Source organism: Equus caballus, chromosome 17, assembly GCF_041296265.1.
Source record: "Equus caballus isolate H_3958 breed thoroughbred chromosome 17, TB-T2T, whole genome shotgun sequence".
Taxonomy (NCBI): Eukaryota; Metazoa; Chordata; class Mammalia; order Perissodactyla; family Equidae; genus Equus; species Equus caballus.
This window is the reverse complement of record NC_091700.1, coordinates 54,076,063-54,148,151: the sequence shown is the minus strand read 5'-3', so window position 1 is coordinate 54,148,151 and position 72,089 is coordinate 54,076,063. Positions and strand designations below refer to the sequence as shown.

Sequence of the window (72,089 nt, the reverse complement as noted above, 5' to 3'; positions counted from 1 at the left end):
GCTAAGTGTAGATGACAATTCAGTTTAATTTACTGAGACCATTTCCTGTGTTTCTTCATTCTCTTTTGCATACTGGCAGAATTGACTGTGGCACATTTAAGCAAAGATTAGTTGATGCCTGCCGGTGAATATCCTCAGAAACTACAATTGCACTGATAACACACTGGACAGTACTTTCAATTCATGGATTTCAAAGTGTCACCATTTTGCTCATTGCGCCAACAAGAATTAATTCTGGAGAAAACTGTTTCACAGATGAAAATCTTTGTCTATTACCATTCATCTCACATTCTCTCATTTTGTACACTATTCTCTCTGTCCCATAGTCAGGATCCTCTTCCATTTCATCAGCTGACTTGCTTTCTCATTATTGCTGTCTATCACAAACAAAGTCCACCATAAACTATCTTAACACTGTACGAAATATTTTAAAATATTACACTTCACTGCCAATTTTAACTGTAACAAAATTCTAATCAAATGATAACTCACTAACATCAGAATTTTAGGTATCAACAAGAAAGTAATGGAGGTATCTTGGAGGGCCCAAGAGCCTTAGTAGTAGTCCTGAAATTACAGTACGCAAGCAAAAGTTCTCCACTCTTCTTCACAACATTGGCTGTCAGAAGTGCTTGGAGCCAGTTCTTGCATAGGAAAAAAGAGTAGATATTTCTTCCTCAAAGAAATCCAATAAATTTGGTTTAATGTGATCAATTACCTTTGGTATTGATAATTTAGTTAAGCCTTTCTCATTTTGGCATTAAGGGTTTTCTCCAGATAAGAACTTGATCCCGTCCACTCTTCCTAAAATGTAGTGTTGAAGAAAATAAGACCCAAATTTAAAATAAGATTTTCTCATTGTGGGAAATAAAAATCCTGACCACACGATTGCTTAACACATCAAAAATACATGTTTTATTTGAGACACTATTAAACTTTAGACTTCCGAAAGTTGTCTCGTGGTCATCAGGGGAGAGGGGGCTTTTGACACTCAGATGGGAGAGAAAACCTAATGTAACTTGGCAGAAATGTACTCAAAAGAGCAAACTTCAAAGTCAATTTGAAAGGGATGCTAACACACCTTTGAAAGGTGTCACATGGTTTGTGCAGTACAATATTAAGGACCTATCATTTTCTTTCCTTTTCATCTTTTTCTTTCCATTCACAGTAGTGCTGTCTTACTATAGAGGGGCTAATTTTTCATCATTTTGCTTCCTTTATCCTTGTGCAATCCATATACTTATACCTCAGTATTCTGTAGGCTATACTTTCCAGAGATTGAAATTGGTAATCGCCACTCAGGACACATGTGAAAGACAGGAGCATATTGAGGAATGAGATGAAATGATATTCCAGCAGTGGACAATAGCATGATGCTTTCCCTGTCCACACACAATTCATAAAGTTATTTGTTCTGGGTCACCATGGAGTTCTGCAAGGTTCTTCCATGTCCACTGTGCTCACTATAGAATAATCATTTCCCTTTTATGTTAAAGCTACTACCAAGCTGTAAAAATCTAGAGATCTCTGGTTCTGCTTTTTTTAAAGGCAGCTAACATACTTTAATATTCTACTTTTAATTCTACCACATTCTACGATCATTTTCAAGGAGCTTTTGAAGAGAGAAAAGTTGCAACCAGTGCACAAAGTAGTCAATATATTACAAGATTTTAAACTGCATGTATAAATTAATTTCTCTTTTATACATGAAATTGTCTGAAAATACCACAACCTTCCCTCAGTACTGTGCAATTCTTATAATTGCAACAAAATGAAAAAAAAATATAGCAAATAAACCCTTCTCTGGGATATTTCAATACTAAGTGTGTGCTTAGTAAGATTTTTTTTTCCCTAAAGATTGGCTCTGAGCTAACATCTATTGCTAATCTTTTTTTTTTTGTCTTTCTTCTCTCCAAAGCCCCCCAGTACATAGTTGCATATTGTAGTTGTGGGTCCTTCTAATTCTGCTATGTGGACGCCGCCTCAGCATGGCTTGATGAGCAGTGCTACATCTGCACCCAGGATCCAAACCAGCAAAACCCTGAGCCACCGAAGTGGAGCACGAAAACTCAACCACTAAGCCACGGGGCTAGCCCCACTTATTAAGATTTAAAATCATAAAGATAAATCTGTTACTCAATAAGTATAGTTATAATGCAGTTGCTTCAACAGGCAGCTTACAAATACATAAATTATCAAGTTTATGGAGATCGCTTCTTAACATGAAATATTCATACTACTTTTTAAACTTCATATAGTTAATCCTCTAAGGTTTTAGACACATTTGCTATCATTTCACTCAGCAGTTCACCAGCTGAGATTTCTGACTGATATGCCAACCAGATACTTCCCAATGGAGTATGGTTATCCTCTTTGTGGTTATGCTAATGATCCCATTAGTTAAAAATATGAGTAATTATTTACCTACTATTCTGGTTTCACATTATACCTAGTACGCAATTCTGTCTTTTCATAGAAATCTGTTGCTCCCGCAGAAACTGAACTCCTACTTGGGATTTGGATCTTTAAGAAGCTTATATATGTTGTTCATTATAACTGTAGAGCATTTGCACTTAATAAACACTTGCATTCTTTTACATCCTTACCATCATGCTATTATAATAGATATCAAAAATAATAACTAATTGAATTCTGGATATCTGATGCAGCTTTATCAGATCCTGTCAGAAAACGCATTTTAATCAAAGTATATAATATTTACTAGTTTTGGTATTTTTCACTACTAAAACAAATGTATAAAAAATACCAACATAATTTAATAGCATCTCTCAAAATTACTATATTTAATTTCATGTGTCTCCTTTTAAAATACTTTATATCATCATTATATTAAATTTTTCTTTTTGGGTATCAAAGATTTAATGTACTGTGATCTATAGTCAATATCCTCTTTTTCATGCTCAAGTTTACAAACTTTGGGCTGTGCAAGAACTTTTATGTTGGCTTTTGCGGTCTTTTACAAAATCCCATTAATCTTTGAAAGCATCCTTCCAGCTTAGGGGACAGCAAGATCTTCCAGCCTTCCTTTAAACCTCTCTCCTGCAGACATAGCATCAGCCATTCTTCCCTGAAACTTTTGTGGAAAACTAATACTAGAAACCATAATCTGATCACTCATTTGGACTGTCTTCAGCTTCAGCCATGTAGAGTACTATTGCTCCTAAAATCTTCCCATGTATAAATTGAGGGAAAAGCTGTCTACGTTGTCCAATGTAATTCGAATACTATACTAATATAAATTTTTTACTTCAATCTTTTGATTTTGTAATTATATATCCTTTTCCTTTTTAATGGAAAACTACACTACAAATAAAATAAGCGTAATTACCTATTTGTTGCACATGAAAATATGAGAAAATATTTCTAAAACAGCAACATTAAAACAACAAATAAAGCTTCTAAATGAAGTTCAAGATTTTTGTCTATAGCTGTTGTGTTGTTAGACTGCATCTACCTATTAAGGCGGAATGTAATTATTTGTTCTAGAATCAATGAAAATTCCTCATTGTGAGTTGTCATGACTATTTTAGCTGACTTTGTGAATTTACATTGAATTTAAAGACACTGGCATTGTAACGGGTAACAGTTCTGTGTTTTAAAAGATAAAGAAATGTAGCAACAGGAAAATGGAGAGTCCTCTATGAGTTTTGTTTTAAGTGATGGAAAGCGGGCTGTCCATTCTCCAAATTTATGTTCGAGTTTTATTTTGCCACCAAATGGCCCATCTTTTATGAGCTAATGCATAGTTATAAGTAAACGAATCATATTCAGAAGTTTTGGCTAGATAAGCCATTTCTACCTCCTAATATTTCATTTTAAATTATATTAAAATCCACATGCTATCACATATACAATTACAGCTTAATCTTGCTCTAATATTAAAACTTAAATTTACCCTTTGCATTGCAGGTTCTCATTAACTTAATACTTTATGTTTAACTTGGGTTTGTAATATATAAACCCAAATGCTTCTCCCAATTGGCTTTATCTTGAGCCAATATCAATTATAGACTAATTTTTCTTCAAATAAGATTAAGCAGATACTTAGTATCATAGAATTTCACGTAGTTGGCAAGAATAATACATATAAATAAAATCTCTGGAAGTTTGTTTTGAAAACTCATTTAACACACAGGTCAACAATATAACCTACCTGGAATTATAGACAACCCTCTATTGGAAATCCAATTTGTCAGAGGTCTATGGATAAATACAATATTCACACTCTACTGATACATGATTTAAATTCCCAAAAGCAAGTAGAAATTATAAAAAAGAAGAACAAAGTATTTTTAAAAAATAAAATCAAACTAATAAATAATATTTGGAATAAAGTGACACATATTACACTTCTAATATAATTCTTCAAATTATTTGTGTTTTATTAGGTATAATTTACAAAAGACCAATGTCTTTAAGAATCGTAATACATTTCAATTCTATGACTTACATTTTGATTAACATACTTCATTTTATGATATTTTACATCACATAAAACACTAGCTATTAAGCTTTAGTGTAGAGATTCAAGTTCTTAAATTGTATCAAAGTATGCTATGTCTCTCGATTTCCACTTTTTATTCTGTACAAATATTATCAGTACTACACACACAAAAATAAAAATTACTGGTATGATATTCATGAAGTAAATGTTTTAAATTTTCTAATTTAATTATATCATGCATTTGAATTATATTTTAAAACCTAAAAGAATATTATGCAAAACTCTTAATTCTGAATAAATATTTTGGTAAATAATGAGATTTGTAAATTATTCTTTTACAAAAAATGTATTGGCATATTTGCTGTCCATATTTCCAGAAGCAGGTTTTGCTGTTGTTTTGTCATTGTTGTTGTTGGATAAGATTACAATACGCTTCTATTGGAGTGAAATCAAGTGGTAATGATGGAGTAAGGACTCCAGAAATCTGTGTCTCCATAAAAACAATGTGAACACTGAGAAAGAAATATCAAAATTAATTTTTTCAGAATTCTTAAAATTAACCAAAGTCTTGCAAAAGTCTACAGTGCTCATGCCAGAAAATCTGCTCAATCTTGGTGAAAACAGTGAGATTTGTGGAATTTTAACTTACCCTATTACCATTCCTCTTTCCCTAGCTCTACAGTAGCCTTGAAAACCAAGAACTCCATAATCACAGTGAAAGCCAGCAGTGCAGCAGCCCTGGAAAGGGCAGATGAATTTGGAACTCCTCAAAATCCCCATTCTCAGAGAACTGGACTTATCTGACCTGTTTTGTAGTTCCCTGGAAACCTTCATTCCCAGAAGTTGTATTTATTTGACCTGACTCTCAAAGTATTCTGTGCAATGAGTCTTTTCCTCTGGTCATTTGTAAAAAACAATTAACAGCAATTGCTTAACACTGCAACATTCTGAGACAATAACAGTTAGAAAAACAAAGATCGGATCAAAAAACTTAAAGAAAGAGCAGGAAAATAAAATATCCTTAGGGGACTTTCAAAAGTTTTGGCATATATGTGGAAATACAAAAAGCAATGCACATTTGTACAGCTGTGCACACACACAAGAAAGAGCTGAGAAGGTCCTGAAATCTCACTTCTAGCTGATCCTGGGGCTTTGTGCAAGAAAATTGAAGCTCAAGCAGAGGTGGATACAGCCTGCCTGAGGCCTGAGTATATGACCTAACAGGCACAAAAAACCTCTTGGCAAAGGCTGGGAGACTTATTAGTTCAAGATTTTCAAGAAAATCTCTGTCTACTCATTGTTGACCACTATGCTAATCAAGCAGACTGGTCAAACATGACAAAGAATGCAGACTTCACAGAATTAGTTCAGGAAAGACACTACACAAACAATGACAACAATGACAGCAACAACAAACCCTGGGGAGTGGACGTATCTGATCATCCAATTGCAACATTATATTATTTAAAATAACCAATTTTCAACAAAATACTGTATCACTTGCAAGGAAACAAGGAAGTACAGCCCCCATGCAGAAGAAAGGAAAAGAACCAATGGAAACTGTCCCTGAGAAAGTCAAGATTATTATATTCATTAGACAAAGATTTTCAATAAGCTATTTTAAATATTTTCAAAGAACTAAATGAAGCCACGTCTAAAGAATTAAGGGAAAGTATGGGAATAACACCTCACAAAATAGAGAATATCAGTAAAGAGATAGAAATTGGAAGAAGAACCAGATAGAAATTCTGGAGTAGGAAAATACTACAACTAATAAAACATTTACCAAAGGGACTCAAGAGCAACCAGATTTTCATGACATGGCGCAGGCATACTTTCTTACGTACGACAACAAAAGCACATGCAAAAAAGAAAAAAAAAAAGGATAAATTGGATTACATCACATTTTAAAACATCTGTGATTTACATAACACCATCAAACAGGGAAAAGGCAGGGCTGGCACGGTGGCACAGTCGTTAAGGTTGCATGCTCCACTTTGGCAGCCTGGGATTTGCAGGTTCAGATCCTGGGCACTGACCTACACACCACATATCGAGCCATGCTGTGGCAGATGTTTCACATATAAAGTAGAGGAAAATGGGCACAAATGTTAGCTCAGGGCCAATCTTCCTCAAAAGATAAAAAAAGGTGAAAAGACAATGCACAGAATGGGGATAAGTATTTTCCAAACAAATACAAAAGATTACACTCCAGAGCATATACAAACTCTCACAACTCCACAATAAAAATAAAATAACCTACTTTAAAAATGGTCAAAGTATTTGAATAAAAATTTCTCTAAAGAAGAGATAAAAATGGCCAATAATTACATGAAAAGATGGTTAACATAGTAGTCTCTAGTGAAATGTAGATCAAAACCATGATGAGAGACCACTTCACATCTACTAGGAGGGCTATTTTATAAATTAGACAATAACAAATGTTGATGAGGGTGTGAAGACAAAACAACATTATACACTGTTGTAAGAATGTAAAACGGCACAGCTGCTTTGGAAAACAGTCTGATAATTAATCAAAAATTAAATATCCAGTTACCATATGACCTAGTCCTCATATATACCCAAGAGAATAGAAAACACAGGTTCACACAAACACTTGTACAGGAATGTTCATAGTAGTAGTATTCACAATAGCGAAAAGGTGAAAATGACACAAATGTTCATCAACTGATAATTGGATAAGCTAAACGCGATAGACCCCTACAGTGGAAAATTATCTAGTCATAAAGATGAACATAGTGCTGATACATGCTACGACATGTATGAATTTTGCGAAGGTTACGGTAAGTAAAAAATCCAAACACAAAAACTAGCATACTGTGTGATTCTATTAAAATGAAATGTCCGTAATAGGTAAATGCATAGAGATGCAAAATAGATTAGTGACTGCCAGGGGCTAAGGTGAGCAGGAAATTGGGAGTGTCTGCTAACTGATACAGAGTTTCTTTTGGGGGTAATGAAAATTTTCTGGAATTTGACAGCAGTGATGGTTGTATAACTTTCTGAATATTCCTAACACTACAACTGTATACCATAAAATGCTGAATTTTATGTTATGTGAATTGTATCTCAATAAAAGATAATTGGAAAAATGTCTGCTTCTTTCTTTTTCTCCTCTCTTTAAAATCTATAGTCTCATTCCTGAATTTTTATTTTACCGCTTCAGCTGTGGATTGTTATCAGTCCAAGGTTAAATTTCCTAGTTGACCTCAAAACTATACTAGAAAGAGACAGCAAGAACAAGAGGGAGTGAAAGAGATAGGTAGAATTATTGGATTTGAATGGATTTAATTCACATAATTTTTAGCTTCATAAAATTTATTTGTGTAATCTTCCTGCCTGGCTAGCTAGAAATATAAAAACACATTCAATAAGAATATTCAAACACACTCTCTTCTTTATACTTTACCAGTAAATGTCCTTTCCTTTCTGTCAAGTACCTTTCAATTGTGTTTTAGAACTGCACTGACCACCAAGGTTTCCACTTACCATGCATGGCTCTTAAGCAATTGAAATGTGGCATGTATGTAAAATACACACTGGCTTTTGAAGGCGCTATGAAATAAAGTGGAAAGTAAACATGCCATTAAAAATTTTAACTTAATATGTTGAATTGATAATATTTTTGATGTGTTGTGTTAAATAAAAATTTATTAATGTTAATTTAGTCCTTTTTAAATGCGGCTACTAGAAAACTTAAAATTACTTATGTGGCTCTCATTGTATTTGTACTGACTAGTGCTGATTAGGAGAACATCTTGCCACACCAACAACCGATCTTGAGACCTGAGGCATGTCTGAACATCATTCTTAATTCAATAAAATTGAAAAATACACATGTGACCCTCAGCTCTTCAATCTCTTTTAGAGTGAACAAATCCATATATAAGAGAGAATGCCTCATACATTAAAATGGAGTTACTCACAGTTATGTATATTTTAAAATTATCATTTACCCATCTTCTCCTCCAACTCACGTACTTTGTTGTGAACTCTGAATGAATAATATCTCTACTCTGTTGGCTTTTGTAATTTAAGGTTCATATAGGACGATTTACAACATTTTGATAAATAAACTTACTCAAAAGTAGAGTCATTAGTATTTTTGAAAAGTGTGCTGGATTGTCTCTATTTTCCCCTCGAGTGTAAACTTCTTCAGCTGCCGTCACCGTGGGTGTCTTCTCTCCACCAGACAGCATCACCAGGATCCCATACTCCCTGGCTTCCAGTTTGGTCCGGCCAATAAGAGACCAAGAAGGAATAAGGAGGGAGACTCTGGGCCATTATTTTTCTGTTTCTGTCGCTGCCAACCTCAGTTTGACCTTTACTGTGTTTTTCTGCCTAAGACCATAGACTGGAAAGCAACCACTATTTTATACCTATGGATCTCTCAGTGGGGTCTGGGAAAGACTGTGGCTGGTAAAGGATTCCCATCTGTGTCAGCACTCCCTCATTCCTTTTTCCCTTAACCTTGGCTACACCTCTGTACAGAGTCCCTGCCTTAAATTCTCTTGTCACCGTTTGAATACATCATCTGTTTCCTGCCTGATTGACACAAAGAATGCTCTATTTATGCTCTATCTGTTATTTCTACAGTGAACTCTTCTGAGGACTCAGTGTGTTTAGGGATAAATCCTGGCAGGATTAATCCTTTAATGTGTGAGAGTTTGGACTTTTGCTCTTAAAGGTTTTTAAAAGGCATCCAAGAAATTTTATGTTGATTTTTTGTCTCTGTGTCCTTAATATGATTTTGCAACTCCTCCTGGATATCTACGTAAAAGACAAAGATTGTGTCTTATTTTGATATGCCTTATTTTCCCACAGAGATTGTACCTGGCTAGGATGGAGCTTGCCATGTTGTTTCTGATGTGTCACAGAACATTATGATCTCTTAAAGTGATGATCAAATATTTTTGATCATGTACTCAAAATAATTTTCAAAAGCGATGTACCTCATCACATATTTTTAATTTGATGTCTAAAATATTTTATCCAAAGTTTAAATGTAGCTACAAGGATGTTATTTCTATGCATTGTAAACATAGTTATTTTAAAGTATTGCTTTCACATCATTCAATCATATATGTCCAACAGTATCAGAACACTATAGGAATTTTATATCACCATCATCCAATTTAAACATTGGTGAAAAAGCTCTTCGTCAATAAATGGAAATTTTATATCATTTTTCTCTTCTCTTTGTATTTATGTTTCCGTTTCATTTCCCGCACAGAATTATAACTTAATGTGGTATATTTTTATTCTTGAAAGTATTTTACTGATCCTCTTTCATACTTCACTGAAGAAAAATTATATACATAAATTAACATTGATTTTATTTTCCCGTGACATAAGCTTCATATGCTAAAAAAAAAAAATTCTCCTGGTTTGGATTTCAAATTGCAAATCAACAAAAATATACTAAAATTTTAACATATAATTGTTTAACACAAAAGGTAAAAATGTTTAATTATGCACACATTTCTTTTCTTGTTGTTGTTGTTGTTTTTGTTTTTGAGGAAGATTAGCCCTGAGCTAACCACTGCCAGTCCTCCTCTTTTCTGCTGAGGAAGAGTGGCCCTGAGCTAACATCTGTGCCCATCTTCCTCTACTTTATATGTGGGATGCCTTCCACAGCAAGGTTTGCCAAGCAGTGCCATGTCCCCACCTGGGATCCGAACCAGCGAACCCCGGGCTGCAGAGAAGCTGAACGTGCGAACTTAACCGCTGGGCCACCGGGCCAGCCCCTATGCACACATTTCTTAATGAAATGAATGGGGTTTCTTTGCTCCAATTATTTTTTATATCCATGTATGATTATCACTTGTTGCTAGAAGGAGAAATAATTTAACCTCAATTCTATTCCTTTCTTGTTTTGTTTTTGGAGATTTAAACACTAAGAAAACTTGTTCACATAAATAATTATTGAAAATAAGAGCTTTGTTGCATCAGTGTCACTCAATTTTTTGACTCCTAAGTGTCAAGGGCTTGGCTGAGCTGAGGGAGAGAAAGCTGAGCTGCCAAGTGATGGGTAATTATTAAATCAAGAAGTCAAAAATGAAAGCGTTAAGAGGCCAGGCCAGTGGCCCAGTGGTTAAGCTCACGCACTCTGCTTCTGTGGCCCAGAGTGCGCTGGTTCTGATCCCAGGCGTGGACACAAGCACTATCCAGGTGGACACATGCACTGCTTATCAAGCCATGATCTGGCAGGTGTCCCACATATAAAATGGGCACAGATGTTAGCTCAGGGCCAATCTTCCTCAAGAAATAAAAAAAATGAAAAAGTTAATCACTTACTGACATGGTATAAGGAAGAGTCTAAAACTGGGAAAGCATTGACTGCCCCTGCTCCCCCCATGGAATGGCACATAGGTAGAGGGCCAGGAGGATCAGTACAGACTTGGGTTAGTCATATTGTTGATGGAGCTCTGAAGAAAAGGCTGGCAGTTTTGTGGACAAGTTGGGTGGCTAAGGGAAGATGGAGGGGACATGGGGCGAGGGGCTGGGATTGGCGTAGTACTGAGTCAGAGTGGGGAAAAGTATCTTTAAATTCACCCCTTCTTTCCCCATAAGAAGCCTCACCAGAGGAGCCTGAAGAAAGCCCCCACCCAAGGCCTCATATAAAGAGACCTACGAACGAAGGCTTCAGAGGCAAGGAACGAAAATATGCAAAGAGCATGACTGGCCAGGGAGGCCTGAGTCCTTGTCTACAAGCCCTTAAGAGCCTGCAATGCAGTGTCTGTGCACCAAGCCTCCTGTCGGGAGTGCAGCTTTTTCCCATGAGGCCTGCCAGTAAAGCATTTGCAATTACCTATGGTCAGGCATGAAACATCACACATAGGTTTTCAACCAGGAGCCAAACCCCTCACTAAGTTACATGTTATATATCTCAGACTGATCTCTCATCAAAGGTGATGTTTAATGATATTCAACTGACAACTGGATCAAGTCATCTTTCAATTGTGTTAAAAGCAAATTTTTCAATTAACATGTACAAACCGTTTAGCACCTCTTTTGCAAACTTTTTTTGGCTACACAATTGTTAGAATCACTCTCAAAAACATTTTGAATTCTCTATCTGTTAGTTGCCCTAGGATTTGACTCACAAATGGTAAATTATACTAAGATTTAGAATGAGTAGGACATATACTTTTCTTTGGTAAAATGGTGGAAAGGTGACTGTGGAAAGGTAGGTAGGAAATAAAAACGAAACCTCAGTCAAACAAGCTGCCTTCACAGTCAGATCAGTTTGGGGAAAGTATATATAAACATAGTTTTGGGGTCCGAAAATCAATTTCTTTGAACTATGTATTCTCTTTTACCTTTTCCAAGGTCTTCACTGGCCTGCAAGGGGTGCGTGTACCAGGTCTGAAGATCAGCAGGATAATCACATAGGTACTCAGCGGAAGGACCAGGACTCAAATCCTGGCGATCTCCCTGGAGAACCTAAGTTCGATCCCATACTCCACTGCCCGAGGCACTGGTTTCAAGGTCTGCCCTGATGATATGATTTGCACATAAAGAATAAAATGTTTTACTTCCCACACTTGTTTTCTTAGGAAGTTATTGGACTCTATCTAGCAAAATATGGATATAACTCAGAAAAATAATGTTCACAATGACCGTTGTGCAGTGGGTCAGGAAAATCACAAAAGTCCTGTTTGGACCAAGAGGAGAGAGGCAGCAGTGAAGTTTGCTGGGGAAGGCATCAATGAATGGTGCTGGCAGAATTGTCATTATTCTCCGAAAAGCAAATAAAGTGATCTCTTCATTCCTACACAAAAGTCTATTCAGATGTATTCAATGTCAAATGAAAACTGTGTAACTTTTAGAGAAAAATAGCCTTATATCCTCAAAATAGAGGAAGATTTCTTAAACAAGAAACAAAGAAAAAAGAGCACAAACCCTTAAGGAAAATGCCATTGCAGGTTAAAAGCTACATTAAAAAATCTTCTGTCAATCAAAAGTCTGTTTCAAATAAGTGAAAATAAAAGCCATACCCTGAAAATGGGTAAAAGTTGAATAAATGTACATTCCTTGTATACATTTTTTAACAAATCAATAAGAAAAAATGACTACACTAAGTAGAAAAATGACCAAATATATAAAAAAGACATCTGTCGAAGAGGAAATCTGAGTAATATTGGTAATCAACAATATTCAAATTATTAAGCAACAAAGAAATAGAACTCTGTAGTTTCAAAATATTTTATATGTCTGACAGCTTTAGCTTTTGGCAAGAATTTGGAGCAATGATAAGTCGATTGGTAAGAGTACAAATTGTTGAAAGCAATTTGATAAGTAATTTGACAATAGATACCAAATTGAAGATATATGCATATGCCTACAACCCAACAATTATTCTCTTATATATCCCTAAGGGAGTCTTTCCTAAAACTCACAAATATACCTGTATAAAAGAATTCTTTGGCAAATTGTTTGTAAGAGAAAAATAAAAACAGAAAAATCTTAAACATTTATCAACTTCAGAATAGATAACTTGTGGTACACTCATGGAGTAAGGACTACTACACAGCTGTAGAAATGAATGGCCTAAAATGAGATGTAGTAACACGGATACTCTTAAAACGTTATATGAATGAAAAAGCACACTGGTGAATGCTATGCATCATATGATAACATTTAATTAAAGTTATAGTTCATGAAAGTATGCTATATAGTGTTTAGTGACATTTGCATGTGTAGTGATATATTTATTTCAGAAGTTCAGGGAAACAATAAACCACAAACTCAGAATGGCAATTAGCTCAGACTGGTGTCAGAGAGGAGTATGAGGGTTGATATCTGAGGTCCACAACTCTATTTGTACCTTTCATGTCTTAAGCTGACCTGTGGAAACTTGTTATTCTCCATATCATTGTTTGTACAATTTTAAATAATGCTTCCAAAGGAATTGTCCTTTGGGAAAGAAATAGACCCCAGAGGCCCTACAGTATTATTGGGAGTGTACAAAAATGTGATGAAATGATCAAAAAACCAGAGTGAAGAGGGAAGCTGCATCAGAAAGTCATTATTCAAGTGCAGAATACAACTACCACCAAGAAAAGGCCCCATTTAAGTAGGAAGTAAAGGACTTCAAGACAATGGGAATATCCTCTTACTAGTTGTTGAGTTTTGTTTACTCACTCCATTACTATCTGTGCAAAATTTCAAAAATATGAATTGTTACCTCTGTAATAAATAGCTCATCAAGCTATTTGCAAATGCCAGCTGGAGAATAGCATGTTATAGAGAACTAGTCAGTCACACAAATTCCCTTTTCTTGTTTAGCCAAAAAAAAGTGAAAAAAAATAATTATAGGTAATTTTCCAATCATTCCTTTGATATGAGATAGTGTGGCACATAGAAATTACTAGATAATGTTTTCCTATTACTCTCATTTATTTGCATATGTAAAATATAATGTACATATTATCAATCTTAATAAAGTAAGGCCTACACATGACAGGACAAAGGCAACAAAAAACAGGAAAACAGAAAAGAAGGAACTAAGGTCTAATCTTAGGAGTGAAGAATCAGGAGATATTTTTATAGTGGAAGGTATTTTAAAAAATGAAGGTTTAAATATGTCATTTGATATTGACACAGTGACCTATCAAGGAAGTTAGACAGAGAGATAACCAAGGGTGATATTTATATACCATGTCAATTTTACAGCCAGTTAGACCAATCCAAATGCACCCACCCACCAGCATTAGTGCTGGAGCAGGGCTCTCAAAGGCCCCTCTGCCCAGGGAGAAGCGTGGAGTGAGGCAGCAGAAGGCACTGAAGGGTGCTGGGAAACGGCTATTTTACCAACTTTCAGCTATATTTCAGTATTTACAACTCCTAAGGCTGTACTGGTGTATACCAGCTGAACAAAAACCCTAGACAAAACTGTTTTTGGAGATTGGGGGAAGAAGATGTAAACAGCATTTATAGTAACTGAGAAAACTATCTTTTCCCATTAAAGCAGGAAGCCAAATACCCATTTCTAAAATCCATAAAATAAGTGGCAGTTTAAGCATATTATTAGAAATATTTGATTACCTGAGTTCTAAAATTAAGAATGCTCAATATTTTTTATTATTTATCAACATTCTAATTATTTCCACACGCTACCTGAAGACTTAGGCCCTGGTAGCTCTAGTGCATTTCCTATCATTATTTCCCAAATGTATTATATTATCTGTTTCTTTGCCCATATCTCCACTGACCTTTATTTCCTCTTCTTCTCATCCATACATTTCCAAGCTTAGCAATTCTAAAATATCTAATACCAAGATATCAAATCACACTCCCTTGTCCCGATCTTCTCCCCTTCTGGATCTCATTTTCAGGTAGATCCTCATCGTTCTCTCCAATACGTTAAATCCACCATTCTCTACTTATCAACACCTTTCTGTCTTCTCTTATGTTATGTCCAGCTTAGATTTCCTGATCTGTAAAAATAAGTGCTCCTTTGCAAAAATATTTAACTTCCATTCCACTCACCTTCCCTACTCAGATGAAAGAACCTCAACATCTTAAGAACTCAACAGTAAACTTACTCCAAAGCAAGTGTGGCTAGATGAAAGCGAGATTCACACAGCCAGTTAGGTTGACTAAAAGTGAAGCGTTAAGTTAAATTGATATCAGAGGTTAAGTGGACTCAACATTTCTGGCAATCCAAAAACATTTTTGTGGAAAGGTTTTATTTCTTTCCTAAAACAGTCATTTCATATATTATCTCTTCTCCTCAAATACCCTAGAACTGCTCACGCCATCCCATCAGCCTATTCACTTTCAGACAATAATCTTGCTTCCAATTCGTTGAGGATACAGAAATTATTGATTTAGAATTCCCTCAGCTTTCTGCTTAATTTCTAACCTACTGGCACGTGCAACTTTTTTGTTCATCTTCCCTTGTGTTCCATTCAAAGTTTGCCCCTGCTTCTCGTTCCATAACTTTTACTCCAGATTCCATCTCTTTTAACAATCTTAAGAAACTAAGAAATTCCTCCCATTGGTCACACAGTCCTCTAGTCTCCTAAACTCTCATTCTCTCCCTCTCTAGTAGACTATTCATATTGACATGCAAACTTGTCTTACTACTTCATACTTGTAAAAAAGACATTCCTTTTTTTTTTTTTTTAAGATTTTATTTTTTCCTTTTTCTCCCCAAAGCCTCCCGGTACATAGTTGTGTATTCTTTGTTGTGGGTTCTTCTAGTTGTGGCATGTGGGACGCTGCCTCAGCGTGGTCTGATGAGCAGTGCCATGTCCGCGCCCAGGATTCGAACCAACAAAACACTGGGCCGCCTGCAGCGGAGCGCGAAAACTTAACCACTCGGCCACGGGGCCAGCCCCTAAAAACATATTCCTTTTTCCCTACAAATCTTCCCAGCTACTACACCATTTCTAGGCTTATCTATAAAGATAAACTCTTAGAAAGAACTAGCTAACATACAGACTCCACTCTCTCACTTTCTACTCAGTCCTGAGTGCTCTACAATTTAGCTTCTCTCTCCATTATTGCACTGAAATGTCTTCTGTCAAAATCTCTAGAAACTTTACTTTTACCAAATTCAGTGATCATTTTTCGTCCTAATTTTACTTCTCTACGGTCTTTATCACAGCGGAGTGTCCCCTTCTTCTGAAAACTATTTCCTCTCTTAGCTTCAAGGACATCGATCTTATCTTGTTTTTTCTAATAACCTTTCCAATAACCTCCCTGACAGCTTCATGTTGGAGTCTCCAGGGCTTATTCCTCAGTCCTTTGCTCTTTTCTGTCTATAGTCTATTACTATGGCTGCTAGTAACTCTTAAATTTCTCATTGGATCACTTTACTGTCTATTTTTAAGGCCAACTTTCTTATGTTATTTACAAATCTCAAAAGTAACATGTCCAGAATGGACGTGATAATTTCTCCTTATGAAACCTGGGGTTGTTTCTTATTTCAGTAAATGACACAATCGTTCATACAGCTTCTCATGCAAAAAGCTCTGGGGGCTTTCTTTCTTTGTCCTTCTCCTCTAGCCCCCTCTATCCAAAATATTGGCAAGTGTTGTTAATGATGCCATGGAAATAAATCTAATGTCGGCCTCCTTGTCTTCCTATCCAGTGTTACTATTATAATTCAGGCCACATCTTGGCTGAACTGCTGCCGCAGTTTCTCACTGGTCTTCTGATTTCTACTCTTGTCCTCCACACTCTCAGCTGCCAATAATCTTTAAAACACAAAGTAACCTGAGTCATCCTTTTTTAAAGCCATAAATCAGACCATGCCACACCTCATAAAATTCTTCTATTAACTTCTCGTGAAACTTTGAATGTAATCTAAAATCCTGTACGTGGTCTAGGGACCCCAGTCCTTATGCTGCTTTTCAATCATATTTTAAACGTCTTATTTGGCTCTTTATCCAATCACACTGGACTCTGTACATCTTTTAAATATACCAAGTCCTTTCCTACCCCAGCACAAACCTTTTCCACTCCCTGGAAGACAGCATGTGGATTCATTACAGAATTGTCTCTCTCTCTCTCTCTTTTTTTTTTTTTCTGAGGGAGATTGGCCCTGAGCTAACATCTGTTGCCAATCTTCCTCTTTTTGCTTGAGGAAGACCGGCCCTAAGCTACTATCTATGCTAATCTTTCCTCGATTTTGTTTGTGGCATGCTGTCACAGCATGGCTTGACAAGTGGTGTAGGTCCACCTGGGATCTGAACCTGTGAACCCAGGCTGCCAGAGCGGAGCACACCAAACTCAACCACTATGCCACCAGGCCACCCCAGAGTTGTCTCTTTCTTAAACTTCATGCCTCATCTTAAATGGCACCTATTCAAAAGGACACGTATTGCCCTCCCTCCCATTTAATCAGCCGCCCCCTTTATCTAGTTTTCTCTATCACTAAACTCTTTTCCATTTCTTCAGAGAAAACATTCGTAATTTTAAAGTTATTTTTTTGCATGTTTATTTTCTGTCTTCATTGTACAGTAAATTCTATGATGGCAGGAATTATGTATTTTTCTCAGCACAAGATATCTACTAGAACTTATTTACTGCATAGATAAATGACTCATAGACTATTAGCAGTTGGAAATAACCCCCGTGTTTATAAAGAACCAACATCATTGTAAGTGTCTTACGTCAGACAGGATATCATATGCTTCTTTGTACTTCTACAAGGCATGAGATGTGCTGTATCCATTGGAACTAAATCTTCACTGAGTATTTTAAACTCACATTCCTATATAGAGTTAACAACCCACACTATTTTGTATCAAGTTTTTTCATTTATTTCTCTTTTTCTAGTATTTCTTGCCATGGAGTCATCAATCATGTTCAGAGGCTAGGCTAAAATGAGTAACATCGAACTAATAAATATAACAAACTGGTTAATTTAATTCCCCCTTTGTTATTGCCAATTTGGAAGCAAAATGTAAATTCTAATTTCATTGAATTTTTTATAGAAAAAATAAATTAGTAACATTCCCTTCAAGCAAAATAAAGAAACCCACATGGTTTCTATTTTTACATTCCCTTTTATCGTAATTTTAAACCACCCACAACAATTCAGTCAAACAATCTGTGTGCTTTTTCCTCTAGGGAACTTGCTAAATTTGCAATTGAGATAAGCAATCAATGCTCACCTCTGCTAAACTGTACATAAATATTATTTCAAAAAGAAATTCCTTGGAGGAACTCCTTTATGGAATTTAACTTCATTAGTAAGTAATGGATTGCTCTATTGTAGGTTTCTCCCAACAAGCTAATTTGGAAACTGTTAATTGTCTTACATTTCTTTTATATGGTAAAATGAATGATACCCCTGTGTGAGAATCGACCCTATTATAATTACGCTTTCCATGAGTTAATGGTATTGACTTCATTCAACTTTCATGTTCACATTAATCTATTTATTACAGAATATTTACAGAATTGAATTGGAAGGGAATTCATCCTCCTCTCTACTTTGTTTCTTGAGCTTTCATAGGCCTAGGAACAGAAGGAAAAAGAAAACCAGTATCAAAGGAAAAGATCTAAGTACTTTTAACTTTCCTCAAAGTTCACACAAATGCTTTTCACCATTCCTATGAGTTTACATAGAGGTATTTTCTTCCCCTCTTAAAAAGGAAATTATAAAATTTAGCTCCTGATTCTCATTAGAAAATCTGATTTTCCCAGAAAGTTTTTTCACTACTGATTTTTATTTATTTGCTTGCTTGATGGAAATAAAACCCTGACTTTTTTCCTCAAAATACATTAGCAGCATTTTTACGAAAGTATCAGAGTATTATAAAACTTTTGATATAAAAAGACTTTTGAGAAATGCAATCTAACTAAATTTTATAGAAAATGAAACTGAAGCATGGAAACCTTAAGTAACTTGGTTTAGTCCACACCACGAAGATCATAGAATCATAATCTTGGAAGACTACCAGTAGGAAGATCTTGTGTCTTTTCCTATCTGAAAATCATCTTGGATCAATGGCAATATTATTTGCTCGTCCTGTCACCTGGCTGAAATCAGGGAATCAGTCAGTGCTGCAACCTCATCTGTGGCTCAAGGACCTCTTCTCAGCTCACTGGTTGTTACCAGAATTCAGTTTCCTGGGGTTGTAGGACTGAGATTCTTACTTTCTCATTTGTCATCAGTAAGGGCTGCTCTCAGCTGAGGTCACCGATCATTTCGTGCCACACGGCTCTTTTTATAACTGTCAGTAGTAGGAGAATCCATGCTGCTGTTTCTTGTCTCTCATGTGCTCAGCTGAGAGGATCAGGCTAACCCAGGATAATCCCGTTTGATTACCTTCAAGTGAATCGATTAGGAGCCTTAAAATTTGCAGAAGCCCTTTTGCCATAAAATGTAATGCAATCATAGGAGATATATCCAACTGTGTCCACAGGTGTTGCAAAACTCAAAGAGTGGATATTATTCAAGAAATGTACACCATGAGGTAGAAATCTTAGAGTTCTGCCCACCAAACTCGGCAAACGATACTGTGTTAATATTCAGTGCCTTAGTGAAAGGCTCTAATAAAAAGTAAAAATAAAATGAATAACCCTAAAATTGTTTCATAATACTTACCTCTCTAAGTATTAAAAATTGGTTAAATATTGGTAAAAGGACTCAAGCTTTCAGCTATAAGATAAATAAGATCTGAGGTTCTAATGTGAAACATGGTGACTACAGTTGATAACACTGTATTGTCTAATTGAAATTTGCTAAGAGAGTAGAATTTAAATTTTCTCACCAAAAATATAAAAACAAAAAGATAAACATGTGAGGTGATGTATGTATTAATTAGTTAGATAGGGGGAATCCTTTCACAATGTATACATATATCAAGTCACCATGATGTACACTTTAAATATTATATGTCAACTGCACCTCAATAAAGCTGAAAAAAAAAGAAAATCACATATGTCTATTACTCTCTATTTTAGATTTTTTTCCTTCTAAAATGCTTAATTAATGATAATTTGCCCTCATCAAATTCAGGCTGCCCAAAAGAACAGACTTCTCTTAAGTGAGTAATATATATAATATATATTTTATCACTAAAAGCCTTTTGTTTTTGAAAACAAAAGGAAAAGGAAAAAGAACAGAACCTAGAAAATGCAAAGCATCATGACAAAAACTTGGCTATTAAATATAAGATTATATTCAACTGGCACTGACTTTTTAAATGTCTGCCTGAACTGTTCTATTAAAATGAATAAAAGAATGAAACGTGTTATAAAATGCTTATAGAAATCAGCGAAGCAAGGCTTTTCAACCACAATTGGCCTTGTGACAAGTGTATAGTAAACTGCCTTCTCTTTGACAAGTTGTCACATATAGGAGCAAGGCGTTCTTGTTCATGGAACTTGTATGCATGTTCTGGAACTCATAATATTTGACTGTCAAATCTTGTGAATAAAAATAGAATGTAGAAGATTTCTAATTTATCACAGGTTCATTTTAATCTTGATCTTAAAACAATACAAGAGCTATCGTGTTTTCTTAAAAAAGCAGAACTGGGAAGTTTTGTTTCTCTGCCTTAAGATTCTCTAAATTGTCAGGAATCCAGGCAACTGTTTAAGATTACATCAGTGGAAGAGCTGGCTAAGTAAGCATCCTTCCATTTTAGTGACTCTTTTTAGAATAAAATCTGTTTTCTTATTTAAAATTCATTTTTCATGGATGGTATACTTACGAGTATACTTGTCTGTTTCAAACCTAATAATTTAAGGTGTTAATGAAGACGGGGAAAGGATTTGTGTTTTCTGACTTATTTACCGATTGAATGTTCTTGTAATTTCAGAATAATCATATTTCTATTATATAGCTTATATTTAAGAATACATTATTCTAAGGAAAATAAACTAGATACATTTAGACAAACTGCATGATCTCACTTATACATATAATGTAAAAAGATCAAATTCATAAAAGAGAGAGAATAGTGGTTGCCAGAGGTTGACAGGGGAAACGGGGAGATGGTCAGAGGGTACAAATATACAGTTATAAGATGAATAAGTTCTGCTGATGTAATGTACAGTTTGGTGATTACAGTTTATAATACTGTATTGTAGACTTGAAATTTACTAAGAATGTAAATCTTAAGAATTCTCTTCACAAAAAATTTGTAACTATCTGAGGTGATGGATGTGTTAACTAACTTGATTGTAGTAAGCATTTCACAAGGTATACGTATATTAAAGCACCATATTGTATTTCTTTAAAAAATCACACTTTATAATCTAAATATATGCAATTTTTGTCAATCAAGATAGAAAAATATGATAATCCTTCTGAACATAAAAATCTTTTAAAATTAATTTTATTTGTATAGGCTGTAGTACATACTGAAGGTTTGTTTCTGGTCTTCTGTTTCTGGTCATAGCAGGCTAGAATATTTGGACCACATCTCCCTCTGAGGAAAAGAATAACATCAGGATAAAATGCATTATTAAAATTTTGCACAAGTATCAAGAACTAACAAGACAACGAAGACGTATCACAAGGAGAATGAAATTCAAAGAAATAAATGAATTCTAAATTTACTTTTGCCCTGAGGATACATGCAGATTTTAGGAAATTTGAACATTCTACCCAGTGAAGCTTACTGAATTCAAAGCATAGGACAACTGAAAGCAGTAAGTCCAAAAAAATTACCTTCCCCACAATATGCTGGAATATCAAAGGACAACCCCCTCAGGAAGGGACTGAGAAACAGAGGCCTCCTCTCTGACTGAATTTTGTTGGACAATCTAAGAAACCTTGAGCCATGAAATTGTTTTAAGCTGATTCTAAGACAGTATTGTTTGCAGATTCTTGGCAAAAACAAGTGTGTATACATTCTGAAGGAAAGGAAACTTCAACTCAGGCCTCACATTACTGTTACAGATAATATTTCAAGATTGATGGCCATCACACAGTCAATGATAATCAGAAACAAAAGGAAAAATAATAAGACTTCATGGGTGAGAACTGCAGGGGAAATTAAGAGAAAACAGAAAGAAATCATCAACATTTCAGCTATCAGAATAACAAACATAAATTATAAACTATGTTTAAAGAAATTTAAAACAACAACAAACTTGAAGATACCTATAAGGAAAATAAAATTATACAGAAGATTAGTGCAAATTTGGAAACAAAATGTAGATGTTATGGGAAGGAAACATTTGATGTTATACTATTAGACCTAGCTAAAGAGAAAATTAGTTAACTAATAATAGATGAGAAGAAAGTATCCAGAGCACTGATAAAAAATACAAAAGAGACACCATATATTTTTTATATAAAATGTAATTACATTATATTATATATTATATTTATATAAGTAATATAAACTATAATTACATATGGCAGACATATATATGTAACAGAATAAATATCTCATATATTTAATGAGTTCCAGAATAAAAGGAGAGTGAAAATGTGGCAGTGGCATTACTTTAGAAGATGAGAAATGATTATTCTATAACTAATGAAAAACAGATAATATCCAGAAATATTCCACATAGACACATTATAATTTAAAAATAAGGTGCAAAAGACAAAGTCTTCCATGATGCAAGAAAATATTAGATGGTATACTTTACGGAGAAAAAGAGGTATAGCTAACTTCTCGTGAGCAAAAACAGAAGCCAGAAGACAGTAGAAATATATCTTCACTGTGCTAAAAGAAAATAACTGCCAACCTAGAATTTCATGCCAGTTGAAAATATATTTTAAAAGGCAATTTCAATATGAAAATGAAAAAATGACATTTCCTCACAAAAACTAAGAAAATTTGTCATCTGTACAGCCACACTAAAGAAAATTTTAAATAATACATTGAAGTCAAAGGAAAATTGATCCCAAATATAAGGTCTGAGAGTCAAAAAAATAAAGATTAAAGAAACAGATAAATGCATGGAAATATATAAATAAACATTGTGTGAATCCACACTATTGATAGTGTGTGGTGTTAAGGAAAATAAGATAAATTTAAAATGCATGACAATAATCTATCTTGTTTTTCTTTAACGTCACATACATTATCATCATGGATTTAAACAATCTTATTATTTTCCCATACATTTATTATTTCTTTCATCTTCATTTCTTCAGACAAATAGATAACACAAAGGGAGATGGGAGATTTAAAGTTTATATTAACTATAAATGGACTAAATATTTCAGTAAAAGAAAACATATTCAGGGTCCAGCCCGCTGGCGAAGCGGTTAAGCGCACACGTTTCACTTTGGCGGCCCGAGGTTTGCCGGTTCGGATCCCAGGTCGGGACATGGCACCATGTGGCAAGCCATGCTGTGGTAGGTGTTCCACAGATAAAGTAGAGGAAGACAGGCATGGATGTTAGCTCAGGGCCCGTCTTCCTCAGAAAAAAGAGGAGGATTGGCAGATGTTCTCTCCGGGCTAATCTTCCTCAGAAAAGAGAAAAAAAGAAAACATATTCAGAATCCAGTATTATGAGTTTTACAGGAAACCCACATAAATTATAAAGAAAAAAATGTTGAAAGTAAAATGATGGAAAAATGTTTCATGAAAATTATCTTTAAAAGCTAGTATAGTTATATTATTATCAAGACAAATCAACTTGAAATCAAAGGGAATTGATAAAGATAAAGAGAATTACTTCATAGTGATAATTGTTTGCATTTCATCAGGAATATAGAAGTATTTCACTTTCATATGCACCTAATACCATAAATAATATATAAAATAAGAATTTAATGACAACAAGAAGAAACAGAAAACTCTCTATTGGGAGACTTAAATATTTCTTTCCCTGTAATTGGCAGAATAAGCAGGAAAAGCAATATCATTAAAGATCTAATGCGTAAGTACAACATGATCAACAATTTTGGCCTAAGAAATAGTTATAGAATAGAATATGTAACATCTGAATAATAAACATTATTTTAAAACACACCAAGGAATTTTTTTTAATGACCACATATTAAAACATAGAGCAATTGTTAAAAATGTTTCAAAGGATCAAAAGCACACAGACTATAGATTCTGACCACAATGAATTCATTTACAGTGCAATAATAAAATATAACTAAATAGTTATTATATGTTTGGTAATCACAAGATATACTTTTACATAAAACAGAGACCAAAAAAATCAACATGGAAATTAGAGAGTATTTTAAATAGGCATATCAAATTATTGCAAACACTCAAAAAGTGAGATCCACTGAGGCATTTTTAGAGGAAATAAGAAACTGACAGAATTTAATGAATTAAAATAAAACCCTACAAATATAAAATAGAGAGAATCAACAATGCCAGTCGTAAGTTCTTTGAAATTATTGATAAATTTGCTAAACCTCAAGTGAAATCAATCATAGAAAAGAAACAAGAAAAAGCAAAAATAGCCATAACATGGATTAAGAGGGAACCTGAATGAAACCCATTCAGAAATGTAAAAGATAATAGAACTTACATCAGTAAGATAGAGGAATAGGAAGTCCCAGAACTTGTCCCCCCATAGAAACAATGATTTAACAACAATATACAGACCAAAATACCTCTACAAGATTTCCAGAATCCAGTTAAGAAGTTTCAACACCTCAGGCAAGCAGAAAGCTGAGAAAAGCTACATTGAAATGAATAGGAAGAGTAATTTCACTTTATGTATGTCAGCCTTTCTCCCAAGCCAGCACAGCTCCATGGCAGAAGAGAACATAGGGCTTGTGAGTTCTTCCTCAGGAGGAAAGAGAAGCATGCATCAAATGTTATGGTTGTTTGGAACCCTGCTCAGGGAGTTCATCGCCACTAGACATGACTTAGAGAAATCCTAAAGAGAGTCCTTCAAGTCAAAACAAAAGGATGTCAAACAGCAACAAAAAATGTATGAAAGTATAAAGTTCACTGGTAAAGGGAAATATATAGACAAATATGGAAGATTGTAATATTGCAGGGGATTAATATTCAAAATATGTAAGAAACTCCTTCAACTCAACAGCAAAGCCCAACCCAATTAAAAAATGGGCAAAGGACTTGAAAGAAGTACAAATGGCCAATGGATGTTGAAAAGATGCTCAACATCACTAATCATCAGGGAAGTAGATTTCAAAAGATTTGAAATCAGGATCTCGAAGAGATATTTGCACTCCCATGTTCATTGCAGCATTATTCATAATAGTCAAGAAGTGGAACAAGTTAAATGTCTGCAGACTGATGAATGAGAATAAATAAAGAAAATGTAGATTATATATGCAATGAAATATTTTTCAACCTCAAAAAGAAGGAAATCCTGTTACAATGTGGATAACTTTTGAGGACATTAAGCTAAGAGAAATAAGCCAGTCACAGAAGAACAAATACTGCTTGAACCCATGAGGTATCCAAAGTAGTCAAACTCATAGAAACGGAAAGTAGAATGGTGATTGCCAGGGACTGGGGAGAGGAGTGGGGAATGCAGTGTTGCTCTTCAAAGGGTATAGAGTTTCAGCCATGCAAGAATAAAAGTTTCTATATGTCTACTGTAGAATAATATACTTATAGCTAACAATATTGAACTATACGCTTAAAAATTTGTCAAGATGGTAGATCTCATTTTCTGTTTTTACCATAATTTTTAAAAGATAAAAAATGCTATGGGCAATGTATGTAATGTTTTAAAATTTAGGAAAAAAATAAGTGAATTCCTCAAAAATTAATTATTAAAAGTCATTTAAATAGTAAAGAATTAAAACACAAATTAACCCATAAATATTAACCAAATTAAATTGGTATTCAAATATCTTCCCTAAATGTTACTTAAGGTCATATAGCTTCAACACCAATTGGAATACAATTTAGGGAAGAAATTGTTTTAGTTCCATATTGCTGCTGTAACAAATTGACACAAAACATAGTCACTTAAAACAACACATTTTTATTATTTTACAATACTGTAGATCAAAAATCCAACATGGATTTTCCTAGGCTAATGTCAAGATGGTGACAGGACTTCATTCTTAAGAGAAAACTATCTTTTTCTGTCCTAGTTTCTAAAGGCTGCCTTCATTCCTTGACTTGTGAACCCCTTTCTTCATCTTCAATGCTAGCGATGTAGCATCTCTTTGACCCTGATTCTGTTATCACGTCTGTCTCTGACCACAGCAAAGAAAGGTTTTCCTCTTTTTAGATTCATGTGATTAGACTGAGCTCACCTGGATGATCCAGGATATTCTCACCATTTCAAAGTCTTCATTGTTAATCACGTCTGCAAAGTCCCTTTTCCTTGTAAAATAATGTATTCACAGGTTCAGGGGATTAACACATGGACATCTTTGGGAGGCCATTGCTCTGACTACCAAAAGAATTTTCTCAATGTTCCATAAAATCTTCCAAAGACTAGATAAAGTAGGTTCACTCTCCAACTTTTTTCATGAGGTGAGTCTAAACTTGATTACAAAATTCAACAGGGGACTATGAGAAATAAAAATTGCAGATATATCTCACTCATAAAAACATTCAAATACCCTAAACTAAATATTAGCAAAGTAATTCCAGCATGAACAATATGGTTCCATGGAAAGAATGTAAGATATGCCTAAGATTAGAAAGCAAGCAATTCTAATTCATTATATCAACAAATTGACAGAGACTTTAAAACTCATATGGACGCTTAATAAATTGAAAGAAGCATTTGATGAAATCATTAAACAAAAGAGCTCTTAGAAAACTAGAAGGAAATGAGAGAATTTCCTTCATCTTTTATAGTATCTATAAAAATTAACACAGCATACGTTATATGCAAAATGTATACAGTATGATTTCATTTACTGAGGTCATTAATAAGCAGGACTAAATTCTACCATTTAAGGAAAAAAAAAGATAAGAAATAATTTCCATTAAAGAAAGATAGTTCTTAAATAGAACCAGTGAAGAGTCCAGTGAAGGGAATCAAGAACAAGTACAGTGGATGCTTCTGGAGTGGGCATTATTCTATTTGTAGATCTGGTTACATGAATATTTGCTTTGTAATTGTCTGTTAAGCTGAATAGTTATATTTTATTTATGTGTGTTATATTTCTCAATTAAAAGGTTAAAATGAAATGCATTTTTAATATATATTTTACATCAGTAACCCATGTTTGTTGTAGAAATATAATAAATTAAGGCATTCAAAAAGGCAAAGAAGAAAATATAACAATTTTCTTTCCATCCTGAAGTACCAGTAGAAATTGCTATATTTCCTTTCAAGTGTTTGTGTATATAACCATACAAATGTATATGAATTTCAAAAAGAGATTCTATTATATTGTACTCTGAATTAGGAGTGTAGAATGAATATTTAGTACATTAATTAATGTAACTCAACATCAACATTTTCAATGGGTATATCCTATGATATATTACTAGTATAGTTGTCAGGTCAAACACTACTCAATATTTATGTGATTTCATATATCTTGTAATTGCACTCCATATATATATAGGGAATGCCCATTTTGCTACATTCTTGTTGACATGAGCCATTATTATTCTTTTTCAAATTTGTATACATGAGAATTAAAAATGACTTTATTCTTTTGATTAATATTTCTTTGATTTGTCACTAGTTGGAACATTATTTTCATGTACTTACTTATTTGTATTTCTTCTCTTATGAAGTTCTTGCTGATTCCCTTCCCTCTTTTCTTCTTTACAGTCTATTGTATGAGAACCCCCTCTGATGCTATGATGGTCCCTAAGTCACTACCAGAAAAGTTGTGCTATGAGTCATAGAACTGCCAAGATCAAAATGTTTGAGTTGCACAGTTTATTACATCAATTTAAAACTCACAGTGAGAAGCAAGGGGAAAGCAATGGAATTAATTGATATACTTAGGATAGATAGAAAGTGGAGAAGGGTGAAGAGTATGCCTCAATTGGATCCTGGAATACATAATACCCATATTCCTGTCTCTTTTTTTGCCGCACAACTTTCCCTGCTGATAATGTAGTTATGGAAATGGGAGCTAAGCAAGGAGCAAGGAAACCTAATCAGACAGAAGTTGCCTGAGTCCGGTGCACACACACTCTAACAGAGAGCATAGTGACCAGTGTGTGGCCACAGCTATGGCTTATGAATTCACCTGCTAAACTGCCATGGATTTTATTTGCAGATTTTAAGGGTAGAGCACATGTTGGGCAAGAAGAAGATGATACTGGATGTCACCAAGTGGATGCCAAATATGAAGGTAACAGAGCTGTCAGACAGAGGTGCGATCAACATTTTTTCTTTCCAGCCCTCTCTATGTATAATCAACACTCACATTTCTATTTATTCTGTCTTTAGTCTATTTTGTAGATTACTAACTTTTTATATTTAATGCACCTTATAAATTCTGTTCTGTCTCACACATACGTGTTACTTACTTACTTATCTATATTTAACATTTTCCATATGTTCTGTCCATATCTCATATGCTACTAGCTTACTTACTACATATGCTCAAGATTCAGTCCTCACAATATCCCTATGAGTTGTTCTATTATTATAATTTTTTCCAATGATCTTTAGAGACCAGTAAACTGTCCAAGGCCACTCATATAGTAAGGAGGAAAGCTAGGATTTGGATCTGGTTTGTCTGACTCTATGCACAAACATGACTGTTATATTAGACTACTTTTCACCTGGATAAAGAATAAATATTTGATAAATTATTTTCTAATTTATTGAAATTGCCTCTTCTTTATTTGTGACATCGGCATTAGCTCTCTACAAGAAGTTGTGTTCATTCAGATAATTCATTCAAACCACTTGTCTCTGTAGATACACTCATAGAGTATAGTTTTGATATACTTGGAAAGCACTTTCTTCATTATGCCACATTTCCTGCATTATTCCTTTTTGCCACTCAAGTGCCAGCTATTAATCTATGCTGCACATTAATATAACTGGAGAATAGAAAAACATACCTTCTGGCACTAGAACTCTATATTCCTGCCTTTTTAATGACATAACATAGTTAAAAGAAAACATCACAAAAATTGTATAAAATGTCTTTTGAGAAGAAATATTAAGATAAGAAAGTCTGAGACTGAGAAAGGTATTGATCCCAATAAGGCTGAAAACAAATACAGAAAAAAAACCCCTATCACTTTGAAATGCATTAAGTTGTATGATTCTCATGGTTTTTTGCACACTGGAGATTGTGTATGATAATGACAGAGAGCATTAAGTAGGAAATCGTAAAGAGAAGGTTTAGTGCATGAGAACAGTGTTGTGTCTATTTGCACAGCTCCTCCTCCCCACCTAAGATTCTGTTTCTGGAGATGAGGGACAGATACATGAACTGGCTAGAGAGAAAATTAATTTAATCTGTTTGTATCCTAACACAAGACTGAAAAATAAGTGTTATCATAATTGATATAGTTTATATGAAAAATGGAGAGCTGGAGTGGTCAGCAAATGTGTCCAGAAGAGGATAACAGGGCTGAACCATAAAAGATGGAGGATAGTTAGATGGCAGAGAGTAACAGGGAGAGATGGCACTCATAGTTAGAGGAAGAAAAAACCCCAAAGCAAGAAACCATATATTCAAAACACTTATTGATCACCTACCATATATCAGGTAATGAAATAAGTTCTTGAAATATAAGGAAACAAATGATGGCCTCACAGCTCAAGAATTTAAGGTTATTTGGAAATGTTTATACATTTAATACAGAATGATAAGTGAAATTATGGAAATACATACACTAGATGGATAAATGGAGAGGAGAAATAGCAACTAAGTTTGTGTGTGTCAACGAAACGCTCAAATAGGTGCAAAATTTTGAGCTGTGCTTTAAGAAAAATTAAGTAAGGAAATAGTAGTGAGACAGAGGTTCTTAGGGTCATGTAAAAGCATCTGCTTTTCTCGAGAAATTTAAAAAGTTAGTGTTTTACCACAGGTTGTGTGTGTGGTGGAAAAGAGAAAGAAAAAAGAGTAGTACATGGAACGGAGTTGAAAGAATGAGCCAAAGCCTATAAGATTTGTATTGTATGAAAAGAAATTTGGAATTTATTCTGTAGAAAATGGGAAAACTATTAAAGAATGACTGGCGTGAGAGACTCATGATCAGATTTTAATTTCAGAAAGATTACTCCAGGACTATGATAGAAACAGATCAGAAGAAGGCTATGCTGTAGAGATTATAAAGGTGATGAGTGCTATGGGGATTATAAACAGGTGAAATACAAAGCCTAAAATGAAGCAATAGCAAAGGATGTAAACAGAAAAAGTATTTCTGAGATTTACTAAAAGGAACTATTAACACAACCCTGTATTGTTCTAGGGAGGAATTATAGATAACTCACAAGATTCAGTTTGAAATTCTGCTGGGACTATAGGGCCACTCATCAAAATAAGGCAAGAAAGAAAGTTGGGGAAAGACAGAGAATTTACTCAGAATTTATTTTTTATATTAATTTTAGGTGCTAATAGAAAATTTGTGAAGAGCTAACCAGTAGGCAGCACACAATTTTGGGTCTAGAAATTTATATTTATAAGTTATAATCACATGATAGCAGAAGGTATAAGTATATTGGGCTTTCCCAAGAGAAGATTCAGATTATATGGAGAAAACAGAAGAAGATCCAGGATAACACACTCAGAAATAGCCAGAAATAGTCACATTTTATGAGTGGATGAAGAATGAGAAACGCACTCATTTCATTAGGTTGTAAACATCAAGATTGCAGAAACTGCTGTATCACCATATCAATTACTACTAAAATGAGTTTATTGACAAATATAAAAATGACCTAGCGGTGAAAATAATCAAAACATACATCTAGAAAGGGAAGAAGAAACAATAACTACTAGTTAAAAATCAATGGACTCAGTTGACAACAGATTAGACACTGCTGAATAAAGAATTAATGAAATGGAATATATGTCAGAAGAAATTATTTAGAATGCAACACAGAGAGACAATTAAACACAAAACATGAGGGATTTAAAATATGAAAGATAAAGTAATAAGGTCCTACAAAATATAAAGATCTAGTAGGAGAGAAAATAGATAAGAGATGGAAGCAATTTAAAAAGAAATTGAATGGAAATATCCAGAACTAAAGAAAATATAAGATTCAGTATAATATATATATATATATAAACACATTAAAAAACTCAAGCAAATCTCAAGCAGGATAAGTAAAATAAACTCATATTAATGTAAAACTTGAAAACACAAAAGAAATAGACTATAAAAGCAACCAAAGGCAAAAAGAAGTTACCTTCAAATGAGACAGAGTTGAGTCTCTCAAACACTGTTTTCTCAACAAAAAACATGAGGAAATTTAAATTTGCGTGCATATTCCAAGATAATAGCAAAATTTGAGTACTGCATTATTTAATATTACCTTGAGTGAATATAGTAGACACCAAGTGGCTGTTTAGCTTAGAAAATTGTTTCCTTCTCTAATTACAACTCTGAGTGGCTATTTTTGTGTTATATAATTCTGTCTCTATCTTCCATAGCTTATGTATCAAAGAATTTGGTTTTTCTTAATATTAATAATCAGTTTCTTTCTTTCAGAAAGTAAATTTGTGTAGAGATAAATGGAGACTAGAATTTGAAGATGAATCCTTAGTGATAGTACCCTAGTGTGAAGACTCTTCTTGTCTTATTTTGTTTCTAACTAAACCAAACATATCTAATAAAGCAACTTATTAAATCTTTCTGAGTCTCAGAGAATAAAAAGATATACAAAATAAGCAGATTCTTGCAGATATCAATTGACATAGTCAACTGACTAATAGTGTGATATCATCTAATAGGTAATAAATGGTATATATTTCTATTATTGCACTTTGTCATATATACACATTCCTCCAAAAATTGAGACACATAAGAAAAGTGCTAGCCATCAGTCCTGACTTTCTTAGTTGTCTGTGTGTGTGTGTAATGGGGGAGTGGATGCATGTTATGAGATGGAAAAGACCAGTGAGATTCTCCCTTCCAATGTGGTGCAATTCAATTTACCAAGGGACACAGTCTTTTTATTCAAGCAGCTCAATTTGTGCAGCAGTTGTACAGTCTATCAAAAAATTCTAATATTGAGGGCGCCGGCCTGGTGGCATAGAAGTTAAGTTCCCACACTCTTCTTTGTTGCTCCAGGGTTCACTCGTTCCGATCCCAGGTGTGGACCTACACACCACTTATCAAGCCATGCTGTGCCAGGTGTCCCACACATAAAGTAGAGGAAGATGAGAAAGGATGTTAGCTCAGGGCCAATCTTTCTCAGCAAAAATAAGAGGATTGGCACCAGATTTTAGTTCAGGGCTAATCTTTCTCAAAAAATAAATTCTAATGTTGGGGATTGAAAAGACTTCTTTGAAGATATAATATTTCAAATCAGCCTTCAAGGTTAAGCCTCATTTACAAACCCAAGAATAATATTGGAGTTAATGCAAGAGTTTGTATTAGAAGGATGAACAATATAGAAGACCTGAGGTGTGAGGGAACTGGAGATTCTGGTGGAAGTAGAATTGCAACGATTAACTGTTCAGACTGAGGAGAGAAGGATGTGAAATCAGGTGGGAGTTTATATACCAGGAATGCTCCTCCAGAGTGATGGTCAAGGCTATAATTATCACCTGTGGATTATTTTCAAATTTCACAAGTCCCTGTTCCTAAAATATGCCCAAAACTTTTAATTGTGCATTCATTATACACATTCATTAAAAAACTATGAAGAAAACACTTTTTATAAAGCAGCGTACTCCACACAGAAACTGGAGAGAGAGCAAGAGAAAGAGAGAGTAAATATTTTAAATGAGTATGGGTATTATCCAACTAGGTCACCTAGCGATAAAGTGTATTTAAAATATGTACTATAAAAGTAATTAGATTCAGGCATTTGTTTAAAACCTCATGAATACTCTCAATGACAAACATAATTTAAATCTAATATTAGTAATTAAATCTTAAATTTTCATTACAAGTTGTTTTTGTGTGTGTGTGAGGAAAATTCACTCTGAGCTAACATTTGCTGCCAATCCTCCACTTTTTGCTTAAGGAAGATTTGCAGAGCTCATATCTGTGCCAATCTTCCTCTGTTTTGTGTGTGGGTCACTGCCACAGCATGGCTGCCAACAAATGGTGTAGGTCTGCCCCCAGGAACTGATCCCAGGCTGCCCACGTGGAGCATGTCAAACTTAAACACCAGGCCACAGGGCTGGCCCCCAAACGATTTAATCTTTGTGAGAGTTGATCAAAAGGATGATTGATCATGAACCATTAAAAATGGTAAATTTTGTTGCAAAATAAAATGATATTAAGTATTGTGGTTTCTATGTGATATCATTGAAATGCATTGATAAAATTAGGCAGCCCAGGACTAATCATCAGCTGCCAACGAGAAAATGTAATTCATGTTCTGAAAACCCTTTGTAGCAAAAGTTTCTCCTTGGTTAAAGGAGAACATGGAAGTAATACTGAGGGCTTTCTGGGAACAAGAAGGCATTTATCACAGCTACTTTGTAAATCAATGCTATATTATCTGGAACACATTCATTTGGAATTTTTAAGAATTCTTATGACTTTAAAAATTAAAGTCAAACTTTTTATCGGTTCATGAAAAGAGAATTCACTAATCAAATTAATCATTTACACAAGGTTATTAGAGGGGATTAAATTCACTTAAGAAAGCGACATGTTTTCAAATCATGAAGCAAATTGTCCATACTGTGAGAAGTGAACACCTTTTTCCACTCTTGGTTTTCAAGAGGAGGAATTTTCTCTAGCAGAACTTTTGGCCTCTCTTTGTCCTTTTCCTCAAGTTATCTCTAAGGCAGTAAACTAATTTACTGATCAGAAAACTCGAGAAGAATAATGCTTCAGGGCAAGCCAGTCATTAGGATGACCTCAGCTGCTATTGCTCCAGGGCCTCAGCTCAGCGAGTGGAGGCCTGTCCAGGTCCAGCACTGCCAAAGATGGGCAATTTTGGCATTCAGAAAGCAGCTCCACTTGACTGCCACACTGTACTATATCCTCAGTCCAGCCATTGTAAGTAATAACAGGGGTATTTTGTTGGCTTTCTTTATTGTTTTATACTATTTCTCAAATTAAACAGTTTTCAGTCAGTGAAGAAAAACGCTACTTATTGAACACTGACTGGTGCAAACCAACACATAGAAATAACATGCCAATCATCCAAAATGTTACTGCTCATTGAAAGACGTGCTGGGAGATATTTCTATATTTGTCTAGTTATTGGTTTACATTATTATTGAATTTAGCTAACAATAGAAAAATAAATTATTTTCTAATTGCCTGAATCCCAATCATCATGCTTTTTAGAGCTGGAGCCAGCTCAGAGGAGTTTGGCAGTTTGGTGGCTTCTATGTGTTCCTATGATCTGAGAAATTACGAAAATGCTGCTGTTGCAAGGCTCCATCTTTCCAAACTGTGGGTGCAATTTTAGAATATACGGCTTTGGGCAGGCCTGGTGGTACAGTGGTTAAGTGCGCACGTTCCTCTTTGACAGCCTGGGGTTCAACGGTTCGGATCCCGGGTGCGGACATGGCACCACTTGGCACGCCATGCTGTGGTAGGCATCCCACATATAAAGCAGAGGAAGATGGGCACAGATGTTAGCTCAGGGTCAGTCTTCCTCAGCAAAAAGAGGAGGATTGGCAGCAGTTAGCTCAGGGCTAATCTTCCTAAAAAAAAAAAAAAGAATATATGGCTAAAGTGAATGTCTGAACAAATCTTGAATTTGAAAGTGAATAATGGAACAAAAGCAAATTTGAAACCAAATAACAGATTAAAGACAAGGCTTGTTTTCAAAAAGTGTTATGAATAGATAGAGTATGATGTCAGATTTTCTCCACAGTTTCAGAGGAATCATCATTGTTTTTTTTCTTCCCCCGGACCTGTGAATAGCTGATTCAATTCCATTTTTTCCCAGTAACTTCAAAGATAATGTGTGTAGATGCAATTGAGAAGGTCCAAAATAAATCTTAAATACATAGTGTGCAGAGGGCATAAGCTAAGAAGGATAACTGTGATGGAAAGTAGGAGCTAAGAGCTTTGGACCTACATATTTCATGTATACGTGTGTGAATCAAGGTGTGTATATGTATATATCTCTATCTCTGTGTATCTACCTATCTATCTTTCTATCTATCTTCTATCGATCTATCTATCAACATCTCAATGGCAATGCAAAGAGAAAGTAAAGATATTTTTTAAGTAGTTGGTACTCAGTATAACCAATAAATCTAATGAAAACCATGTTTTTGCACAGACCAAAGAGTAATCATATATTTATCCTTTCTATACAAGAATCTATAATCTTATAAATGGCAAAGGCCAGACAGTGTGGAGAAAAGCAACAGAAAAATAAAGGGCTCTGAATAATATTACAGTTTTATGAAGGACTTGAAAGAAATTCTATGCCAGATAATATTCATACTCTCTCAGCAAAATATACTTGTACAAGCAGAAATAATGAGAATTAAAATCTATAAACTCAATGCAGAGTCTCTGTTCTCATTGTGCTTTGCAACCAGATGCAGACCCAGGAAGACATGGCCAATTTTTTCTTGTAATCATGCCAAGCAGGAAAAAAAGGTACATTACCAGAATTAACGTGCTGTATGACTTTGTGAATGCCCCTTCAAGCTGTCAGTCTTCTTGCCAGTACTACAGCAGTGGCGTTAACCAACAGGAGTATGGACTTATTTCAAGCCAGGTGTCGAGCAATTTGAAATGCATGAGTTCCTTGTTGTGAAACAATCATTCCCTCTGAGGCTCATATTGTCCTCATCACTCCATGAACTCCGCACACGGTGAATATGCATTTACTTGCTTTCCTACATGCAAATTTCCAAGAAGACTACAATATTGCTGCCTCCCACGCTCTTTACAAGTTCTTGTAGCGGGAATCAGGAAGGCAAGCTGCAAGAAAGAAGGCAGGCACTGGAGTTGAAGACTGTCCTAAAAGATTCTACAACAATGGCATCACAGGTGAGCAACAACAATCCAACAGATGGCCTCTGACATAGACAAGTACACAATTTTAGCAGTATTTGAGAAATCTCACATGATAGAAATAAAATGAAAAATTTCAAGCTGTAAACACAATGGGAAATCCTAGTTTGTTGTTCCTAGGATTTATTTTTACTATTTCTTAGCTGATTGTCTTTTTCAACTGTTTTCTTCTCTGTCACAGAACATCAAAGTTAATTATGAACAAAGCCCTTAGTGTGCTTGACTTGTTTTTATTTGGAAACAAGTCTTATAATATAATTTCTAACTTTTTTGTATCTCTTACTAGATTCCAATATCCTCTCCCCATGGGCAAATTAAAATGATAATTGTACAGATATGAGTCCCCCAAATGATGGATTCATAATTATTTCCTAATGTGCCAAGATCTAAAATGACTTTAAGGGACTTAATTTAATTATTTAAGCTAATTTTAGCAATGTTACAATCAACAGTGATAAATATATTCGGAAAATATGAATTGACCATGCACAGTCTATCGAAAGATCACAGATAGGAAAATTCTGTAGCTGAAATCACACTTTCTTTTTCAGGAATAAGAAATTTATGGTGGAAAATAGCAAACCAGTCCATTAGAATGACCAGAATTAGTAATGTGACTAGATTTTTGATAGAAACATAGATTCCATATTCAAACAGTATAGGACCCCATAATAGTTCCCCAATTCACTAGCTGTATGGCTTTGAGAAAGAAAATAAATCTCTGTGCCTCGATTTTCTCATCTGTAAAATGGACATAATAGTCCTTATTTTATAGAGTTACTATAATAATTACGCTTGTTAACACTGTTAGAGTGACAAGAATAATGCCTGGAATATAGTCTGTAGTCAATAGAATTTGAATATTATAGCTATTATCGTTCTGTTCAACTTAATGTCAAACTTATCTCCAGTGCATTTAGGAAAATATAGAAAAAAAGGTCTGCGGTACCTAAGAAGGAAAGAAAGATGTCTAAACTCCCCCCTAAATTCTCTTTAATGGTGATTTATGGTTTTGTTTAGAAAGCCCATCCACACAGATATAAGGTCATTTTAGAAATAAAAAAATATGAACTATTTTAAATAATCCATCAATAATATACATTTATATGGTCTCTTATATTGTTCATTCAAATATTTGTCTCAAAAACTGCCTTAGGACTCCCAGGAAGAAGTTTTAAAAAATATGTTGAGCACATTTCCGCATACATGGATATATAAATAAAATATGCCCAAAAGCTTTTTTAGAAAGCTATAAGCTAAAAATTTGCCCATAAGATGATATTCTTGAGTGAGTATTTTTATGGCTAAGATATAAGCTCTGTACCTTAATTACAGCAGAAGGAATAGTGCTGGTCTCATGAATTTAGTAAACACTTCCCCTAGAAGAGTATTCACCAATTGGAAAAAATAGATCCATGTCAAAAGATACATAGCTTTATAAAAATATGATGCTAACAGAATTTTCAGTGCAAATTAAGGTTGCTTCTAAAACAAGGAACAATGAGCAACATATTTGCAAGCATAAAAAGAATTTTGAATTGCATCTGCAGCTTTGTTTGCAATTATAATACAACAGTCATTCATCCCATTATGAAGGAGCTTGTGAGCTCTGTTAGCTCCTTATTAGTGTTATGAGACAAACAACAAAAAAATCTCGTATTGTGTGTTAAGCCTGTTCATAAAATATCTGAATTCCCCCCCAACTCAAGCTGTGCATTAAGTTCCAAATAGTAGGAGGAAATTGTCCTTACTCTCCAAGCACATCATGAGTATTTCCAGGAACTGCTTCTCAGACTACATGGAACTATAACAGAAAGAGAAATTTGGATCCTCCACTGCAGGTAATTTTAATTTTTTTAAAAATCACAGAATATCTTCTACAGCATATTTGAAAATTTAATGTTAAAGTCAGAGTTTTATAAGGGTGGGTTATTTAGGAGTCTAAAGATAAGTTTTTAAACTAATAGTTGAACATTATCCATTCTCTTCTAACAAACTCTGCTGGATAAAGACATATTTTTATTGACTTTTATAACGAGAAAAATGGGTGTGCACAATAAATAGGTGCGCACAATCACTGAGGTTGATGGCTTTCACTTACCATTAAATACAACCTTTTTAGTGGGATATACCCCTGACTGAGCTTCAGTGGGTGTCACTCTCTGTCATGAGCTTTTATCCATGTTATGTGAATCAAACTGACTTTATAGACTTTCCACTTGTGATCATTCTTACTGATCGATTGCAAAGGTCACAGCGTTGGAGTATGGACACTGCAGAGTCATAGAATGCTCCTGTTCTCCCAGCCCCAAGACTTCTGCCCAGTTTGCTCCTCTCCATTCTTCTTCTTCTTCTTCTTTTTTTTTTTTTTAGTGAGGAAGATTGGCCCTGAGCTAACATCTTTGCCACTCTTCCTCTATTTTGTATGTGGGTTGCTGCCACAGCATGGCTTGATGAATGGTGTGTAGGTCTGTGCGTGGGATCCTAAGCTGGAAACCCTTGGCCACGGAAGCAGATAGTGTGAACTTAACCACTATGCCACCAGGTTGGCCCCTGCTCCCTCCATTCTTGACCTCACTTTCACCACCCAGTGCTTGCTCCCTCAGTTTTTCTGATTTGAGAGGACATCTGCAATATACTCAGTCTTGGCTACACAGTGAGAAGAGAAGAGAGGATATGCCCCACAATGCTTTACTCTACTTGTTGCCATCCTTCCATCCTCTCAATCAGCCTTCTGTTTATGGGAAAATAGTTGCTTCTTTAAGCAAGAGAAATTCTCAAAATTAGCCATCTATCAGATAAGGACACATGAGAAACAAATAGCACTGACCCAAGGCTACATTATCCAGCCAGTCCATCCATCCATCAATCAATCTAACAGTGAAACAAAAGAGTTTGATATAACAAGCTAAAAATAAACCTGCTGAAAACTTACCCGAATAATGGCTCCTCAGGTGTACAGGCCAGGTGATCTTTTCCTCAGATTACCAAAAAGTAGGGGAAATATCACCTCAAAACACTAAACTTGAAAAGTTGGTAAAATCACCTATGTACAGTGGGAAATGTAGGTTGGAGCTCAATCTGTTCAGAAATGCCACAAAATCTCAATTTGTCATTAAGACGAAAGGAAAATTAGAAACGTCTTTAATCAACTGATGATTCCTCATTTGTGCCCGATGTTCTGCCCACCAACCTATGCAGAATTAGTTTGTTCTTATCAACAGGTGGGCATCACTCGGCCTTGCTGGGTCTTCTGTTCATTTGTTTGATGTTTCATCCCACAGTCAGTTATAGTTTTTGTTAATATCAGTTATTTGAAAATCAAGCAAAAGAAAAATTGTAAAATTGTATCTTAGCGAAAAAAATTCTGAACATTTTTCCAGTGAATAAATTATAATTGTTAACAATAGGACTAGGAAGCATCAAATATTTTATCCTCAAAAGTCATATCTAGGATAAAAACTCCTTCATTACGAACATAGAAAATGATATATTTTCCAAACTAAAGAGTTGCACAAAATTTAAAATTTGTGAAACAATCAATGAAATTGTCAGAGTACATAAAGTCGTCATCAGTAATTAGGATAATCAGAATTTTTTTTAACTTTTTATTGAGATTATGATAGTTTACGACCTTGTGAAATTTCAGTTGTCCATTTTTGTTTGGCAGTCATGTTGTAGGTACACTACTTCACCCTTTGTGCCCACCCCAACCCCCCCCCTTCCCCTGGTAGCCACTAATCTGTTCTCTGTCTACATGTTTAACTTCCTCATATGAGTGGAGTCATATAGAGATTAGGATAATCAGATTTTTTAATGTTTGTGATATAGTGTTATTTAAAAAGTGACATTTTGTTGCTTTTCTGAAGTGCCATAAACAAGGAATTAAATGTGAAATAATTTGGTTGTATAGAGAAGAATTTTACTAATGATGTAAATATGTTCCTAATGCTAGTATTAGGCAAGCAGGCAAGCCAGAGAGAGACCACTTCATTTACAATTGTATAAAACTAATCCATTTTGGCCTTTTGTATTTTCAAAATAATTTTTATAACAATGTCTCTCAAATCTCAGTTATCATAAAGCAATTTGATTTGGCCTTCTAACAATAATGAGACGCATATGTCTACACACACACATGCACACCCTACATATATATTTAACCTAAAGACCTATAAATGATTATAGACTGTGTGTATATGTGTATAGACATAATGTATATGTTACCATATTTTTTTTTTTAAAGATTTTTTATTTGTTCCTTTTTCTCCCCAAAGCCCCCCTGGTACATAGTTGTGTATTCTTCGTTGTGGGTTCTTCTAGTTGTCTGATGAGCAGTGCCATGTCCGCGCCCAGGATTCGAACTAACGAAACACCGGGCCGCCTGCAGCGGAGCGCGGGAACTTAACCACTCGGCCACGGGGCCAGCCCCTATATGTTACCATATTTTACATGTCAAATTCTAAATTCTAAATTAGAGATCCAAGATACTGTTACTGTGGCTATAGATGATTCTGTTGATATGATTTCAGTAATAACAATGGAAATGAATATACATTTTACCATAATAGGTTTTAGTATTCAAAATAAAATGAAGTATTTCAAAATTATTTATCTAGTTATTTAATCATCAGAGTTTTTAACTAAAATTCACCTAATGGAGAGGCCAACGACTCCATTGCAGTTCACGTTCCTCTGACTGAAATATAAGAAAGAGGTTGAAAATTCTTTCTCTACATTTACATCTGTAAACTAAATTAATTACATATTTATATACTTGTAATCCCAAATATTGATGATGAATTGCTAAGAATTTGCATTGACTATAATTTGAATCTTCTGAGGCACGACGTAAATTATTAAAAATGAAATTTTTTTATTTATGCTGAGAAAAAGAGTCATCCTTCCCTTGACTCCCAAAATACTATAATTTCCTAGTTCTTATCTTGCTAAGTCTTACTAAGCTAAGACTTCTTGTAAAGCTACTTCACCAACTTCTCCTCCTGGGTAAGAGTTCTTTTAGTTTCAAGTTACAGAAACTCAATTCACATGAGTTTAAGGAAAAGAGGGAGTTCATAGGATCATGAAATTATGATCAAAACCCAACCAGATGCCATTCAAATCTCTCTCAAGGTTTTTTTCCTACAGGAGAAAAAGACTATGAAACGAATTCAGCCTTAAAGAAGGAAATAATTGGTTACTTGAAACCAATTTCTTGGTAAAGTAAACTGAGCAGGAGTTAAAGAATTTTATCCACTCTGAAATTTAAATAAAGTTGAAAGACGTTACTAAATAATTAGTGAAATGTTTAGGTTACAACCCTGTTATCAAGAATTTTACTTAGCACCTTTATAGGTTTGGGTCTATAAAATGGCTCAACATTGCTATTGAGTAATGAGGAAAATTTCCTCAAGTATCTTCAGGATCAGATCTCAAGCTCCAAGTAAAATCTTGGCCAATATTTAACTTCAGCTATCTGACTAGGTAAACCAAATTTAATTGAGACAGTAATTCCAAATCTCTTGAAATAATATGTGTTGTCTGAATGGTTAAAGGTCTTTAGTCCCGGGGAATTTTTTTTTTACTGTGGTGGAAACACTTCCGTGAGATTTACCCTCTTAATCAATTTTTTAGTGCACAACTCAGTATTGTTAACTCTAAGCACAATGTTGTACAGCAGATCTCTAGAATTTAATCATCTCACATAACTTTAACTTCATACGCCTAAATAACAACAGCCCATTCCTTGCCCCCCAACCCCTGGAAACCACTATCCTACTCTTTGCTTCTATGTGTTTGACTGTTTTACATACTTCATATAAGTGGTATCATGCAGTATTTGTCCCTCTGTGACTGGTTTATTTCACTTTGCATAATGTCCTCAAGGTTCATCCATGTTGTCGCGTTGCAGGATTTCCATCTTCTTAAGGATGAATACTATTCTGCCGTATGTATATACCACATTTTCTTTATCCAGTCATCCATCAATGGGCATTCGGTTGTTTCTACGTCTTTGCTATTTTAATAGTGCTGCAATGAACACGGGAGTGCAAATATCTCTTTGAGATTCTGATTTCAAATCTTTTGGATAAATATCCAAGAGTGGGATCCCTGGATCACAAGGTAATTCTATTTTTAATTTTTTGGCAGAACTTCCATACTGTTTTCCATTGGAGCTGAATTATTTTATTCCCCCAAAGGCATACAAGGGTTCTAATTTCTCCACATCCTCGCCAACACTTATCTTTTGGTTTTTTTGATTAAGAGCCATCCTAACAGGTGTGAGGTGATATCTTATTGTGGCTTTAATTTTCATTTCCATGATCATTAGTAATATTAAGTATGTTTTCATATACCTGTTGGCTATTTGTGTGTTTTATTTTGTGAAATGTCTATTCAAGTACTTTGACCATTTTTTAATTATTTGTTTTGCTATTGAGTTGAAGAAATTCCTTATATATTTAGACTATTATCCTCTTATTAGACATATTATTTGAAAATATTTTCTCTCATTTCACAGGTTCCTTGTTCACTCTGTTAATTTTTCTCTTTGCTGTGCAGAAACTTTTTAGTTTGATGTCATTCCACTTGTCTAATTTGGCTTTTGTTGCCTATCCTTTTGATACCATATTCAATAAATCATTGCCAAGATCAGTGCCAAGGAGCTTTTTCCCTACATTTTCTTCCAGAAATTTGATAGTTTCAGTTCTCACATTTAAGTCTTCAATCCATTTTAAGTTGATTTTTCCACATGGTGTAGGATAAGAGTGCAAGTTTGTTCTTTTAGATGTGCGTATCTAGTTTTCTTGGCACCATTTATTGAAGAGACCATCTTTTTCCCATTGTGTATTCTTGACCCACTTGTCAAAGATCATTTGACCTTTTAATGCATGGGTTAGTTTCTGGGCTGTCTTTTCTGTTCCATGGTCTCTATATCTTTCTTTATTCCAGTACCATACTGGTTTAATTACTGTAGCTTTGTAATATCTTTTGAAGTCAGAAAGTGTGATGCCTCCAGCTTTGCTCTTCTTTCTCAAGATTGTTTTGGCTAGTCAGGGTCCTTTGCTGTTCCACGTGAATTTTAGGATTGTTTTTTCTATTTCTGTAAAAATTGCCTATTTTGGATTTTGGTAGTGATAGCATTGAATCTGTACATCACTTTGAGCAATATGGACATTTTAATAATATTAAATCTTCCAGCTGTGAGCACAAGAGGTCTTTCCATTTATTTGTGATTTCTTTGATTTCTTTCATCAATGCTTCTGCAGTTTTTAGTGTACAAGTCTTTCATCTCCTTAGCTAACTTTATTCCTAAGTATTTCATTCTTCTTGATGCTATTGCTAATAAGTGTTTCTTAATTTTCTTTTCAGACATTTTGCTGTTAGTGTATAGAAAGGCAACTGACTTTTGTGTGTAGACTTTCTATCATGTAACTTTACTGAATTTGTTTATTAGTTTTAACAGGTTTTTTTAGTTTTGTTGAATTTTTAGGGTTTTCTATATATAAAATAACGCCATCTGAAAGAAGAAAAAATTTTACTTCTTCTTTTCTGATTTCAATGTTTTTATTTCCTTTCTTTTGCCTAGTTTCTCTGCCCAGCACTTTCAGTGCTATTTTGAATAGAAGTGATGAGAGTGGACCTTCTTGCCTCTTCCTGATCTTATAGGAAAAGCTTTCAGTTTTTACAGTTGAGTGTGAAGTTAACTGTGAACATTTCATATGTGGCCTTTATTATGTTTAAGTAATTTCCTTCTATTCCTATTTTTTTGTGAATTTTTATCATGAAAAAGTGCTGACTTCTATCAAATGCTTTTTCAGCATCTATTGAGATGATAATGTGATTTTTAGCTTTCATTCTGTTAATGTGGTATATCATATTAGTTGATTTTAATATGTTGAACCCTCTTTACCTTGTTGAATCATCCCTAATTGGAAAAAATCCCCCTTGGTCATGGTGTATGATCCTGTCATGTATTGTTAAATTCAAATTGCCAGCGTTTGTTGAGGATTTTTGCATCTTTGTTCATCAGGGATATTGCCCTGTGGTTTTTGTTTGTTTTCACAGTGTCTTCATCTGGCTTTGCTATCAGGGTAACTTGGGCCTTATAAAATAAGCTTGGAGATGTCCCATCTTCCTTAATTCTTTGGAAGAAATTAGGAAAAATTGGCATTAATTCTTCTTTAAATGTTTGGTAGAATTCAATAGTGAAGTCATCTGGTCCCGAAGTTTTCTTTGTGGAGGGTTTTTGATCACTACTTTAGTCTCCCCACTAGTGTAGGTCAGTTCAGATTTTCTGTTTCTTTGACTCAGTCTCGGTGGTTTGTATGTTTGGGAATTTTTTCGTCTCTTCTATATTATCTTTGTAGGCATATAATTATTCATAGTAGTCTCTTATGATCCTTTTTATTTCCATGGCATCAGTTCATTTTTTATTTTATTTATTTGAGTTTCTTTTTTTGTAGTTAGCCTGTCTAATAGTTTGTCAATTTTATCTTTTCAGAAAACCAACTATTAGTTTCATTGATTTTTTCCCTAACATTTTGTAATTCTCTATTTCTTTTTTTACGTTTGTTTTATGTTTTGTCTTTGTTCTCAGTAGCTCCTGGGTGTCTTAGAATGCTGGGTCCCATAATTGTTCCAAGACAGGTGACACAGAAATCAGGGACTTCAGTGGGTCCCAGAAAAAATTAGAGCATTGAATGGATGGTTTCATCCAACCCTTCTCTCCCCAGAGAGAAGCCAGCAACTTGGGGCTTCCTCCCGATGACATGGTGCTGTGCCAGGGGTAGGGCTTTTGGTAAGAGAGTATCTTGAACTCTCTTACTAGTTTTGATGTGGCTAGATTCACACTTACCCTGGATACAAGTCTCTCAACTAGTGTTTGGATTTCTCGCAAAGGAAACTGGTCTGTATTTTGTTGTTGAATCAATGTGCCCAGGTAGGGAAGACGATCCAGGATTTACTGAACATCACCAAGTCTTGGGGAAATTTAAATTTAAGTTCAGAGTTAATAAAGCAAGCCAGTAGAAAAATATTTTCGTGTTAAGTCTAGCATAAGTCTTTGTATATTTGGTAATTTAAAATATTTAGTATTTAAGATAACTTGACATATTACAATACCTAATAGATTAGCTAGCTTTGTGATTCCATGCAAATAAATTGAGTAATTGATTTAGGCCTATACTCTTAATCCAAAGATAATGAGAATTTTATTTATTTTGTAAAATGTAAGGGAATATTTAAGTGCATCATATTCCGAGTTTAACTTATTAGATTCATAAGAATTAATTACAACTGAGTAATGATTTGTTAGAAAATTAAAATGTTTTAAAAGGTAATCAGATATTTTAAGTGTATGAATACACTTCAATATTTAAGGACATTTAGTTAAACTATGCTATGAAAAAGAAATCTAAAGTGTTTAGTCACTTTGTTAGAATTATAAATAAAATGAAAAGATATGGAAGTTGAACTATAATCTTAAGGAAATATTAGATACTGAAAACAGACTCATTAACAAATAGATAAAGAAAAGCAACTTCAGGTAATCTTTTGTCTGCATAAAAACTGCCTACAATGACACCAGAAACCTCATTTTGACAATGCCCGTAGTTAGTAAAGACATTGGAGTGGTTCCAGTACAGAATGTATTGCTTAAGAGCCCAGGATGAAGATTTGGAGCTTGGAACTTAAAACTGTAAGAAGCTCTTGCCTTTTCTCCATTCATATCTCTGCTCTGCTTGCCTCTGTTTCTTCCTCCATGATGACCACATCTCTCCTAAGACAGATCGATTTTCTTCATGTAGCACAAAAGGCGGCTGACAAGTACCATACACCTACATCTTAAAGATGATGATTCAAATGAAAGAGAAATCTCACTTCCACCTGCAATTCAGAAAATTTAGAGGAAGGGAACAGATTCTTCCATCTCTTGGACCAAATTGTATAGGGTGATATGGCTCTATGTTTGGCCTAATTTCAGTCACGGGCCCACCATGCCACCAGACTAGACACCAGGAATGAGAGTTGCACAAGATCACCTGGAGAAAGGATCCTTACAACAAAGGGATCTGTGGTGTACGTCTTCGTGTCTCCAGTACCAATCTCTATATCAAGTGTCAGAACTGTTCATACTTCTTGCCAGTTGCCCGTTTCCTGAATGCCTTATTGTGAGCTCAAATATGCTTAGCATAGCCCCTCTTAAAGCAATTTTTCTCTCAGTTTGCTAGATTTTAATCCAAGAATGGTCTGTGACTATTTTTAGTATTATTAATAATCATAGTAATAATAATAAAGCAATGGTTATGAAGGTTATAAATTTTTTCCGTAGCATTTTTTTTTTAAAGATTTTATTTTATTTCCTTTTTTCTCCCCAAAGCCCCCAGTACATAGTTGTATATTCTTCGTTGTGGGTCCTTCTAGTTGTGGTATGTGGGACGCTGCCTCAGCGTGGTCTGACGAGCAGTGCCATGTCCGCGCCCAGGATTCGAACCAACGAAACACTGGGTCGCCTGCAGCAGAGCGCGTGAACTTAACCACTCGGCCACGGGGCCAGCCCTCTCCGTAGCATTTTTTACAAGATATATGATATTGATATTTCTTTATTTTTAAAAAAATAACATAAACTTCTATACTTTAACCACTCAGTGACGACAGGACGTTCTATACCAATTCAATTTGGAGGACACACTTTATTCCAAGGGACTAACATATCCTTAGAGGCCATAAATGATTCTTGAACAAATGGTCTTCAAACCATCCTGAGTATCCCTCACATTGCACATTGTCAAATCCCTATGGTTACTCTTATATCTGCTTTGATTACTGTTGGGAAGAACCAAAACATATCAATGTGCGATAATGGAGATAGGTGAGCCATTGTTATAAAGACTGCATTGCATAAAGAGACAAGTTAAATGAAATTGCTGTAATTGTTAATGAAGTTGAGCCATGCGTAATTTCTCTAAAACCAAAATTCTAAGATCATATTTGTAATGGTCTTATATTCTTCCAATCTTTAATAATGACTATTAGACATGTTTCCTTGGTAATGGAGTTAGTAAAAATGAGAGCTAGCATATTGTATATTTTAAATGTATGTAAACTAATATAAATATATTTACAAATTCAAATATATTTAAAATGTATATACACCTTTCTCTTTAAAGAATTTTTTAACTTTGAAAATTTAAAATATTTTTGCATAATTTCTACATTTTCTCCTAAGTCTTTTTTGAGTAAATTAATTGTCTCCCAGGTTATAGACAACAATATATTGCTTCTTTTCTTGGTAACTTCAAAGTTATCTAAAAAAAATGTACACAACAGGTAGCAAGTAATTCACAAATCTTAATCCAAAGAGAATATTAAGCTGATGTTGAGTTTCTATTTGAATTATTAGCCTTAGGAGATATATTTGAATTATCAGACTTTAGTAATATAACAGTCAAATAGAATGTGTGGAACTTGTTTGGAATCTGATACAAACAAATATTCTCTAAAAAAATTTATTTGTGGAAAATCAGGGAAATTCTACGATGGACTGTGTATTAGATAATAAAGAGTTATTGTTAACTTTGTTAAGTACGATAATGACATTATGGTTACATAAAAATATGTTTTCTTTATCAGTACCAATCCCACCTCCATTATTTTGTATCAGCCTCCACTGCCATTTCTGTAGTTCATACTTTAGGTAAATTGCTTTATTCTTTCCCAATGTGCTTAATACAATTAAGTTGCTTCACATTCTTCAGGAAAGAGAAGGGAAAGGGAAAGGAAGGAAAAATCATGGAGAAGAGAAACAAACCTACAGCTAAGGCATAGAAAATTGACTGATTATCTTTAACCAGGGGTAGGTGCTCATTGGTACACAGGACAAAAAGTCTGCCTCATACTAACATAAAGCCTGGCCATAAATCCACGCTAACATCAGCACAAACAGGGTAGAATTCTGTCTTAGATTTCCTACATAAACACTACACACCTCTCTCAGCCTGTATCTTTAAAATTCCCTTGCCTTTCTTAGGCTTCTCTTATTAAGCATTTTAAGTCTAATTTTTAAGTAGAATGGGGCTCAGTGGGAACTGCCCTCACTCCTGAAATGAATCTGAATGCTTTTCTCCCTCCAGATAGTAATGTTTCTGAATGGAAAGTTCATTAGAAACATTCTCTTTATTTCTGGGAGTGATAGCTAGCAAATGCCCCTCCATATGCACAGGAAAGTCTTTCTGAATCTCCTGCGCCAGGGAAGCCTCTGTCTGCCAGGAGCATCTCTGCAACTGGTCTCAGCTGCTGGCAAAGGTAACTCTTGGGCCACACATAGCAGCAGGCGGACCAGCCTCCCATGCACGCATTTTTGTGTGCATCATCAAGCAAAGCATTTATGAGTTGCCAATTTGCTCAGGCAGGGCAACATGGAGAAGCAAGCCAGCTTGATCTTTGGCACATCTCTCTCATCACAAACTCAATCTCATTTTTTGGCCAAGCCAACAAATAGTTATTTCAAAAGACAAGGCTCATGTTAAGAATCTCAAGTGATTTTACTTTAATTTACTAAATATCCATAATGTTTGAACCAAATGACAACATTAATGTTAATGATCTAAATTTTCTATTCAAAAATATATTCCTCAATGGTAACAATCACTAAATTTAGCCTTTCCTCCTTTCTCAAAGTATAATCAAAATAAAAATTGAGAATTGGAAAAGAAATGAGACAAAAGAGACCAGAAGAAAGGAGTTAGAAAGAAAAATGGAGATAGAGAATAAGAAAGATTAAACAATGTTTAAGGCAAAAAGTAAGAGAAAAAGCAAAAGAGATGAGGAGAAAATGATGATAAAGTTCAGACTAGAAAAAGGAGAAAGAGCAAAGAAATGAGAGGAAAGGTGGAGGAAAGAGAAGAAAAGATATTCTGAAGTTGAAGGTATTCTCATATTCTCACCTTCTCTTCTTGTCTAATTCTCATAATCAGGTGCCCATTCAAGGGTCATCTGGAATGTGTCATCATTCAGTTTTGTAAAAACGTCATTCATACTGGAATTTTCGTTTTGTGTCTCAAAATGTTACCTAACAAAATCTTTACCTATAATAAGGACCAAGTATGCAATTCCCTCACTAATGATTAGATCATGCGTAATGTATCAGAAATGTTGGATGTGACCCATTATGTAGCAGAGACTTCAGCTTCAAAGACGCTTGTGTGCTACCATCGCTTCAATCAAGAATGAGCTTGAGCAACCTATTTTCAGCTCTACAATAAGGGAAGGCACATCACTGTGACTCATTCGCTTTCTCTGAAATAGTTTCAGTCTCTCACTAACCCTACATAAATAGTCATTTTCAGATGATTTTAAAATAGAGTTTTTGTTCATGCCAAAGAACTGACCTTTTGAATAACATCACTCTTTTCATTCTTAAGAAAAGCAACAATTTTCTTTTATGGCTTTTCAGCATTATCTACAGACTAGTTTTCTGCCCCATGTGGATTTATTTCAAGAACAAATATGATATTATGTTGGATAATCTATATATTAAAAAGACTATTCAGATGGTGACTAATTCTTCTTAAAATTTTCCAAGTTCATATTGTATTCAGACAGCCCCACAGTATTACGTGCAATGAGGTTTTTAGCACAGAAAAATATGATTCTTCAAACTTAAAATGTACTGCTTATAGCACACTTCTTCTCCATGTGAACAAACCTTCTTTGGTTTAGGAGACTTCACAAATTAAAAATATTTTTACCAAACAATTTGTTCAGAGTTACAATATGAATGATAGCATGTTGTACAGTGTTCTAACTTAATTAAAGCTATAATGCTTTTTTCTTGGAGTATCGATTAACGTGAAAAGCTTATCTTTATTATTTAATTTAGACAGTCGAAAAATAGAAATCCAGAATCATGAAAAGATCTTAAAAATATGGGGTTGACCTATGGATAGGATTTTACAGAGGAGGAAGTCAACAGAAAGTTGTATATTAAGGGTATATGTCTAGAAGATGGCAGATCTCAGGGGTCTGAATTCCTAGCTCTAATGTTTTGTTTCATTCTGGTTTTTAAGTATCACTCTTTCTCCTGATTGATGACTTTCTCATCCTATCTTATTTGTACAATTCCAGATTGTGAATATACAAAATCAACCAATCAGACCACATCTAGGCCAAATCTACCAGGTAAATACATGCTATCTGCTTACTTTGAGGGATAAACCTGTTTTCTTGCAAGACAAATTAATGCAAAATATAAAATTTAAATGACAGAAGAGGAGAGAGAGGACAAGAGGAAAGAGAAAACAGGAGAAGAACAGGAGAGTTTCCAGGATAAAGCCATGAACTCCAACGATTTGAATTGCACTATGGAATTAAGAGACAGTTTGGGAATATACGGAACAGGCAGAGAAGCTGGAGAAAAGAAGGAAGATAAGTGTCACCAAATTCAGGATAAAAATGAGTTTTCAGAAGACGAGATCTGGTAGCGATGTTAAATACTCAAAATGTGAGTATTTAAAAAGTTACCTGAAAATAATTTATTCAAAAAGAAGTCAGATTATATTATAAGAACAAAATTTGTGTGCAAAGATACTTCTATTTACATACTGTGCAGGTTTCTCAATATCTATATTTCTGGATAAAAATAATTTCAGTCCAGAGAAACTGTTTCTTTACGTATTTTTATTTGTTCTACAGACTTTCCCATTTCTAACAGGCATTCAATCTACATAAAAGCTATATGTCTTTAAAATACATTTTTTTAAAGCACCCAAATTACGAGTTTGAGTCAGATTGTCCTCATTTAATCTTGGTTGTAACCACCTACTCTCTATGTGATATTGGGCAAGATAGTGAACATCTGTGGCTCATTTTCATCATTAGTACAATGGGAGAGGAATAGTTCTTAACTTGTCAAGATAACAGGAAGAAGGAAGATAATGCAATGGATTTGGAAAAATGCCTGACTCATCATGGTCAATACATTGTATTAGTTGCAGTCCCAACAAGCAAAAGAATTCCTCTCAGATGTGTTTAACTGAGGAGCAGTTACTGGAGAATCTTTTCAAAGAGGTGTGTGGAAAGTTCAGGGAGCCAATAAGGAATCCGAGACACTCATGGACTAACAACAGTGGCGAGTCATTTATACACCTAAGCTTGAAGGGGGAACAGAGAAGCTAACAATACTAGTGCCTGCGGAGAGCTGGAGCTGTGGATGAGGAGAGCGCTTTCTACTTCTTGCTACTATCACATGCCTGCCTGAGCTTTGCCTTGGTTCAACCCAAGGACGACAAAGGAGCCCAAGTGATCCAGCCCTTAGGAGCAGCTGCCTGGAGCTCAGAGCACAGAGAAGCGGAGACTGTATAAGGAGGGGGAAGGGGGAATTCAGTTTTATAACCAGAACGTTCTACTCCTTTTGTCATTCAGCCTCCATTTTTGTCCTTCACTTGGATGAATCTGTTTCATCCTGAGAGGTACTATCAGCCATCATGTTATCATGGGATGATGTCAGTTCAGTCATAATGCCTTCTAGAACATAAATTGTAACAGGAGCCATAGCCAGTACTCTTCGCAGATGAAGAGAGGGAAAAGGACAAAAAGAAGCAAACACTTAACATAAAATATAGCTGCAATGATACCTACTATGTGTGGTCATAAAGCCTAAATTGATAACCATTGATTCCTTCTTATGTCACTATTTTGTGTTCTCCTCAGCTTCTGTCAGCATCTCAACTGGTCTGGGTTCTTTGCCCAGAAAAGTGTCTCAAGTCATCATTTCTGCCAGATCCAAGACCTTAATGATCCTGTCCTTACTGGGTTGCTGCAGTTTACTTTCGGTCGTTATTATTGGACATGGATTATTAAAATGTGTCTCAGTGAATCTCCTTGTGTAATTCTACTCAAAGTATTTAATTTAAAAATTGTGATGATGGGGCTGGCCCGGTGGCGCAGCAGTTAAGTCGCACGTTCTGCTTCTTGGCTGCCCAGGGTTTGCCGGTTCAGATCCCAGGTGCGGACATGGCACTGCTTGGCATGCCATGCTGTGGCAGGTGTCTCACATATAAAGTAGAGGAAGATGGGTATGGATGTTAGCTCAGGGTCAGTCTTCCTCAGCAAAAAGAGGAGGATTGGCAGTAGTTAGCTCAGGGCTAATCTTCCTCAAAAAGAAAAAAAAAAAATTGTGATGATGAGACCATTTACACATGTGGCAGACCACAGAGGTCTGCCTGCCATCTGCTACACATACAACCATAATACATAACTTTACATATGTGTGTTCCAGTGTAAAGGAACAAACAATGCATGTTAAGATGCTCAGGGACTAGTAATAGCAGGAAGCAATTTCTACCTGTAGGCCTGATATTGTTCTCGGAACATGAGAGCTGACTCTCAGCCACTGCCAGATGGCTGAGCTGAAGCAGAAGGGAGCAGAGGAAGAAATAGCTGACTACCTTCTCATTCCCTCTTACTTCTTGCTTATGCCTCTCATTGACTGCAACCTACTGGATACCAAAGGCCAGGGAAGAGGAGTGATAAAACCCTGAGGCCTCAACCCACCACAACACAGAGCAAAGCAGAGCAAGGGGACAATGAGTCTGGTTGAGAGAGAGAGAGTAACTGGCATATGTGTGTTAGCTATTATTATAATTTTATCATTGTTAATCTGGCTTCAGTCTTATTTCTACTGCTTCTGGGGCACTGGTGAATCTAGCCTTGGACAGCCTTTCCAACAAAAATTAAGCTAATTCTGTGGCATGGGTTATACCAAATAGCTTTTTATTTTTTTGTTTTTTGCAGGGAAAGATTTCCCCTGAATTAACCTTTATTACCAATTTTCCTCTTTTTTTTCCCCTTCTCAGAGCTCCAGTGCATGGTTGTATATCCTAGTTGTAAGGCATGCCAGTTCTTCTTTGTGAGCTGCTGCCACGGCATGGAAGCTGACAGACAGGCAGTGTGGTTCCACCATCAGGAAGCAAACCTGGGCTGCCAAAGTGGTGAGCGCAGAAGTTTAACCACTAGGCCATCATCAGGACTGGCTCCCAAAGAGCTTTTGTGACAAAAAATAATCGGGTGACTTTAATTTCCTTGGGGTGTTTAAGGAGTTGGATTTTCAGACTTTATTTCTATATGATGGTACTGTATTCCTTGAAGGGCGAATAACAAAGTCAGTCACACAGAGGTAACTGCCGTTATAAGTTAACACTTTACAAAGAATGATCTGACATTCAGCTGAAGGCAAAAATGGGTGAAGAAAATAGTCCACATACTTGGAAAAGTATTGTAAAGGGAAAGAATTGAGAGAAATGGGAATTAGTGGAAAAGGTCAGCGTCAAACTTGGGCAAGGTCCAGACTTCAGAAGAAGCAAGGGTTAAAGCTCTGCAAAGTGTTTTCTAATTTTCTAATTTTTATGACACCTTTATAGTCTTAGAATTATCTTGTAAATTGGATTCCCTAATGGCTTAATAATTTTAGTTAATTACAAAATACTTAGAGGTGGCTACAGCATTTATTTCAGCAAGCAAATTTAAAAATCAGGACAATACGAGTGCCCAGGTGTACAGTGTACAATCCAACACTTAGTTTCTTCCACAGTGAAGAAAAAAAGATTCATACTGTCATGGGTGATCGTTAATGACTATATGTGGTTCCTTAAAGTTAACACTTTTAATGTTTCCTGAAAATTTATTTGAATTTCTCTTGTCTACTTAGAAATAAATTTAGGAAAAACACTTCATTTTTTGTGATCTGGAATCCCCAGTAATAAATTGCCAGCAGAGACATATTATACAGAAATAATGAGGAAGTATTTTCTGCAGCTTTCATTAGTGGTCAGCAACGATTCCGGGATGCTAAGGTTGGGAGCCTACACTGAAGCATGTTACCAATGAACCCCACAAGGTGCTCTCATCCTCAAAACAGACAACCGCTTTCTGGAGGAAGTTGTTTTGCATCTTGGGAAGGTGACAACAGTTACATATCCTTAAATAAAGCCTGAACCTTACACTAGCCTGATGCACACTAATCACCGTGTCACTGTGAAGCTTATTAAAAATGAATGAAAATCTAGCTACAGCTTTTCATCAAAATATTCATAAGGCTATCCTCCCCCTCCATAGTGGAGAGGTACTCTGCAGGCTCGGATCAGTGCGTTAAAGGCTCCCTTAGTATGCATTGACACAGTGGACCATAGCAGCTCTGAAAGAGCCATTACAGTCTATCACGCCAATGGTCTGTGCACGAGGACTCCCTTAGTATGCATTGACACGATGCACCATGATGGCTTCAGAACATATGATTATGATTTCAATGGAAGAACCATAATGGTTGCATTAAGATTTCAGTGAAATTTCAATGGAAGCATCTCATATACTTCTCTTGAGATCATAATGATTCAGATGAGTTGGTTATGATCTCAGTAGAAGTTAAAAAAATAAAAAAAGAGAGACAGCCAGTAAGATCAGGTCCTTTCAAAGTCATATTTTTATTCCTCCTCTGTGTATTTTCTTATTTTACACAAACAATAAATAATCAGGGATGAATTTACTGAGAGGTTTATAAAAAGAATGTAAATAATAATAACAACAACAACAAGCATTTATTGATTACTATGCTTACTTACTGTGCCAGGCACTATGCTACTTACATCCCAGGTATCATCCATTTCATAACAAAACCATCCCAGAGGTTGATATTATGATTTTTCCTTCATCACAGATGGGAAAACAGGGCCTTAGAAAGGATAAGTAACTTGCTCAAGGACCTACATAGTCAAATACTCTACAAAAATGAGTTTAACAACTGGACCAAACTTACTTTGTCAATTATATAAACTCAATTTTCTGCATTTCAGAATTCTCATGAATGATTGCCATACAATCTGAGTATTTTAGTAAGCAATCGTGTACATGTAAACAAAACTTCAGGAATCACGAGTAACCTTTGCCAAGACCTTCTGATATTTCTCATTCAGTTAGTTGTCTTAGCAACATTAGAGAAAGGTCTGATTAGTCCCATCGCATAAATATGGAAATGAAAACGGAGATCTCTGACCAGTCCAGTTTATTCAGTGTGCCTCAAGGAAGGGAAAGCAGCCCGGATGATCCACTAATGGAGCTGAACTTACTTGTTTTGTTCCCATATTCACATGTTCACCTTTTCTTCCATTGAAATCTTAAGCAAAAGTTTAACATAAAAAAGAAGAGCTGAGCTGCTCCTCCAAAGGAGAGGGAACCGGGAAACTCAGTCTGTTTGCTCCACATTCAACCCTCATGTCTGTTTTTAAGGATTAAGGGAACTCCTCAAATTATAAAACAATACTTTAACCAATTTTAATCTTTAACAATTACTGTCTTTGTTCAAGATTTAAGTTGAATCCCAGTATACATTGAATTTGTGAAAGGGATAAATAGAAACAAGTTTGTGCACCCACATGCATTCTCATCAAACTACTGGAACTCTGGAAAAGATATAAAACTTTAAATTGGCCTAGGTAGAAAGTTCCAGATAAGTATTTCTCCTGGAAAGCAGATTTTTATGAAACTCAACAAGGTAGTGTTCTTCCCACTGTGGGAGGGATCATTAGCAATCAGCTTGAACAAGTATTAAATATCTTTCTTTTTTTTTTGGTGAGGAAGATTGGCCCTGAGCTAACATCTGTTGTCAATCTTCCTCCTTTTTTTTTCCTCCCCAAAGCCCCAGTACATAGTTGTATATCCCAGTTGTAAGTCATTCAAGATCTTCTATGTGGGACGCCACCACAGCATGGGTTGATGAGCTGTGTGTAGGTCCGTGCCCAGGATCTGAACCAGCAAACCCCAAGCCTCTGAAGAACTTAACCACTCGGCCACAGGGCTGGCCCCCAGGTTTCTAAATATCCTTATATTGTGTAGGTAAGTGGAGTTTTAGACAATACTCCATTTGTTTTTACGTGGAGAAAGTATAGGAACATTTTAGACTAAGAAGAATTGGTTTTTACTCACCTCATATTGTTATAGCAGGGACCTTGAACCAGCTAGTGATCCGTGTCATTTTACTGAACATGTCACATTAGAACAGCAGATTAATTCACAGCCAACAATAAACACTCAGGGCAGCTGTAAGCAGCCCTCACCATAGTGTCCAAACAGCCACGGATGACATTACGCATTAATATTGCTCACCCTGGCAGGAACCCTTCTCATAATAAAAGAGTCTTTTTACCCAGAAAACAAATCACATGGAAATGTCACAATGTTCTAGGAAAAAACTGTACATGATTACAGATATCAGTTGAGGGTAGCCAAACAAAAGAAAAATAATTTGTCATCCTAGTTGTCCCAGTTGACTCAGGTATAAAGAGAAGGGCTTTTGAAAAATAAAATTCCAGCAGAAATATGGTGAATGGTATTTTTCTGTTTAGGCTGTGAGCCGCTTAAATCTAACTGGGGAATTCGAGCGTGCAAATGAAATTCACATTAACCTGTAAGGGTATTGCTGAAAGAAATATGTACCTATTTTTATCATAAATGCTCCATCTCCCATACCCCTTGGAAAAGGTAAAGGACATTCAACTGCACTGAGAAACCGGTTGTCAACCACAGTAGTGAGATTACCGTCCTTGGGTTATAATTGTTGCTTTAAGTGTGATTTGAGATAGGAATCACCGTGTTTCAGTAACTCAACCGAAGGCCTCAGATTCTGATCAGTGAGAAGAATGCTATTTGCTCCTTTTTACCCTCACAGGAATATTGTGATGTTTCAAGATATGATGTCTGTTAAGTGCTTGCTTAGAAAGCAAGTGATTTATAAACACTGATCTTACAGAGAAAAACGTAGGCTCTTGACAGTCACAAGAAAATGCAATGACAGATCTTACTCTTTCCAAAATGCAACCCAATATATTTCTTTCTAACCGGGGTATAAAAAGCTTGGTTTTTAAAGGAGTGCACATTGGAAGAAGAAAGAATAGTTAAGAATAAATTCTGAAAAATCAGAAGCCTCCTATGACTGTCTTTAGCAAAAACAAAACATTTATTTGAGAAGTATATATTATTGTTGTGTGCGCAATTGTTTCCCAATTTGCATGCTGCAATAATTATGTGTACATATATTCACACACAGACACATATAGGAATACATATATGAATATGTATACCTATATGTGTGTGTTGAATATAATTTCTGAATATGGGTAGGTAGGCAGGACAGAGTTATTTTTAATGCTGTTTTGATTTAAACAACTTCAGAATTCCAAGTGCTTTGATAGAGAATCTTTTTTTTAGTTGTACTTCTGGCCAACCAGTTATACATCCCAGCGGCACAGCAAATATTAATGCAAACAGCCCAATGTTCCTGCAGAATAATGCATATTGTTTTTCCTTTAAAATTTGTAGATAAGTTTGTATTTAATTACTTTACTTAGGACTTCTCATAAAGCAGCAGTCTTCCCATGAATGGAATGGAAGGCAGTACTTTCTATCAAAGGTCTAGGGGAGCTCCCCATGTTGGCCTGTTTTAGTGACACAGGCAAGCACTCTAGTTCCAGAGAGCACCTCCTTTTCCCAGTTGAGATGCTCTGAAAGTCTGCACATTTTTTCCCCATGCGCCCCAACATCTCAAAGTCATCATTCAGTGTGGCTCCACAGTCAGAATGTTGTCTAATGAAGAAAATAATTATTTTGTCTTAAGAAAGAAAGTGTTAAGGGATCGGCCCCATGGCATGGTAGATAAGTCCGCATGCTCTCATTTGGTGGCCTGGGGTTTGCAAGTTCAGATCTCAGGCGCGGTTCTTTGCACCACTCATCAAACCATTCTGTGGTGGCATCTCACATACAAATACAGGAAGATTGGCACAGATGTTAGTTCAGGGACAATCTTCGTCACCAAAAACAAAAAAAAAGTGAATTACCATCACTCAAAGGCCAGCATGCCATTCAGGAAAGATGGTCTTAACCCTGATCTCTTCCTTTGCCATTTTAACCACTTCCTTTACCAAAATTTGTCTTTCATAGTTAATTGAAAAGTTCAGGTTTCATGTGTCTTCAATTGCAGGTTCCATTGGTTGAAATCTGTTAAGAAAAGCTGTATTAGTTCTATCCACTGCTAAATAGATTGTAAGCTTTATTAGTTTATTTACCAAAATAGTTAAAACAATCCCAGAAAAATCCAGAAAAATTGAGGCAGTGCATAGTATTCCCATTTCGTCCTCAAAATTCAGATGCACAGTGACTACTTTACCAAACCTGACCCAGCTTCCTTCTGTCCTGAAGTTAAGATAAGAGGAATTCTTTGCCAACAGCTGAAAAGTAGATTTCCCAAAGGTGAGACCAGCAGAGGAATAGCTTTATCTCCTCTGTCCCTGGAGGGATAGGATATTCCAAAGAATAAAAGGGCGAGTGAAGCTGAGAAAGCCTGTTCATTTCCATAGAAGCTCCAAGGAGTTCAGAGAACTTACATCATTGCGTCGGAGCTCACAGGCAAACTGAATTGCCCATGTTCCTGTTTTCAGTTAGGTTATGGGAGTACGTTAGGTATCTTAGAATCTGCAATTACTTTATACAGAGCACTGGGGTGCCATTGAGCCCACTGCAACGGTTATTTGCTAAATAGTGCTCTAGTGACCAGGAAGAGTGAATGCAGTTCCCCATGTGCTAACTTATTCCCGGGAAGTCATTTGCTCATGGGAAGAATCCAACTGACTAGAGCTCATTTATCCCACTATGGACTACACATGGCAGAGCACACACAGTCAGTTTAATGGCCTCAAAATCAAACTTAGACAAACACAGCACAGACACAGAATTTGGAAACCAGATACCAGTGAGAGTAAGAAAAGAATGGTTTCAAAAGATTTGTGTGATAAACCATGTCCCTCTAATGTAATGGGCATTAGGTTGCCTGTAATGTGGAATATATATTATCCAAAATCACCTGATATTTTAGAAGTTTAGCTAATGCACATAACTCAAAGCACAAAACAGAACAAGCTTTATAACACTAGTCCCCGTTGCTTCTCATAATTATAGGAACTCAATAGAGCTTTCGAAACTTAGAAATAATCCCATGCGATGTATTTGTAGAACACTTAAAACAGATTAAATATAGCAGCGTGTTGTAAAACCAGAGAAGCAGCATTTACAAATTTACTTCCCTGTCCTATTTGCTTGTTTTCCATGTTTAAATATTATACTGTTTTCTATATTTATTATTGGTGTCAAAAACGTTGTTTTCAGAATACGTGAGGGCAGATTTGAAGTCTTTTTATTTTGAGCTACCACAAGGGTAGCAGATATGGGACAACCAGCTCTATACTGTGTGACTCCTTAAAGAGTCTTTGAAGAACATGCAATGAGAAGTTTATTTTCCATTTACTATGTTATATACAGTGCTTATCAAAGCTGGAAAATATTGATTTTTAATAGGAACATTATTTAAAACATTTATTTTATGCTTGCTGGTTCCGAGTTAGCTATAAGCTTGAAAAAATTACCTTATTTAAACTGTATGACCTGTTAGAGCAGAGGAGCTGCTGCTGACTGTGCGGATATGACAGGAGTGTCATTTAGTATAACTTCCCGAGAATTTTCCCTACGAAGCTGAAAAATTTACGTTGCCTTTAAAAAAGAAGTTTCTCCTCTGAACAGTGTAACACGTTTATTTTTGAAGAGAGTTTATGTGTGAACAACCCCGGAGAACGGCAGCAACACTGAAATGAGGTCTAGAGTCATGCTTCATTCTGCCTTGTTATGTTGAGTAAAAAAAGTGAAGAATTTCAATATGAAGCAAGGAGTTCGTGATTCTGCGATCAGGCCATGTGGAAACTTTTTTCTTCTTTCAGTGTACAGTACAATATCACTGTTTCTGCTAAAGCAGTGGAATGTTCAAGCGAGCTGTATAACCTTGATTTAAAAGAATAAATAAATGAAATACTTTCCCTATAGCTATCTGTTAAAATCGAAGTGAGGGAAATATGAAAATTGAAAAGTAAAAGCAAAAAAAGAGATAAATTAACTAAATACTGGCTAATGCTAGCAAAATTGCCCCAAGAAAATAGTTGAAACAACTAATTATTTGGGTATGGCTTTCTTTACATGATTTGAGTGACAGGGTCAATCTTTGGGGGGCCATATCCTTTCTTCTAAGATTTCTCAACAGACAAACTGTTTTAATTGCCTATTGACATAGGGGCTGAGGCTGGGATCTTCAGATAGGATAATAATGAGCCCTTATGAAAGCATGTAATACTGAGATATATTCAAAATAGCATCCATAAAATAATTTTCTGTAATTTTACCGAAAAAAAACACACAATATGGGGCCAGCCTGGTGGTGCAGTGGTTAAGTTCGTGTGTTATGCTTCAGTGGCCTAGGGTTCACTGGTTCAGATCCGGGGTGACCTATGCACCGCTTGTCAAGCCATGCTGTGGCAGGCCTCTCTCATATAAAGTAGAGAAAGATGGGCACGAATATTAGCTCAGGGCCAGTCTTCCTCAGCAAAAAAAGAGGAGGATTGGCGGCAGATGTTAACTCAGAGCTAATCTTCCTCAGAAAACAAAAAAAAAACACCCACAATATCAAAGCTATATTTAGAGCTAACAGAATCATGTCTAAGAATAAAATGTATATTCTTGTCTCAGTTTTACTAAATATAGAGAGCCTACTATGTGGTATTTTCCAAGTTTATAGTACACAAATCCAAAGACTGGTAAGACTCAGATTTTAAGCAATTTACAGTCCAGCAGTGTAAAAATCCAACTACATATTTAAAGAATCATTACAAGCCAAGGCAGAGGTATTAGCAAATCTAAAATCTGAAAAGGTTTCTGTAGAGGGGTCAAAAGAGATTAGGATAAAACCAAGGTAACCACACCTGATATGGTGGGAAGGGTGTGGAGTTTGGAGGAAGAGAGACCTGTACACAAATCTTGGCTCTTGCAGTAATAATGATTAATGATTCATACGATGAGAAAATAAACTTGTTAAGATAAATTACTATCCTATTGGAATAGAAACAAAAACTAAGAGAACAAAGAACCTTATAAATTGAGTGTTACAGGGTACTCTGAATTGCACGGATAATCCAGTTGTGCAGTAAGGGGAAAGGTCCCAACTTCACAGAAGATGACAGGAGTAAAACTGCCACAACTCCCTAGGGGCCAAAAGTAGATAAGGAGACGTAGTGCATCAGAGCAGGACAGCTGGTGACTCAGTTAAGCAAACTGTATGAGTGTCAGTGTGGTAATGCCGATTCTCCTTGCCCTTAGGTCCCACAGGGAGACACATGGAAGTTATGCACCACAACTGACGAATCCAGAGCACTTTTTATTACAGGCAGCAAACAAGCCAGTTCCTCTCCCTCAAGAAAGCAGTTGCATAGTTAACACTTCTGGTCTCTTTGATCTGAGTATTGACCTAAGTAGTTGTTTAAGTGACTAGCTACAGAAACCGCCAGGGATCTGGGGAGGATAACCCTTGCCATCTAGCACACTCAAGTAGAAGGTTCGTTGACGCTCAGGGCCCATGGCAGATTGCTTCTCTCATTATCAGTGTGAGAATAACGTGGGTCATTTTTCATAGAAATATTTAAAACACGTAAAAGTAAAATAAAACAAATTTTAATGTTTATTTAAATATTGTTGTGAAGAATTGTGTATAGAAACAGATATAATAATAAATAAAAGGAAAAAGCAGATGGCAGTAGAGGAATAAGGATGAGGCATAGGGGTGGATGGAGGGGAAGACACGGATTGAAGAGTGTTTCTCAACCCTGGCACACTGGCATTTTGGACCTTGGCACAATGACATTTGCAGATGGATAATGCTTACTTTGGGGGCCTGTCTTATGCATAGGAGATGTTTAACACTCACTAGATGCCAGTAGCCCCGCCCCCCTCAGTTATGACAACCAAAAATGTCCCCAGACACTGCCAAATATTCCCTTGGGTGGGGGGAGGCAAAATTACCCTTGGTTGAATACCACCGGATTAAGGGAAAAAACAGAAAAGCAGGAGGAAAAAACATCAAAAATAGGAAAAGATTTTAAAACAAAATTACCCGTCCTTTACTTTAGGTCAGGCACCTTGCTAAATCCACGAAATCCATTATTTCACTTAAAACTTTGAGTGCTACTTTGATAGATGTATTATTGTTACTGCTGTTTTAACTCTGAGAAAACAAAAACTTTACAATCTACATAATTTGCTCAAAATGCTGTCTCATTGATGTAGTTTGCTAACAGTCTGAAAATTTGTCCAGAAGATAGCAGAGTGCACTAACTGTGGGTTGCAGAATTGGGACACCAAGGCTTTCTGGTGCCTATCTAGTAACTAACATCAGCAGAAGAACTGAAATCACAAAATGTGAGACAGCAGTATTTCTTTCTATCTCACCATCTGAAAAGGCACGTTAAAAGTTGCTTTTTCAAGAAACATGCCAAAGGAAATGCCTTCTCAGTTTTTCTAAGGTGCTTATCATTATTAAAAGATAAAACTCTGAAAGCTGAAACAAAAGCTAGAGATATGTTTCTTTCTGTCTGTATTCTCGTGGAGCCCAATAGGGAAATGATAGCATCGTTAAGACCAATCAAAGAAAACTACACGGAACTCTTTTTGCAAAGTGTCTCTTTTGAAAGTGTCAATTTTCCCAAACATTCCCACGCTTCAGAAAAAAAAAAAAAAAGTCTCCTTAAATTTTATACACACAAATTGCTAAAAATAACAAACAGCTAAATAATGGAGCTCTCACCCAAGTTGATAAAGCTGACCCAGCTTTCAGTTGGAATTATATTCCTTTGCAGGAATTGTGGGGCACATTCTGCAGGAAGCTAATGTAGAGACTCAAGGCTTCACTTTGCTGTTCAGTGATAAAACCAGCCCAAATTAATTTTTTCAGCCACTCTGATCAATGTCAGGCTTATTCACAACATATCAGCAGGACTGATCTAAGTGTTTGTTCGTTACATTCCTAGACTCTGAGATCTGAGCAGAATGATCTGAGAGAAGGCTATATTCTGGCAGTTTCTGGCATGATACATGTATATAAATACATCCTCAACCCAACAGTCTGAGGAAATTATGAAAGACAAGACATATGTGGAATTGTGCTCATTTATGGTCTATACTCATTCATTTGTGATAGCCTGTATATATTTAAATGATTTATTTCATATAAATCTTATAGGAAAAGCATATATCATATGTAATTAATTGTTTTAAATGCCTATTTAAATTGAATTCTAGTATAATGTCGTTTTGTGTCCACAATGAATTGAATGTCCCCCACTTCATTTACTATGAGTCAACATGCATTTATTGCCACATCAGATACTTATTTATCTAAGCATTATATATTGATGGGGCAGTTATCCAGATGCAAGGCGGAAAATAAATTGTATCCACCTTCAAAAAGCTTATAAACTAGCGGGAGAGAGGCAAGAGAGATACAAGTAATTATAATACAGTGTATAAGGAGACATGCGTCATCAGAGAAATGTAAGGAGGATACTATGAGAGCGCAAAGGGGAAGAGAGACATTCTGCTAGAGAAACGAGGAGGAGATCCGTGGAGTCTGAGCATCCAGTGAGTTGGGGAACGGTGGGAGATGAATTCAGAGACAGCAGGGTCAGATCATTCAGCTTTGTAGTTTCTTAGGAGGACTTCGGTTTTCTTCTGAGTGAAAATGACAGCCTTGGGAGGGTTTTGAGCAAAAGAATGAAATCATTTGGTTTAAGTTTTAGCAGGATCAAAGGCAATGTGTTGAAAATAAACTAAAAGAAGAGACAAAAGTATAAGCAGAAAGTCAGTTTGGAGGCTGGTGCGCTAATACAGGAGGGAAACAAAGATGGCTTGGATGAAAACAGAGATCATGAAGGAAAAAAATGTTTTAAAAGAAGTCTCATATTGGTGCCAAAGCTAGCATATAGTTTGAGGAAAGACCAAAAACTCTTGAAAGCAACCTAAGGTGTTTGGATTTTATTCTGTAGTGAATTGAGAATCTCTGAGGGTTATATTAATTTTAAAACACTTTTAAAGATAAATTTTAAGAAAATTTCATAAAAAGTATATGTCAATAAAAATTAGAAAAATACTATGATAAACAGCATAAAACATAGAACTAATTAAAAGCCAAATATATATAAAAAACAGCTACAATGAATCTTTTGAAAATACTAGTAAAATATACATTTTTCTAAAAGATCAAATCAAGGAAAAAGGAAAATAAAACAAATAACTAAATACAATAAAGTTATAAAGGGTATACAAATACCTACATAAAAGACTAAATGTTAATAAGGATCATTTTGCACAACTGCACATTGATAAATATAAACATCTTAATGACATGTCTAGACCAATAACTAAAGCATTTCCAGGAGCACGGGCTATAATCAGAGTAGTGCTTCAGAGGGTGATATCCTGTGTAGGTTAAATTTTAGAGAGTGTGATGGGATGGCTAAATTCACGGGCACTTCAAGCAACTACCTAAAGTGATGAAGGCTTGAAAATGACTGCTGCTATGAAGATCAAGAAATAATAAAAATCAAAATGTGATCCAGGGAAGACAAGCAGGATTTTGTGACAGCTTATTCTGGGACCATAGAAAAGCAGATCCCTGATTTCCAGGCCTGGAGAAAGCCCTTGACAGAATTAGAGAAGTCAGAAGGACAAACTTGAAAAGGGAAAGACAATAAGCTCTGTTTTAAATATGTTGAATAAAGCATGACAGGCAAGTGGAAGGGGATAACACTAAAGGGAGAAGATGATTTAGTGGAACTATCCATCCCTGATAGATTTTAGGTTGAGAACCAGATGGTTTCATTGGTCACAGAGGCAAATTAAAAGAGACACAGGGCAATAGTATGTATGGGCTATCCTAAGTTTTTAATGTGCAAATGTCAAGGCTGTTTCCTGTGCAAGTGTGTATGTTTATGAAAGAAGAAAGGGTCCATTGTTTCATGAATCAAGCTGACATCCATGGCTTCTCTGCTCTAGGATTGCACAGAGGGTCTGGCATAAATTGTGAGACTGACATCAAAGTCGGAGGGTTCCTTCACTGTTGCCTTTTCTTAGGGATCAAATTCTAAGTCTTCTGGGATGTAGGGCATCACTTAATACTTTATGCGACTCTGGTTGAAATATCGCCTAAGCAAGTGCAATGCAGACCACTCTAAATATAAATTAATAATTTCATCTTTATAATACATAAATTTTCTACCCATTAATATTTATTTAAAATGCTATATAAAATATTATATTATTCTCATCATTATCAACTGTCAGTTTAGTAATTAATACAGTATGTGTAATATTTCTGTGACCATTCCAATCCGCCCGAATCCAGTGATTCCATAAACTGCCTATATATACATATCTATATACATATCTATTTTCAGTTGGCAGTATTATTAAAATCTCCTTTAATAAAGGTGTTCATATCTTTCTAAAATTAGGTGACTGAATGGTTATATGTAATGATAAAGAAAGTCATCAGGGAGATAGAGGATTAACCTTTACTCCTGGTTTAATTTTAATTGATTTTTTTTTGACTCATCTCCATCTAAAAGTAAAATTTCAAAATGTTTTTCTTAAGAAATAGAACGTTATCTTTTTAAGATGCCATGTAGTTAAGCCATACTAGGTCTATAAGGAAAAGACAGGATGAGATTTTTCTAAATATATGTGAATGGTATTTCTAGTAATGATTAAATTATCATTTGCATTTCATGGGATGAAAAATTGCTTTTGTTCTCTGTGGAGTGCTCAGTGTCATTCTCCTTTTGTCAAAAAGCAAATTAAATAACTCAAAGAGGCTTTGTGCAGAAATGTTTGCTTCTTTATTATGTTCTAGAAGGTTGGGAATACAGATATTGCCTTTCTTTGCAAAAGGCAGTATAATAACTCCAACAAGAATACAAGCAGAATTGTTAGCAAGGCTAAGTGCAAATAATATGGCTAAAGTCCTAACTTGGGAATAACCAGCACAAGCGTGATGCATTATGACCATGAGTTTAACGTTGTATTTGTATTATTTCAATTCCAAGAAGGGTATTTGGTAAAGTTTCCAATTTAACATGAACTCTCTTCCATTTGTCTTCTTCAGTATTTAGAACTAGACTAGTAAACCAGCTTTCTTTCACTTCTTAAACCCTACTTAATGATTTTTCAATGGTTTAACAAAGGGCAGCTTTATTTTAATTCTCTAAGACTCTCATGGCTCTTACCATTACAACTAAAAGGACTGATAACAAATTAACTTTGAAACAAATCCACTCTAGTTGCTTTATTTTCTGAATAATCATGGGGTGTTTCATGAAAATCTGTAATGATAGACTAAACTCTGAGAGAGTCTGACATATAAAATTTTGAGCATATAAATTCTCCAACTATTTCACCTATTTAATAGTTTTTCCACTTTTATTTTCAAATATAGACCAAAACTACTAGATTGGCACTCAATATTATTGATTCATCGAACCCTAGGACTTTTAAAAATATAATTTACTATTTTCTCTTATTAATAAATAAATATTCATAATTTGTAGTCTAGAATTCATTCATTCACACAAAGTTGAGTATTTCCTCATGTTATCTTCAAGCCTAATTTGATTTTATCCTTAAATAATGACAACTCTTGAAGGTTTATTTGGGACCTATCAATATCAAACACCATTTTAGGAGGTAATCTATAGAAATATTTTATGACATTTTTTCACTTCATAGACTCTCATACTTTATATTTTATTAGTGAGAAGTCAGGAGAAGAAGAAGGAAAAATGTATGCGGAGAAATGCAATTCATTAAACTGGAATTAAGACCTGGTTCCTCAATGACACTGTCAGTATTCAAACCACTTGAAGACTTCTTGAATTTGGTTTTCACAGTAGACAGAGTTAGCAGAAATCCAGACAGTTGAGAAATTGTCCAGCATCTAGAAGCAAGTGTGAAAATGTTCAAATGGAAAAGAAAATATTGAATCTCCTGAATGCATTCAATTTGATGTCTTTTAGTGAGTATTAGTCTTTTGTTTGTAAGAAGCAGTTAACATTTTCTGGAGTCTCTTCAAGACAGTAAAGGTCTTCCAGTGACTTTCATAGACTTCCAATACTTAATAAAAGTACCTATAGTGTAATTTAAATTAGTTGAAAACTCCTTTCTCTGAAGCAGGAGTTAGATGTTTTGAATGTAGGAACTCCCTTAATGAGTACTGATTGATTGTGCATGTATGTATGAGTGCGTGTGTGTGTGTTAGTAAAGGGAGAGGAAAGAATGATGGAAGGCAACATTGACTACGCACCTGAGGAATTCACAACACTCTAAGAAGAAAAATTATTATTACCATTTTAATTTTTAAAGTTTTATTCGTTTTAAAGTGAAATAAACAGTACTCAAGACTTTCAAGTATGGTGCTCCAAGTGACACAGGCAATGACTAAGAATGAAATCCATCAATATTTCACTTTAGAACTCTCAATACGGAAATGCAGCACTGAGTTTCTTGAATGGTGATCTGGAAATAAGAACATCACAGACGTTTCTTAATCTTCCAAGTCTATAAACCTAGGAATTTTAAAAATCACTATGTTCTGCTAACTTAATTGCTTTTGAATATAAACTTACTGAAATATTATGTTTTCATTTACACTCAATAAAATAAAGTGTTTAACTTTGGAGAAGTGTAATTTAGGACCTTGTAATTTCAAGAAGACCAAAAGAAATGATAAAATATTCTGGTAGAGGAATTTATATGATTTTTCCTTAGTCAGAGAAAAACAAATCCAGCTTTAAACTGTCCTTTAACTAAGAGCAAACTCATAAAAACTATTCTGCCAAGGATCTATAACTTTTATAAGGACAAAAATGACATTTACCCAGGAGAAAATCACATTTGATCGTCAGCATTTGGAAGCTGAAATTGTTGGGCAATTTTAACTTCACTTTTAGTTGGAGGATGACAGTGATTCTCTCCAATTGCCTTTTAATTCTAGATTTTTTTTTTTTTTTTTTGCACTTCCAAGACTTAGATGTCCATTCTTCTTTTGAATCCTGGTAATAGCTATATTGTAGATTTAAATTAGTGCTTACGTTCTATCTTCTTTTCTTTGACATGTCCCATCCAGGTGACCCGTGGCATTGGTTCTTTGTAAATCACAGTAGGAAGAACAGAACTGAAAAGTTCTGAATAAATGACGCTAATTTTTCTTGTCTGTGCTCTTGGACAAAAAGGAATCTGAAGCCACATGGGAAATTCTGTGTCACCTACAAACTCTCTATGGGCCTATTCAACTTATCAAGTAAGGGATATTTCTAGGAAGGTATTTACTATAGAGTTTTTTGTTTTAAGTTAAATATTTATGATCCACTATATTTATGGATTCAAATAAGATTCTCCTGGGGGCCAGACCGGTGGTGCGGCGGTTAAGTTCGCACATTCTGCTTCTCAGCAGCCGGGGGTTTGCCGGTTCGGATCCCGGGTGTGGACATGACACCACTTGGCACGCCATGCTGTGGTAGGCGTCCCACATATAAAGTAGAAGAAGATGGGCACGGATGTTAGCACAGGGCCAGGCTTCCTCAGCAAAAAAAAAAAAAGAGGAGGACTGGCAGTAGTTAGCTCAGGGCTAATCTTCCTCAAAAAAAAAAAAGAAAAACAAGATTCACCCACAAATTGCTTATTCTTTTAGGTTAATTAATCACCTCTGTTGCCTTTAGGACATCCTTGAAGGAAAAGTAAATAGTTTCAGAAATTAGGTAATGAAAATTGCATTATTGTCAAATAAATTGTTAAAGAAATTAGTTTGGGCCATTCAGTATTGGTTTGTCGACTCTTATCTTCTTTCCAAACCTACCCTCAATTATTCCTCTTCTTGGTTCCTCCTTTACATTGAGAAATTCTTATCCCTTCTTCTTGCTGTCACTTATATACAACTTTCTCCTTCACCCGTTCATGGCTCTTCTTACCCTTCTGGTGTAAATTTGTTTGAACAAACGTTGATACCAATCTTTGGTAATTTCCCTAAGTAATGAAAATAATGCTTAATATTTTTAAATACTTACAGGAATTGTTTCAAATTTTTTACAGAAATTATCTTATTTCATCCTGCTAACAACTATTCGAAATAGATAATAATTTTAATAATTTTATAGTATCAAGTGAAACTAAACAAGATAGAGTATTAGAAAATGTCTGTCACATACTCCATTTGAAATTAAAGTTTGCCCCCAAGATTCTGTTTCTGTTAAATCCCATTAAAATTTTCCAATCTTTTCCTATCCTAGTACTTAAAGTTGGTGATGGATGATTATCATCAGAGATACACATCATTCTTCTAGGATGGGTTGTAAGAGTAGATGTGGAGAAATATTCTAACTCCTGGAAAGTTACATTAAAAGTAATCCTCTAGCAGGACTGGCCTGGTGGTACAGCAGTTAATTTCTCACGTTCCACTTCCATGGCCTGGGGTTTGCTGGTTTGGATCCCAGGTGCAGACCTACACACCACTTGTCAAGTCATGCTATGGCAGGAGTCCCACATATAAAGTGGAGGAAAATAGGCACAGATGTTAGCTTAGGGCCAGTCTTCCTCAGCAAAAGAGGAGGATTGGCAGCAGATGTTAGCTCAGGGCTAATCTTCCTCAAAAGAAGAAAAAAGAATCCTCTAGGTATTTCGGCCATGCCACCCCAGAGAAGTATGGTTTCTTAGTTTATAATCACTGCTTTAGTAAATCCTATCCTTACATGTTGGATAAATTTAACTTTCAAGCTTCATCTATCATTTAGAAACTAACAAATAAACATGTTTAACACCATATGTGTCTGTTTACATGGTACCTCCACTTGAATTTACACATTCACCTCAAAATGTCCAAAACTGACCTGAGCATTTTCTTTCAAAAGCTATCCATCTGTATCCCCTTGTACGTAGGATCACTCCCAAGTTATCTATTGTATCAGTCAGTGTTCTTCAGAGAAACAGCACCAATAAGATATATATAGATATAAATAGGAGGGGATTTATTATGGAAATGGACTCATTCAATTACGGAGACTGAGAAGTCCCACGATCTGCCGTCTGCAAACTGGAGAATCAGGAAAGGTGTACGTCCCCATCAGACCTGAAGGCCCAAGAAGCAGAGGGGCAGATGTTCAAGGGCAGGAGAAGATGGATGCCTCAACTCAAGCAGAGAGCAAATCTGTCTTCCCTCCACTTTTTTCTTCTAGATAGACGATGCCTAACAGACTGAATGATGCCCACCACATTGGTGAGGGCAATCTTCTTAACTCCATCAAATACTAATCTCTTCCAGAAACACTCTCACAGATAAACCCAGAAATAATTTTCTACAATCTTTCTGTGTACCCCTTAGCCCAGTCAAGTTGACACATAAAATTAACCATCACACCTCCCTTAAGACACCTGGAATCCTTCTCCACATTGTTTTTTTCTGCCCCTTTCCTCATCAAATAATCCTTTAATTTTACATTTATGATCAAATTCTTCCCTTTTAAATAATCCTTATTGTCGGCCGGCCGGGTGGTGCATCAGTTAAGTGTGCACGTTCTGCTTTGGCGGCTCGGGGTTCTCTGGTTCGGATCCCGGGTGTGGACGTGGCACCTCTTGGCATGCCATGCTGTGGTAGGCGTCCCACATATAAAGTGGAGGAAGATGGGCACGATGTTAGCTCAGGGCCAGTCTTCCTCAGCAAAAAGAGGAGGATTGGCAGTAGATGTTAGCTAAGGGCTAAACTTCCTCAAAGAAAAAATATCCTTATTGTCAAAACTCAGGTAAGACAACTACCATCTATTTCCCAGATGATTTGGACTTCTTAACTCCCACTCTTGCCTCTAATCTTTCTCCAGTTTGACCATTACCCTCCATGACAGCATACACTGCTTTGATAATGACCCAAACTCTCATCTTCATTTCATTTTAATCCATGACCCTCAATGGCATTCTAGACTCTTGCCACGTTCACTTTAAGACATCCTCCCCATCCTTCATGAAGTAGCTATTCGAATGCATTTCCCTGCTTCATCATGTAAAGTTAGTGGTCTGCCTTCATGTGCTGTGGAAGCACAGGAGGTTGTGCATTTATCTTTGAGAAAACTGTTACATTATGATTATCATTTTACAAGTTTCTCATCATTGCAAAACTAAGAACTCCACAAAAATATACCCTGTCCCTTTTTTGTAAGTGAATCACCGACTGATTACTAGTATTTAGGAAATGTAATATGTGGAGAAGAAATTATCTTGTTAGCAGTTTGTGCTTTAGCTCCCTTGAAACAGGAGACCAACTTGGTTTCATAGAAGCTTTGCATGTGGCTGTCCAATTTTTCCAACACCATTTATTAAGAGACTTTCCTTTCTCCATTGTATATTCCTGGCTCCTTTGTCAAAATTAGCTGTCCTTAGATGTGTGGGTTTATTTCTGCCCTCTCAGTTCTGTTCCATTGATCTGTGTGTCTGTTTTTGTGCCAGCACCATGCTGTTTTGATTACTATAGCTTTGTAATATACTTTGAAATCAGGGAGTGTGATGCCTCCAGCTTCCTTCTTTTTTCTGTGTTGCTTTGGCTATTCAAGGTCTCTTGTTTTTCCATATAAATTTTAGGATTCTTTGTTCTATTTCCATGATAAATGTCTTTGGAATTTTGATAGGGATTGCATTGAATCTGTATATTACTTAGGCAGTTGGACATTTTAACTATGTTAATGTTTCCAATCCATAAGCACAGAATAGTTCTTTGTGTCTTCTTCAATTTCTCTCAACAATGTTTTATAGTTTTAGTGTACAAGTCTTTCACCTCTTTGGTTAAATTTATTTCCAGGTATTTTATTCTTTTTGTTGGGATGGCAAATGGGATTGTATTCTTGATTTCTCTTTTTGCTATTTCTTTTTTAGTGTATAGAAACACAACTGATTTGTGGAGTTTATTTTGTACCCTGCAACTTTACCGTATTTGTTTATTATTTCTAATAGTTTTCTGGTGGATTCTTTAGGGTTTTCTATATGTAAAATCATGTCATCTGTAAATAGTGACAGTTTTATTTCTTCCTTTCCAATTTGGATCCCTTTTGTTTCTTTATCCTGACTGATTGTTCTGGCTGCAACTTCCATTCCTACATTAAATAAGAGTGGTGAGAGTGGGCATCTTTTTCTGGTTCCTGTCCTTAGAAGAATAG

The 72,089-nt window shown here is 35.4% G+C and overlaps 2 long non-coding RNA genes across 2 annotated transcripts; one reads left to right on the top strand and one right to left on the bottom strand.

Moving 5' to 3' along the window:
- Positions 1-18,262: 18,262 nt before the first annotated feature.
- LOC138918525 (uncharacterized) lies at positions 18,263-35,802 on the bottom strand. The gene is made up of 3 exons (XR_011427984.1): positions 35,524-35,802; positions 21,321-21,387; positions 18,263-18,463 (listed from the first exon to the last, which is right to left on the bottom strand). It is a non-coding gene; the product is annotated as an uncharacterized lncRNA (long non-coding RNA).
- On the top strand, positions 35,727-53,703 carry LOC138918526 (uncharacterized). Its single transcript, XR_011427985.1, has 3 exons — positions 35,727-35,910; positions 37,644-37,775; positions 50,062-53,703. It is a non-coding gene; the product is annotated as an uncharacterized lncRNA (long non-coding RNA).
- Positions 53,704-72,089: the final 18,386 nt, after the last annotated feature.